Source organism: Nicotiana tabacum, chromosome 4 (assembly GCF_000715075.1).
Source record: "Nicotiana tabacum cultivar K326 chromosome 4, ASM71507v2, whole genome shotgun sequence".
Classification (NCBI taxonomy): domain Eukaryota; kingdom Viridiplantae; phylum Streptophyta; class Magnoliopsida; order Solanales; family Solanaceae; genus Nicotiana; species Nicotiana tabacum.
In genome coordinates, this window is record NC_134083.1 from 90365905 (window position 1) to 90437993 (window position 72089).

The 72089-nt window shown below is 36.6% G+C and overlaps 2 protein-coding genes across 4 annotated transcripts; one reads left to right on the forward strand and one right to left on the reverse strand.

Moving 5' to 3' along the window:
• The first annotated feature begins 18688 nt into the window (after positions 1-18688).
• LOC107788666 (uncharacterized) lies at positions 18689-22721 on the forward strand. Of its 3 annotated transcripts, XR_001648670.2 has the most exons (4): positions 18711-19149; positions 19801-20078; positions 21884-22040; positions 22478-22721. XR_001648670.2 is itself a non-coding variant. In XM_016610366.2 (3 exons), exons 1-3 carry the CDS (start codon positions 18876-18878, stop codon positions 22532-22534), a joined length of 609 nt encoding a protein of 202 aa, XP_016465852.2. In that variant the 5' UTR covers positions 18689-18875; the 3' UTR covers positions 22535-22721. The 3 variants fall into 3 exon arrangements, 2 of the variants coding, with proteins under 2 accessions (XP_016465852.2, XP_075108281.1); XM_016610366.2 differs by lacking the exon at positions 21884-22040 and having other exon boundaries at positions 18689-19149; XM_075252180.1 differs by having other exon boundaries at positions 18706-19149; positions 21884-22721.
• Positions 22722-26490: 3769 nt separating this feature from the next.
• LOC142180033 (protein FAR1-RELATED SEQUENCE 5-like) lies at positions 26491-34856 on the reverse strand. The gene is made up of 3 exons (XM_075250952.1): positions 34646-34856; positions 27499-27887; positions 26491-27153 (listed from the first exon to the last, which is right to left on the reverse strand). The coding sequence occupies exons 1-3, from the start codon at positions 34854-34856 to the stop codon at positions 26491-26493; spliced, it is 1263 nt and encodes a 420-aa protein (XP_075107053.1).
• Between the last annotated feature and the right edge of the window lie 37233 nt (positions 34857-72089).

The following is a 72089-nucleotide window of genomic DNA, read 5'->3' on the forward strand; positions in this document are numbered from 1 at the left end:
TCAGCTGTGTATCGTCGGCTTGTGATTTCAGTGATGATGTGCGAGATGTGTATTCTATATTTTGGTGATGGGCCAGTCTGGAAGACTTAAGTCCAGGCTTAGACCGCAGCTTAGGTTCGGTAGCTTCAGTTGTAATCTGTACAATTGGACTCATATGACCGATAATGACCCTGCAGTGGAATTTGTGGCTTAATGAGCAGTGGAATGGCTTTGTGATGAGTATGATATAACTATGGAATGTGTTAAAATGATTTGAATGTGACGAGAAATGTTTCCTTGAAATGTAAAGGATAAGGCCATTGGGTGCTTGATTTTTGTTTTGATGTGACGTACAGTCTCGAGCTCGAGTGTGAATGTTTTGAAGGATCTTTCATGATTGTTAGATTTTGGGACAAATTAAATTCTCATATCTGGTTAGTGAGTTTGGACTCAGATAGACTAAGTCATTGCATAGTAATTGTGACTGCGAAAGGGTATAACAAGATACCATATTGAGGCTAAGCAGGTGGGTTATCCCCTGCGGAGTAATCTGTGTAGGAGTATTCCTTATGATGTGAGTAGAGAGTTTCTTTTCTGCCGATGGGGTGTATAGGTGGAGATTTGAATCTGAATCTGGTTGAGAAAGTTGACTTGTGTGTTAAGAGGATGAATACGAGCTTAGCGGATGATTGAGGTATTTTTATGGTTGGCATTGCATGAGCTTGAGAAGAATTTTGTGGCACTGACTACAATATTATGACAGTAATAAGGGTATGGGTATTGTGAGTTATGGAATATTTTAATCTATGGCTTTGAGACAAGTGGGGGAGTCTGCTATTGACAATTTGATTTCATGGTTAGGTGTTAAATTTTAATTTTGGTCTGAGGCATACTTGTGGGTTAGCTATGACTTGCAGAAGTTGAGATCGAGGATGACTCGAATAAGGAAATTCCTGGTTAAGGATTATATTGCACGTATGAGTAAATGAAATTCGCGGGATGAGTGAGTGTTATAGTCGTGGTATTTTTGAAGGTGCTTAAGAAGAATACAATTGCTTATGGGTCGTAGGGCATTATGGTTCTATGCTAAGGTTTGTAGGGTGAGTTGTGGTTAAAGATCGTGGTATTTTAGCAAGAAAAAGTATCAATCTGAAGACAAATTCAGAAGGGACTCGGAGAAAATAGGACAACTGGGTAGTAGGTTGGATTAGTATGGTAATGGATATGATCGGTTCTTTGGGTGCTTATAATATGGGGGTTTTCTACAGGTGCTTTGTGGCAATACACCTGGACTTGGCGACCTACGTGGCTTGGTCGAGTTAGAGGAATTTAGTTGTAAGGGCTTGATTATGTGCAAATGGATTCCAAAGTACTGTTGATGGTTTCTACCGGTGTGGAGAACGTGTTGTGTATTGTGATTTCCTCCTGGAAAGAAGTAAGAGAAAGGTTTCTAACTAAAATGGTATGTAAATTATTGGTGACTCAAAGTTGATAATAAGATTCTTGTGCTTTTCACATGATGGCAAGATAGATGTTATGTGTTGTACGAAAGCTAGATTTTCATGTACAAGGTGGCAGTACAGTCTTGAAGAGAAGGTAACGAATGTTGGACAACATGGACGGTTTCAAATAACTAGATAAATACTATTACTACTTGTGTTGTATGATAAAGGGGCGGACTTCAGAAGGCGCATTGTATTTTGACTTACGGATGTATAAATTAGTATTGCGGTACTCACATGTTTGATAGACTGCTGATATTCAAATTTTGTCAATTGGTACGGAAGAACTTTCAAAGTATTTCTCGTGGGATGATCGTGTATGAGAGAGGTGTTAGGCATTCGGGCGGTGGAGATGGAATCAAATATGGTGATTCGCGTGTTCTATGGATCTGGAGATTAGGAGTTCCCAGGAGCAGATTGTTTCATGGTTGTGGACTGTGAAGTTGTGGCCAGAGCTAGTTGGATAATGAAATGTGTTATGATTCAGTCATTATGGATTTTCGGAGGGATTTGTTTTATCTATTTGTGGGTAACCCGAGTTGATTTGGGGGTCCTATATTTAGGCCCAATTAAGATGTGTATTCTACACCGAGCCGGAATGGTTGGCTCCATACTGCTAATATTGAGGGATGTGTCATTTGGTTGATGTTGAATGTATTTGTGTTCTCAAATGATCTGTGAGTTACTCCTTTATGTTACGAAGAGTTGTGATCCATTGACTATGTGCACAGATGGTGCGGTTCTATTTGAGCCTTATAGCGGAATTTGAACGTGATGAGTATTTGGGTATTGCATGATCGATTGCGTAATGGTTATGTTCTTTCAGGTTTTGTGTAGTATTTTTGTCATTTGCCTCTCCGTCGTTATTAATTCAGAGCAGGGTGTCTCAGAGTATATAACATGAACCTCGTGTTAGAATCGGGTGATGGTTCTACGGTGTATGATGAATTTTCAGCGTTTTTTTGTTGTGGAGGTACTTGTTAATCTAGCGGGGCAGTTCTCTCATTTGAGTCATTTTTCATGACTGGGTACATTTGAATTGTTGCGTATTAGTGCACAGATGGCACGAGTTGTGGCTCTGAGTTATATTGGTGAGGCATGTCTATGGAACAATTGTGTTTAGTAATATAAGGTCATTGGACCTAGAATGGGTACTATCAGGTTTGATTTTGGTATGTTCGGGAGTATAATATTGAAAGTCGGCTCAGAAAGGGATTATGGTTCTGGTTTGGGCGAGAGGGCTCCGTGACTTGTTGATCTGGTAAGTGGTCATGAAATTTCGCGTGTTTCTTTTATTATCAACAGTGTACGAAGTTTTTGGGATGAGGTTTGGTTCGATATGGGTTTAATACTAGTATGCAGTTGGTTTTGGAGTTGTCACTTCGATCAGGAATGGTGTTACGAGCATGCGAGTTGTGTAATATGTTGGTTAATTATATTCGTGGTTATAGTTATAGCTCGATGCAACTTGTTCGGACTTATACGGTGTGTAAATGTAATATTTGTGTCTTGAAAGAAATTTTAAAGGTTGGAAATTAAACTCCAAGGTTTATGGGCTAAGGTTAAATTAATGATTTTCAATTGCATTGTGTAGTCAAGCCTTATGTGGGATAGGGTGACGTGGGTTCACCCCCGGGTACGTATGTGATAAGATGGAACAATGATTTGATGGCTTGGAAATAACTCTTGGCACGTTCGAGGATGAACGTATGTTTAAGTGGGGGAGAATGTAATGACCCGACCGGTCATTTTGAGTATTACAACCCCGTTTCTCCATTTACTTCTCAAATTATACTTTACAGTTTTTGTGTGAATTGCCGGGGTAATTGGTTCGGGTCCAATGAGGTTTTGGGGAACACTTAGTTCCAAGGTTTAAAGCTTAAGTTAAAATACTGATCGGATGCGGACTTATGTGTAAACGACTTCAGATTCGATTTTTGATGATTCCAACAGCTCCGTATAGTGATTTTGGACATAGGAGCGAGTCTGAAAAATTATTTGGAGGTCCGTAGTAAAATTTGACTTGAATTGCTGAAAGTTGAATTTTTGGAAAGTTTGACCAGGGGTTGACTTTTTGATATCAGGGTCAGAATCCGATTCTGAAAATTGGAATAGGTCCGTAATGTGAAATGTGACTTGTGTGCATAATTTGAGGTCAATCGGACGTGATTTGATATGTTTCGGCGCAAGTTATAGAAATTGAAGTTTCAAAGTTCAATGGTTTCGAATTGAGGTGTAATTCATCATTTTGATATTGTTAGGTGTGATTTGAGGCCTCGAGTAGGTCCGTGTTATGTTATGGGACTTGTTGGTATGTTCGGACGGGGTCCCGAGGGGGCTCGGGTGAGATTCAGATGGTTAACGGATCAAATTTGGATATAAGGAAATGCTGCCTACTGGTGTAATCGCAGGTGCGAAGCCGCATGTGCGTGAAATAAGCCGCAGAAGTAGCCAAGAGTGGGACTGGGCAGTGCTCGCAGGTGCAAGGAATTTGCCGCATCTGCGAGGCCGCAGGTGCGAAGGTGTTGGCGCAGATGCGGACTGGGGCTGGCGTGAGGTGACCGCAGGTGCGAAGGGGAATACGCATCTGCGAAGCCAGCAAATGCGAGATTTTAGAGGGCCGACTGTTTTTCGGAGGCACGCATTTTTGTCCGCAAAAGCGGATGCGCAGGTGCGCAAATCTTGTCCGCATATGTGAAAATCGCTCGGGCAGAACCTTAAATTCGAGGGTTCAACATTTTCACCTATTTTCGGATTTTGGAGCTCGGGTTGGGCGATTTTGGAGAGAAAAATTTCCACAAAACTTGAGGTAAGTGTTCTTAACTCCCTTGTGATTATATTCCATGAATTAATCTTCATTTTTGGTGTAAGATTATTGAATCTTCAAGAGAAATAGAAGAAAATTTCTATAATGTCACAAAACGAATTTTTCAAGTTTGAATACCGATTAGGAGTCGGATTTGAGTAAAATTAATATGGTTGAACTTGTAATTGGATGAGTTATCGTATTTTATGAGTTTCATCGGATTTCGAGACGTGGGCCCTATGGGTATTTTTGGGGCGTAATTTCGAATTTTATGAAAAATATTAGCGTTTTGATATGGAATTAATTCCTATAATTTTTGTGGGCTGAATCAAATTAATTGTTACTAGATTCGAGTCGTTTGGAAGTTGATACACATAGAATGGAATTTCTGGAGCATTGCTTAGCTTGCTCAATATTGGATTTGGCTTGTTCGAGGTAAGTAACTCTTCTAATCTTGGAGTTGAGGGTATGAACCCTGAATATATGTATTTCATAAATTGTTGGGAGGTGACGCACATGCTAGGTGACGGGCGTGTGGGCGTGCACTATAGAAATTGTGACATAATTATTTCTGTGGAATTTTGCAGTTAAATGATCTTGGCATTTTCCATGCGATTTTATGAGTTAAAGAAATTAAGCCGAAAAGCATATTAAAAATCATGTTGAGGTTATGTGCTAGTATTATTGGGACTCACAGAGATCATATTGTTGTGAAATATTTATTTTAAATTGAAAATTCATACTCAGTCATATTTATTTAATTGCATATCATATCTCAGTCTCTGTTGTTATTTATTGATACATCATATCTTCATTTTGGGCTATTCTCATGACATTGTGAGCCCATGAAAGAGAGACTGGAGAGATTGATGACTGAGGGAGGCCGAGGGCCTGATTGTGAGGATATTTTTGGGATCGGGCTGCACGCCGCAGCAGGCCATGTTGGCTTTATATATATTATTACTATTATATAGATTAGGGCTGCCCGCCTGCATATTATATTATTGCACGTGAGTTGGCCGTGCAGATTTATATATTATACTATTGCATGTGAGTTGGCCGTGCGGATCCAGATATTATTATAGCACGTGAGTTGGCCGTGCGGATTCAGATATTATTGTACTGAAGAACCATACAATCCTTATATTATTATTGCACGTGAGTTGGCCGTGCGGATCCAGATATTTATATTATGGAACGTGAGTTGTCCGTGCAGCATGTGAGTTATCCGTGCTTATAGCGCTTGGGCTGTAGGAGCCCCTCATGAGTCTATACACCCCAGTGAGCGCAGTCGACTATAAACAGTGATCGGGTTGCATGCCGCAGCATATATTGTATAGCGCTGAGTGATTGAGTGTGCTGAGCACAGTGAGAGAGAATGCGAGACAGTGAGATTGAGTACTCTGAGAGTGTGAGTACATGAGTATAATCTCTAAGATACATTGCATTGACATGCACACATGACATATATGCATAGAGATGTATTTTTCTCATGCTGTACGGTATCACATTATTCATGATTTCTCACATATGTTGACAGATGGTCATAGTGATGCATTTGTTTTACAATGGTTATCTGAAAAGAAAACGAGATATTTTATCTATGATTGAAAGGATTTTGGAAAATTTTCTGTTTTCAAACTTATTCACATTTTTGGTAACTTTGGCAAAAGATTTGGGTTTTCACTGATGTACTTGAAAGGAAGAACTATTATTGCTGAAATCATGATGTGACTAAGCATTTTATCTCTGAGTTACTTCTGGTATTATTTGCTTTATGTCGTTATTAACTGTTGTTGATTAGTGGATTTGGACCCGACCTTGGTAGAAGCTCGTCACTACTTTCAACCTAAGGTTAGGTTTGTTACTTACTCAGTACACGAGGTCGGTTGTACTGATACTACACTTCTGCACATTGCGTGCAGATGTTGACTGTTGTTGTTGCTGTGCTCGATGGTTGTGGGACTTGAAGATGTACCTGTGTTCCTGTTGAAGCTGCCTCTTGTTCAAGGTAGCCTTAGATTTATAAAAGCTCTATTTATGTATTATTCAAACAGACTATGTATTTATTTTATTTCCGTTTTGTATACTCTATTCTTAGAAGCTCATGATTTGTACTACCAGTTCTTGGAGATTGTATAAGATCAGGATCTTTATTCACTTAAATTGCTTTAATAATTATTATTGTAATTGGTTAATTGAAAATTAGCTTACCTAACGGGATGAGTTCGGTGCCATCACGACTAGTTGGATTTTGAGTTTTGACAAGGACAATCCTAATTCGGTCAATAAACTAAGAAGGAATTGAAGCCTAATCCAAGACCGAAGAGACAATGGGAATTGAATCCAAAATGGATACCAAAGGGACGTAAAGTAAAGACACTAAAGGGACAATCCTAATACGGTTAGTATACTAAGAAGAGATTGAATCCTAAAACAAGATCAAAGAGTCAATGGAAATTGAATCCAAAATTAATACAAAAGGGACGTGACAAGAGTCCCAAATAGTGTAAACTCTACGCTGGAACCCGACAATTTGGTTCATTTTTTCAAAACATAATAGTTATTAGAATTACATTTACATCCACCATTTAATATACTTACAATGAGTAAAAATAGCGAACAACATTTCGATAGAGCCTTCGTGCTTTTAATTTAGTATAGATAGATATAGATAATTTTATCATTTAATTATTTTCTCTCTGTTCAGCGAAAAAAACTCCCATAAACCAGGGTTAGTAGTAACACTAAAACAATGAGGTTGACTTGATCTTGGGGCTCGAAAAAAATTGACAATTGACACTCAATGGTTACATACACTAGTATTAGATGTCAACACTCGCCTATTGGGGCTCCGATTAATTTGAATTTATAGCGTACAAGCTCCATTAAAGAGGACATCATTTCCTACTATAACTTTTTTCATTTTCACGACTCAAACTTAAAATTTTTATTTAAAAGTAAAAAAAATATTATATTCATCTCACCATAATAAGCAGAAGACATTTGGAGTGTTTTTTTTTATAATTCTAGAAGCACGAAGAGGATATGACATTATCTTTGTATCCGTGTCTTTTAAACTTGTGCGTGTATAATACGTGTGCATATATTTTATTTGTTGTTGTTTGTTTCTTTTAATTTTCTAGGCAGACTTTCGGCTATAACTTCTTTAGTACTTACCTTGTGTAACAAGAAAAGCATCCTCAAAGACAGACGGACTAAAATCATAAAGATTATTATATCACTATCTGGCCGATGCATGTTATCTGTTTTGAGCCTTCCTTTTTTTACTTTATTCAATAGAGTTGGGACAAAGGATTTTGTTTGTTTTTATATATTGTGTGGGGCGTATTGGTGACTAATTAATTTGTTCATTATAAATATAATATATATTCAAAGACTCTTTACTTCACGGATAACTTTGAAAAGGAAAAAAATTAATTCTTAATAATTGAGAAAATTAAATATTATGAATGGACAGAAAATCAATTAAAATAGATCCTGAGAGTACATTACGAAGAAACAGTAGCTACGAATTTTCGTGAATGTCATCAGTGGATAGAAAATTTGATAAACAAGATTTTACGTACTTCGAGGTTCAAAACTAAATGATTTTACTATTTTCTCCCCCAAAATTGTTGTCATTTTCGCTTTTCCAAAGTTAAAGGAAGTTTGATTAATATTTTAAAATATATTTTTTAATCATATTAGCATGAGAAGAATGGTAACTTATAGTATATTATGTATAGTTTTATAATCTTTAAATTTTAAGTTTAAAGTACTAAATTAACCTAATTCAACTTAACTTTAATGATTAATCAAATTGACTCGCAAAACACAACAACTAATTGACTAGGGGTGTATATAGATCGGGTTGGTTCGGATTTTATCAAAATCAAACCAAACCAACTATCTCGGTTTGGATTGGTTCGATTTTATCGGATTTTTCGGATTTTTTTTACATGAATATTATTTCAATTTACTTTATTAAAGTTATAGATAAAGTTTTGATAAGTGAATATATGTTTACTAAAAGATTTTAAAAAATAACAAACATATGATCTAATAAAATATTCTTATGGGAGAATTTTTTTTAATAACAAATGATATATTATTTTTTTAGCCGTCTAACAATAATTTTTCGTTGATGTATGCTTTCAAGATTAATCGAATTTAATAATTAAACATAAAAATCAATACGATACCTAAATAATGATATGTTCTATGTAATTTTAAATTATCGAAATACCACTTCAAGTTCGAAAAAGATATAGGAAATCTTGACATATGAATATGAAAAAACAAAGAGATGATTGATGTATCAATAACACTTAATAAGAAAGTGATACAATCCATTATTTAAAATAAATAAAAACGCATACACTTCATAGTTCTATTAAATATTATGTCTCACGAGAGGAACCCAAATATTTCTAAATATTTTTTAACCAAAATTCTATATAAAGTCTTAATAGTATATATAAAAAGTTATATATTTATATGTCGGTTTGGTTCAGATTTTTTTTACTTAATACTAACCAAATCAAACCAAACATAGTCGAGTTTTTAGTCGATTTGATTTGACTTTTCGGTTCGATACGGTTTGAACAACGCTAGGGTTGACCATTACGTTTGGATTAAGGTTGAAAATGTGAATACCCAACCCCTCGAACCCTTGAAAAGGAATTGCCCTTAAATTTGATGAAACATCTAATATGAATTCACGACGACGATATTTGTAATTCAGAACACTCTGAATGTTGGCGTAGTGTTCAAATACTTCAATTGTTATAAACCTATATTTGTCTTTCTCCATATTAGGGTAGAGTCTAATTTTCACACCTATTTTCGAGAAGTTCTACTATTCATTGAATTTTACCTTTAATTTAATTAGTAGATAAATTTAAAATATCATCTTTGTCTTTTATGTGAAACGTGTCTTCCATGATAGATGACGAAACAACTTTTGAAATACAATATATGGAGATTAACTTATGTCATGCTATGCCTAGCAATCACTTTAGCCTTTCTTCTCTTTTTTAGGCGGAGAACGTGTCATTGCTTTTGTCATGAAGATAAATTTCAGACAAAAATCTCTTATTTATATATAACTTGTTTTGTTAAGCAAATAAATAAATGACAGAAGTATCTTTTTTTATTTTATTTTATTTTTTATTTTATTTTTTCTTTTTGGCTAGGTATAACAGTTTTCATAACAGAAATATCATTGGGACGCGCACAGTTAGGTACGCTTTTGAATTTAAATGAAGATATAAGTTAAAACTTATATAGTGGATCCTGATTTTTTTTGGGCGAGTCATGATTATTGTTTTTTTTTACGAAAAACAATCGTTTATCGCTCAAATTATTTTCAGTCAAAGAGTTAGAATTATAATTTTATTCTCGCAGGCAATTTAAAATGAAAATCACAACCATTTTTGGAGCCGCCGTTGGCCCTCTAACGAGTCAATATTACAAGTTTAAATTAGTAGAATCAAAAGGCAAACAAAACTAGTTTGTAGCATATATGAATAGAACATATATGAACAATAGTCTACCAATTTCTTAGTAGCATATATAGTTAACCATTTCATTTTAACAAGACTTCGAATTATATAGGGGAAAGTAAAAACAAAAGTAAGCTAACATATAACTACCTTTCTCGGTTTTCTGCTAAGATAAATGTAATTACTGCTCTTCATTAAATTAATAATATCTGTAAGGATAAAATTGGTTGATAATAGGTGGTCGAACGGTAAAATGACACGTGGAGCCGAAGATAGACAAATGACGAGTAAGAAAATAATTAGTACAGAATGCGACGCGTGTAACGGGTACCAGATGGATTCTGAAGGGAACGTAGTCGGCAGTAGAAGTTCAAAGATTAGCCATTGGACAACATTCAATGAGAAAATATTTGCTAGCGTTAAATAAGGCCGTTACAGTAAATATTTGCATTCAAGGCTACCGTTATGTATTCATCAATGATACTTTTATTCTCATTTAAAGAGGGTTTCTTGATCCTAGGATCTTGTTTTCCTAGGTAGAGCTATAAATAATGGGGTTAACAACCATTATAGGGGATGTAATGAATGAAGCATTCTGCATACAAAAGCTATATTTTTACTGTTTTATTCTCAATCTAACAACTTTTCATCGCTTTATCATTATTTTCACTTCTGCTCTCGGAAATGCTGAGTTACAAATTCAACTGTACCGTTTTACGGGTAAACAGTTTGGCGCCCACCGTGGGGCATAGACAGCTAGCTGCATAACTGCTTTGATCCATTCGTTTATTACTAACAAGTTTTAGTTCTTTCCTTAGTGAGAATCAGATGTGGCAGCTAACAATGTCAACAACACATACAACATTGAAGCATGCATTGAACGGGAGGAATTATCCCAGCGTGATGACTCAATCAGCTACACCCGTAATGAAGGGGACGAAACAACAACAGTTCGCGAAGGCCAGTATCATCGGCATGTGCGGGACCCAACTCCTGATGATGCGAAGGAGGAATATGTCGTGGAGACGGTCAAACTCCTGAGGGAATAACAAAAAACAATCACAGATCTTCTTTCAAGGCAAGATCGGGTGATAATAGAGTTAAAACAAGCATTGACATGTGCTTTCAACAACGGGAACATAAGGGGTCCAATCCCTCTCAATGTTCCTGTAAATCAAACAACTCAGAGAATCGATAACAACACTCCAAGGGGCGAAGTCATTTTTGACAAAGCCGGAGGGACCGATAGCGGATTTGGGAACAACAAAGGAAGTGATCCTTTTAATTACGAGCTCATGAGATTCATGAGAGAAATTAACGAACGAATGGATCAGAATGCGAAGGAGTTTCACGCTCGGATGGATCAGATTCCAGGTGCACCACCAATTCTTTTCTTTTTTTTTTTGGTTTCTACAAATAGATTTTCAGAGTTGTGGTTCCGGAGAAAACAATTAATTTTTCTTTATCTATTGATAAATCAAAGAGGAGTTAGGAAAGTGCAACAATAGAGATTTCTTTGAATAAAAATAAACTAATAAGATCAAAGAAAAAGTCAATAGGACCTATTAATAAATAAAAAGAGCAATTAAGTAAAGAGAAAGAAGAAACAAAGGATCCTCATGTAATTGTCTTAAATACACCAAACAAAAGTTTTTTAAAAAATAAGTTAGGCAAGATTCAAACCCCCACCATTTAGGTGAAAGTAGCGGCGCCTTGCCAGTGGCACCTTGAGCCTTTTTGTAACTAAGGGTGCTACTTAAAGTTTTTGTATACATTCCTTTTATATATACATGCATGTATATATACTATTGCATAGTTTCGGCCAAAACTTGCGGGTGGCGTACCACCCCGTCCCTTACACGTAGACCCGCCCCTGAGTGTAGGCACATTTAAGATACACTTTCCAAATGAAACGAAATAAAGAGATATTCCCCTACGTGCTTTAGTTTCAGTTTAAATCAGGTGCCCTGTTTTGTTTGGACATACATTTCAAAAATCGGATTTTGATATTCAAAATTCAAATTCTGGAGAAAACAATATAAAGCGACGAAAGCAAAAACTTTGCAATCCGTAGCCAAAATTTCATGCATAATAAGAAATCAAACGACGTTCTATCATTCTTTTGGGGTGAGTGGGAATTTCATCTGATAACCCACTGATTCTAGGAAAAATATCTACTAGCAATTGGTATTTTATTTTAGATCATATCAATTTATCATGGTTAATCATACAATAAGGTGTGAACATATACTAATTAACCAAAAGTATATAATTAAAATTTATATGCATGTTTATATCGTATATTAGAATTGATTTTATATAAATAGGAGTACCGATAAAAATTTTCCGACCGGAAGAGGTGCTTCTCCCATGCCATTTTGTGCAAGTTACTTCCAGTCGAATGCAATTTTCTTATCTAGCTTTTGGACATAGATTTGATTGAAACTTAAAAAAAGAGTTTTTGAAGTTGTGTTGAAAAATAATTTTTAAAAGTTGAAGTTGTGTTTGGACATACAATTTATTTGAAGAAAAGTTGAATACGTTTTGTGAGTAGAAGAAAAAATTCACCCAAAAACTGGGAACTTAGAAAATTTTTGAATTATTTTTTTCTCAATCATATTTCATAAACAAGCAATGTTTTCAAGATAATTTTGAAAAATTGGAGCCAAAATTTATGGCCAAACGCGAGCTTAAGTCAAGTTTGCCTTCTAGAACTACTAGCATTCAAAACTCAGGGGGTCTTCCCCAACAATATGTGTTTCAAATTCAGCTAGTAAGGAAATTTCTTTCTTGCTTCTCCTTCCACAAGGAGTGAAAGTTATTTATTGCTTCCAATCCTTGCCTTCAATTTGTTAATCATCTCATATTTCAAATTCAGTAATCCAATTAATTTATATTGCATAAGACTTAATAAGATGAAAATATTTTTTATCAGGTATTTTACTTATTTCATGACTCAAATCTTAGACCGCTTGTTAAAGGTGAAAAAAATCATATCCACCCATACCATACGGTAATAATCACTTTAATTATCTTCTGTTTTATTTTTTGATGACAATGTAGGTAGAGTATCTTTGTGAAATTTTCTTGTTTAAAACAAAAATGAATATCAAATCTTATCTTACTAAACTTGGTGAAGAAGGGTCAAATCTTTTTTATTAATATTTGTTTTCAATATTTTTATCCAGTTTGTCTGAATAACCGAACTATTTGACCTGAAAATTCTCAAAGAGTCCCCCAAAATCAAGTCCCAATTACATCGTACTCATTTTTCAACAAATACATTTGAATCAAATAAGGAAACAGAGTTAGGTTTGGATTTATTTTTTCGAAAATCATTTTGTAAACATTTTATAAATAATAAAAATCTTGGAAGCACCAACTGTTAAAGAATGCCCCTCCTCTAAAACAGATGTTGCCAGTTTGCTTTTCCTCTTGATTTCTGGTTGTATCTCATGAACTAATGTACTTAAAGAAAGAATTAAGAACGTGCAAATAAATATGACTAGGGTAATAAGAGAGAAGACCTAACGCTCCGAATACCTTGATCCCTTAACTTATCTGAAGTTGGATTCTTAACATGTAATAAACAGGTAAAAATAGCACGGGGTAGTCAGTTTTCGGACTGGTAATTCAAAAATAGTCAGCGTTTGCAAAGTCATTGAAAAATAGGCACTATTTTGCTACAACACGGACCGGTCCAGCATAATATACTGGAGATTGTTGCACCTGTGTATGAACTTCCAGCATATTATGCTGGATCTCCAACACGCGGAAAGTTCCAGCATAATATACTGGAGATTGGAGCACATGTGTATGAACTTCCAGCATATTATGCTGAACCGGTATATTGTACTAGAACTCCAGTATATTATATTGGAATATTTTCCGGATTTTGAACAGTATTTTCGTTCATATTTATCTTTACATAAAAAGTGGTTAAATTTTAATTATTTTTGAAACTGTAGCTATTTTCAATTACCACTTATAAATCTGACTATTTTTGAATTTCTCCCGATAAACAGGGTTGATGTGTTTCATTAAGCTCATTATTAGGAACGATTTGTGGAGGTACATGGACTTTCTCCTCTACCTCTACTTCTTCCACTACTATTTGTGTCCTTGGCACTCTACTAGCTTCTGCACTGGTCGACCGCTAGCTCGACTCATTGGTCCAGCCCACAGCCTCGGCCTCGGCCTCTTTGTGCTACAAGTACCCCATCAAATGTCATGTCGGGAGGGTTGTACATAATTTGATAAATACTGAATTATCATATCGAAATCTAAAATTTTGGTATTTGGTATTCGATATTTTGGTATTTGGTTTAAGTTTTTAAGAAAAATTAATATTAGGTATAGTATTTGGTATTTAAGAATAAAATATCAGAATACAGATATCGTATCAAAATATATACTAAGTTACACAATATATATATATATATATATATATATATACACACATACATACATGATTGATTATAACATAAATATTAAAGTTCTAAATTTTAGTTTCCGTTATTTTATAGTTTTCTTTAACCTTTACCCCCTTTTTCCCCACTATACTTGCCTTTCCCCTTTTTCTTTGGTGTGCCTACTTACATTTCAACCTTTCTCCCGTCTAGGTTTAACATTTTGGTTTTCATATTTTTTTCACTATATTATAATATTTTTATTTTTGTATTTCTAAATACCTTACTTAAGAATATTACAGTCTACAGCTTTATGCACTAGTTAATATTCGAGCCGAACAAACCGAAGTTACTAAACTGAATAAACTCGAAACCGAAAGGAGAAAAGCCGAACCATACTGAATTTAATTATGTACAGTATTGATATAATAGTTTAAGAAACCGAATACCGAATCAAAATATCTAAGTATCATACCGTACCAACCGAAAAATACCCTTACTATCAGGAAATCGGGGGTGGGGGGTGGGGGAATTATATTAGTATGCGAATAGTGAGTACAAGCAATTTCTTTAAGAATTCGAAACAACACACGTATTAGAAATAATCCTCGAGTCGAGCCTTATCGCACGATATAAATTAGAATAAGTGAACATAAAATTTTCCCAATTGTAAGTGTAATTTACAGACATACCGATTAGAGAGACTTTACTAGATACAACTTCATGGCAACCTAGGTATCTATATCTATCTATCTATATTATTATAAAAACACGAATAATTTATGCTAAATGTTAGATGACTAAAATATCCTCGAAACTTTGATAGACTTTTATACCCTTAATATTTTGAGTTAAAGGTGGATATAATTATAATATTCCAAATATATTACCCAAGAATAGAATTCTTTCCAGATTAAAACTCCACATATGACGACAACAAATTCCTACTCTACCAATATCTAGAACTTTTAAAACAACTACAACTGGTAAAGTTAGAAATAATTATGAATTTGGATAAACTTGCTATACTTGTCACGATAAACAACTTGAATTAAAACTAATATTAAATATCATTGCATTCTTTAACCGACTTATAAATTTATTCGTATCATTTTGTAATTTTAAACTATTTAGTTCCAATTTATTATTTGATTATCACAACATTATTATGATTTGGTTTGCATTACATATATATAACTTCTATTTTAAGCAACTCATTATCTAAATTTAATAATTACTTATGGTACGTATTTGTAATATTTGACACAAAATATTCGTGCAACGCACAAGTATAGAGACTAGTATTCATAAATATATGAAGCCCAAGTATAATTATCTCTTCGAAGCACTTCTTTAATTTTTCAATTTTGAAAGATTTTTTGAGAATTTAAGAGATTTTTCACGAATTTGGGGGTTAGGTTAGCATTAATTGACTATAATTTGTCCAAAATATCATAATTGTAATTACATGATAGTTGGCTAGTTAGATGGTCAATTTGAGTCCTAAAAGTCGTGCCCTAAGTCCCTAACTCCAAAATCTCCTTCTTGTTTCTCTCTCCCCGAATTAATTCTATTTATAGGAGTTGGCTGCCCAAATTGAAGTCTTTTACGTGATACTCGCGCAACATGAGCTCATCGTGTATCCTTCCCAGTTCTCACATATCTAGCATAGTTTCTCGCGTTATTCATGCGATTTGGCTATATTGATTGTCCCATTTCTTGTTAGGAATTAAAATAATCAAACGTCATGTGAAAATTAATAAATAAATCGCACTTCCAACTCAACTCCAAACTATATTCAACGGTTATGGCATTGTCTCAAACACAATTTTAACATTCTCGCCTAGCATCCCCACATATTATCAATCTTTCAGCACAGAATTAGGATTTAGGCATGTATTAAGCTTAAACGAGTTCAAAATGTTTGCGGGGAGCTATAATTGATCACTTTCATAACAACTTAGTTGTCTATTAAAAAAATAATTTTCACATTTAATAATAAAAAATTAATTATAATTAACGAAAATATTTTATTCAAACAAAAAATCAAACCAAACACCGCAACATTCAAAATGTTTAGAAAAGAAAACAACTAACCTACAATAGTCTGGCAGCGACGGCTCAAAACCTAACAAACATTGCAAAATCCAAATGCAGATAGATTAAACAATAAGATCAAAAACTTTTTAATGAAGACGAACCAAACGAAAGATTCGGAAGTACAAAATTTTGCATGTGCTCACATGGGATCATTTAGCAGTCGGTTCCACCATACCCGCTTCTTTCATAATTGAGTAAAATTTACTAAGAATAAAAATAAAAGAATTAAAATTTTCTAATGACTAAGCTCACTTTTATAATTCTTTGTTTTTGGTTTTACACCTGGTCTGCATTAAAAATCGACTAAATTCGAATACGCGATGATTCTATTCCTAAGGCTAGAACTGAAACGTCTCGTTAAGAATGAACGAGTGCATAATTTTTTTGGGCTGGTCAAACTACACATGCCAACAAGATTCATAGAACTATCTGAGGTGCATTCCCCAGATTAGTCAACTGCAACGACAAGACAAAATTGTTTTCAATTCTAAAGACACTTATTATGGCAGTTTTGCAATAGGAAGTCGAACATTAATATTCTTCCTCGCATTTAACGTGTCAATGCTTCTAGATTTCCAGTATTGCTACTCTTCTAAAATTTCTGACCAAACTTTTCAGTTATGACTACGACTTTTCCCAGCCCCCAAATCTATCTGGATTCTTTTATTTTTGGACCAATAATTATGTAACTTACACAGAGTTGTCAAAATAGATGACTCCATAGTACTTTTGAGTTTAAACTTCAAGACCTTATGCTTGTGCTTGCGAACTTTAGTAGGGGTCATTTGGTTGGTTTGACTAGGAGATTTAATCTACACATAAAATCCACCATTGTCAAAACATCGTTTAGTTATTACTTTTTTTTCTTCATAAATAGTGCAAGTCACACAATTGGAGAATATATATATATATATATATATATATATATATATATATATATTATTTTATACAAAATACAATGTAAAATAATAAGAATGATTGTATTAATAATACATGGATTAGAACAAATAAAATAAAATGAAAACCAACCTTTATAATAGCAAATAAACTTTTAATTTGCTTAAAAAGTAAACATATATTTTAGTTATACATTGCATATTAAATTGTAATATATCAAACAGAACATTAAAAAAAACTTCCTTTATTGTAATCTTTATTATCCCCCATTCATTCTTCTCTCTAAATCAAGTTACCTGTCGCTTCTTCATGATGCTACTTAGAGAGATCGTCACCTATAACGATATTTAATGTTTGGAATATTTTCTTTCTTGTTTTCACATATTTCCATTTTTTTCCAACTCTCGTTCCATTTTTTTGTTTATTTATTCTATAATAATAGAATTAATGGGAAAAAAGATGTGCTCAATTATGGTATACGTGACTATTTTCTTAAAAATGACAGAAGAAAATAATAGAAAATCTCACTAAAGATGTGACTTACTATTTTTTGGTCACGAAGCAATAATGTCAAACATGACTATGATTTGCCGGCTAAGTATTAAGCTTGATTTTCACCCCCAATTAGTGCTTATTCACTAGTTGGCATTGTATCAAAATTTCAATCATACATAGAAAGTTATGGAAATGAAACAACGAAGCACGCGTAGAAGATTTATCAGAAGAGTGAAGACATGTTAATTTCTTGCCTTCAATTATTTCCCCGTATATAATTCCTAAGATCATGAGAATAGCTGTTTCCTTGCAAATCTCTTAAATATAGTATTGATTCTTCTTGAGCAAAACAGCTAAAAAAGAAAACCTTAACAAAGTTATTCTTCACAAGATATGCTCTTTGCAAGGAATCTCTAAAAAAATTGTGTGAACTTCTTTTTAATGGAAGACTTTGCGATACCCTTTTTTCAGTATTTTTATGTGACAAACCTAGTTGCAGAAATTCCCATCTCAATTTCACCTGACCACTAAACTTTCAAACAGTAGAACCACCTAACACCGTTACGTGTAATAACAGCCACCCAATGAAACTTCTTTCTTAGTACTACACCCAATCCGAAATATATATTATTTTTTTGGTAAATTAAATTTGCTTAAAATATTTAATAATTTTTTAAAAAAGAAATTATTTATTATTTTTTTCATATTTAATTTTACTGCTTCAATTAGTGAGGTATTAGTTAATTAAGATATTTAAGATAAAAATTAAAGAATTATTTAAACATATATTCTTATTTCTATTACATGTCTCTCTTAATGGTATGGAAAATTTACCGATAATATGAACAAGGGAGTAGTATATGAAATCTATGAAATTAATACTATATTAATGACACAGTTCATTGTCATTAAGAAAGTCTATTCGGTAATTGCCGTTAGTCCACATAAGAAACTCAAAAAAAACAAAAAAAATGCTGACAAAGACACAGAGAAAGAAACACAACCATTAGTCAAATCATCAAACCTTACCTTAGCCCTCTTTCTGGTAATTGTCCCTTCTTTTTAAGCCCTTTTCCCACCAATTTTTCTCAACACAAACCCTTATAAGAATTTAACATCAAGTCCGAATTCTACCCATTGGAGTAGAACCAGAGGAAATAAACAAAAACAAAAAACAGAGATGGGTTTTAAAGAAGACAGAAGAACAAGAGTATTGAGATGGATCAAAACTCTGTTTTTCTTAATCTCTATGTTGATTTCTCTTCTCCTTTTCTCAGCACCAATTCTTCTTGTTATCGCTGATACCCTTCTCCCTTCAGCCCTTTTATCTGCTTCTCTCTCCCCTTCTTCCCTCTCAATTCAAACCCTTTCTTCTCATCTAAGTAACTATGATTTCCGCTATTCTCTCATCGATATTCCCCTCATCTCCATCATTAGGTCTGCCCTCATTCTATGTAAGTTTTTTTAACACAAATCCTCTTATTATCTTTCTCTTATTTTCCTTGCAAGTATCAAGTAGTTTTTTTAAGTAGAGCGATATGAACAGTGAGAATTCATATCTTAATGTGCTTGGATTGAGGCATAATAGTTGTCAATGGCGGAGCTTCAGCCATGGTCAGTTAAATAAATTTTATCGGAAAATTATATGGTTTATATATATATATATGTCAAATTTTACTTTTTAATACATACATATATAAAAATCTTAAACATTCTTAATAAAATTTTCTGATTTGGCCGCTACTTGTGATGGTTAAGAGCACATTTGGACATAAGAATTTTTTTTTTTTTTTTTTAAAACAATGTTTGGTTATCCAAACCTTACGATTTTTCCAATCTCACTTGAAAATGCATTTTCAAATTTGAAAAACCGGTTAGAACCAATTTTTCAATTGAAAATGTGAAGTTTGCTAGTGTTTAGTTGCAAAATATGTTAAAAAAAAGACATCCAAATATGTTGCAAAAATTATAACCAAACACAACATTTTCAATTCAAATTTTAGTGAAATTGCAAATTTGAATATTTTTTTTTTGAAATTCATGTCCCAACGCCTACTAAATATCAAGTAATTTGTCAAGGGATATACTAATTTTGTTGTATATAGGTGTATATAGCTTATGTGATGGCCCAAGACTATCAAGAGGGCCATATTTGGGAATTGCAACCATGTGTTCGATTTCTTCGTTGGTGTTTCTGTCATTGAAAGCTTCATATGTATTTGGGAATAGTTCAAGAATGGACAGAGAAGGGTATGTTCGGGTAATGGAAATGGCACTTTTCGTGTGTTCATTTGCGTTGGCCGTCGCACATGTGGTGGTGGCTTACAGAATTAGCTGCAGAGAAAGAAGAAAACTTCTCCTTTACAAAATTGATATTGAAGCTGTGAGTCTCTCAATCTGATCTGCATTCCCCATCACTTTCTTGTTTTGTCAGCTATGCACAAATTTGAGAATTTGTTTGATGACGAGATTGCACATGTCAACTCAACTAACTCAAGAATATCGCCAACTTTAAGGGTGTGTTTGGCAAGAAATAAAATGTTTTTCTAAAAAATAATTTTTTGAAAAATAAGTGATTTTCTTACTTATTTCTAGTGTTTGATTAGATAGATTAAAATATTTAAAAAAAATATATATTTTAGATAAACATTATGAGAGACAAAATGGGTTATGGAGGAAGGGTTGGTGGTTTGGGGTGGAGGGTGGGGGTTGGGGCGGGAGATAGGGTGGGAAGGTTGAAAATGTTTCCCTTCCTTTTGGTAAGAAAAGTCATTTTTTTCCAATTAAAGGAAAATGACTTCATAAAAAAATATTTTCTAAACATTTAAGCTAATCAAATATTAAAACATTAAAAAATATTTCAAAAAATATTTTTCTTCCTACCAAACACACCCTAATTCCCTCTTCTTTTTTATTTCTCGAAATAGTACAGCTACGTAATTAATTTTGAACGTTTTTAGGGAGACAAATTGGACATGTAATTTGCAAGTTGTTTTCTGTGTCCACCGGCTGTATAAGGACGACTAACCCTTGTTCGTTGTTTCAGTGTTCATTAGTTGACCACACGTTCCCAGAAATGACTTTTGTTTTCCTTCTAGAATTTCTCGAGACCAACTTGAAAACCCCTAGTAATTGCTTTTTCATTTTCATTTTATAAACAAAAAAAATAAAAAAAAATCTTTTCATTTCAAATTTTTTATCATACTTTTAATAATATGTTTTATAGTTATAAAAATGTTTAAAATACTTTTATTATATGCTAGAGATTTTCTATTGTCAAATACCATAATATAAAATAGATCAAATGAACAACTCCGTTTTCTTTAGGAAAAATGATTTTTAAAAAAAAAAAAAATATATATATATATATATATATATATATATTTTTTTTTCTGTATGTTATATATAAAAAATATACAAATTTTATACATGTTTTCGTGGACTAAAAGTGATATTTGCCCTTTCTTTTACCGTTCTATTATGAAATAGGATTCCTTGGTATTTGCTCTCTTGCCAATTGCTGCTTCCTTCTGCCGTTTGACTTGGTCACATACTACTTTAGTCCTAAAAATAGAGAAGGAACAAAAAGTAGAGGACAAATCAAGGAATCCGAGACGCATTACAGTTATATTAGAATGGAATAGAAATAGTCAAATATGAAATTCAATTGTGTCATATGGTTAGGAGTATATCGAGTTTGGTCTGCCATTTGGTTCGACAACTGTAATCTTGTATAGCAGAAAACGTGCAGGAATTAGGAGTAAGTTGGAGAGCCGCTTTAGTAAATTTTAGTATTGTGTTTACACCTCCATCCGCATTGGGTGAGGAGGCGGGACCGCTTTTTTTGGAATGATTACCATATGCTTGGAATCCCACACGGATAAAACACGCACAAGACAAATTCTTTCAAAATAAATAAAATAGAATCATAATTTTCCATTCCCTCCCTCTTTTTTATTTAACTTATATGCACATATAACATAAATAATTTTGCCACAATCCATGTACTTTAACCTCCTTATTTTCTAGGTAACTCATTCAAGTTATTATGGATAACTACATCTATTTATCTTTTAAATGGCCTAAGTGAAGAAAAATTCTTTTATATTGTCGATATTGAAATTAAAACTTTTAAAAAAAAATTCATTTGGTGAATTAACAGACCAACATGTTATGGCACGGATGCAGGTTTCGGCATGCAAGGCAGTATCATTTTCAAGAAAACCTAAGTTAGTGCAAGAAGAAAGAGTGAAGTGAAAAGCAAAAAAGAAAAGAGTCCATAGGCACAAGAAATCAATTCTAGTTCCTTAGGACCTTGTCCAGTTTTCCTAGAGCTAGGTTTCAGGTAAAGATTGCCATATATTTATTTATTTATTTTTCTCTTGGTGCCGCTGCTCCCACATTTTTTAATCAAAAACCATGTGCTGCCACCAGATTCTTAGTAAGATTGCCGTCACATCCTTCTGCTTTATATTTTTTAAAGAAAAAAATTACTCATTTCTGTTCTTGTTTTAGCTTCTAAAATTAGAAATAATTTAGTTTAAACTTTCAATTTTACACTTAATGAGAAGTTTTTATAACCACACAAATACTCTGGACCCCTTTTTGACTTGTTTAGGACCACAAATTCAAAAAGTCTTAATTTTTTCTTAAAGTCCGTGTCCAGTCAAACAGATTTACGTGGATGGGAGCTGAGAGAATAATGGCTTTTTGTTCTTATTCGTCGTTCATAACTATAGGAGTAACTAACTTTATCTTCTGCGACTGTTCTGCTTTTTGCAGATTTATCCAAAGGAGAACTGCAGCCTTGTTGGTCAAGGAATTACTAATAAAGATTAAAGAAGGCCATTTGATGTAACAGCATATTAGTATTTATTATGTATATGTGCCAACGTTTTTATTTTGTATATCCAAATAGAGAGAGATTTAGTGATGCAGGAGAGGATATGATTCAGCACCCACTGCGGTTCTTACCCAACTTGTACAGATTTTTGTTCTATTTAATGCCAATATTCTTAACAAATTATCTGATAGTGTTCTTCTTTTCCCATTTTCTCCGTGCATGTAAATCATAGATGGCAACAATCTTAACATTAACTTCTAGTATTATATTAATTACTACTAAAATTAGTCAACCGAAAATGCTAAAATTCTCTTTTGAAGAAATTTTTCTCAACATTATATTTCAAAGGAGCTGAACTGCAGTGCCAGTAAGTACTTGAAAAACTAATGATCCATCAGTCAAGTTCTTTTCTAATCCTATATGTGATGGAAGTTGTGATAAAAAAAAGTATTTTGTTAATATTTGCGACTGTTTGAATATCTCATTCATTTTCGGAAAAAACAAGTTGAGACTTTCCTCGAGATGAACTTGAGATGATATTGTAAAGAAATATTTAGTTTCTGAACCAATTGAGATGGGATTATGCTTTGATTATCTTGAGAAATGTGTGGTTTCTGAACTAATTGAGATGACCTAAAAATTTCACTATTTCGATTTTCCATAACGTATAATGCTAATAAATTTTGACACTTACATTAAAACAGTAAAAAGTTAAGTTATTCAATATCCGGATGATTTGTCTAACGCCATCCGGATAGAGGAAAACGATCCCAGGTTACAAATGATTTTTATGATTTTGTTAAACAAATACAAAAGGAAGTGCAAATACTAGATCTGTTGCTGCAGTTTAATATTTTGTTTGTTTTACCTAACAGCTAACCTAACAAGGAAGAATCAGAATGCATGTTTTCCAACTTTCCCTTTAGGCTACACTTCTGACATCACATAGCATCAATAGAATTTAGACGAAATGCAATTCTTGTTTAACATCTATGCATTTTAAATTGTTTATCAATAAATTTTAAACATCTTCAATTTGGTGTCAGTGTCATCTTGTAGGTGCACAATCAACAATGACGAACACTAGACTGAATTGTATATATTTATATCTATGAAAAGAACAATCTCGTGCATTAATTTCGTGTTGTATGTGGGGTGCGAGGAAGAACTATAATTTATATATTTTTCTTAAGTATCAAATCAATCCTAGAGTCTATTGAAAACAATATCTCTACTTCCACAAGATAGGTGTAAGGTCTGCGTACACATTACTTTTTTTAGACTCCACTACTGAGGATTACACTTGGTATGTTATTGTTATTATTATTATTGATTAAATAAATCTAAGTGGATTCCAAATATTTCTAAGGTCTAAAACTAGAATCAAATTGGTAATCTAATTTTCTAAATATCAAACCGTAGTTTGCTTAAACATTGAAATTGGACAACTTTAATGGTTTGAAGAACTTTTTGTTTTCTTTTCCACAGCAGGAGTTCATTTGTTGATCACTCTCTTATTAGAAAAGCCTGTGAATCTACACGCAGTTCTTTTATCCTTTTCTTTTGGCTACCACTGCCCTCACGTAAAAGAAAAAGAACTACAAAAAAAAAAGGACATTACTTAATTTTGGTTATCCTAACACAGTCATGAATTAATTAGGATAATCCAATTCTAATTGCTGCCAACGAGGTTTTGCTAAAGTGTGAAGGTGAATGTGCAAAGATGCTTGCAATATTTGGTTCTGATCTTTATATAGAAAGAAGGGTAACTGTATTTGCATTAACATCTCTCCAATGGTGGATTTTCGAGTAATTTCCTTGAAATATAATTGAGCTGACGTTAACTTGTTATTCAATTGAAAAAGAATTTTTAGAATCGTAAATAAAATTTTCACCTCATACGGCTCCTTCTTATATGCATAATGAGAATAAACATATAAACATATACAACACGAAGCTATCATAGTATTTTTTTCCTCAACTCTTCCGAGAATATTAATGATGACAATTTAATTATTTGCTCATTTTTGTCTGATTTGTTTTTCAAGTTGGTGCGTAATTGCTAGAGTTGAAAAAAAAAACATAAAAAGGTTACCTACCACCTTTTGCAACTGACAGAATTTATTAATGATTATTCCTTGAAAACCTTTTATAAAGACAATTCAAAAGTTAAAAATCCAAGCTGTCTTAGCTTGATCATACATCATAAGAAATTATAGAAGCAATGTAATATGGGCAACTGAAGTTTACAGATCATATTTACTAAGCAATGCAAAAGATAATGGTCCTCTAAGTTTAAAGGATAATAGCCAGCTAAAAGGACCCCCTTTGAAATAGTTGCTTCAGACATTATGGGGCTACTACCCCTAAAAGAAGGAGCTATGATTGGATAAGTAGAGAAATATTGGAACATTGATGATAAAATTGATTAGGTGTTTGGATAGGCAGCCTAATATACTCTAATTGCTTAGGTCATAAAGCCCTACTACATGTTTGCTTTTTTCTTTTCCTTTTCGATTTTGTGGCATTCGATATTCTAAATTCCTCTAACTTAATTATTCCAGATTTTTATCGGATAACTTCTCTAAGAGGATAAAACACACTGGGATATATATATAAAGATATCACATTTGCATACAAAAATATATCTCATAATATTTTACTTTGTTTTAATATAATTATAGTTGTATTTTAAAGCTATATCATACAATTTTGCAATGATAGCCTATACCTTACAATTACTACCACTAGCCTAATAAGAAGAAGATTCAATTTCATGGGTCACGTATTTTTATATACTATACAACCAAACAAGCATGCAAATTAAGTAAAACATGTATAAAACCACATAATTCTCGAGTCCCAAACTTTTAGGATGGGCCTTATTTAGGTGACATATTCATTATAGTTTATGGATTCAATTACCAAAATTGTGTATTGAATTATACTATGCACTTTCAAATGCTTATTAGACCAAACCTAATGAAATGATAAAGTATGACAAGAAAGGCCATTTTAGCATGTACGCAACGAAAAACAAATACCTCTCACCGTTTGTTTATATTTTGTCATATAAGAAAAATAATTTCGAGATAAAATTTTGCATAACTAATAAAATATTTGGTATGCAATCTTGAATGACTAATTTAACGCTTAATTTTTTTAAAAGAATTGCAAAATTAATGCAACATTTGGTTATCGATATTAAATGCTGCATTATTGATACCAACATAACTTATGGAAAAATCTATCTAATATTTTATGGGGGATACAATGTGGAATTAGCATATGTGCATGGAAAACGATCCAGTCAAGTATTATTACCTCAAGTAATATATTCAATGGTCATGTAGATTCATGCCATGTGGATCATAAAATGATTAATGACTGAGATCCATTTAACTTTTATACTAATAAAAAGAGAACTAAAATGGTAAAAGTTCTCCTAAATCCACCGTTTAGAATTAACCCAAGTTTCTCACCTTTTTTCTTTTCTTTTTTTTAATACATTAAAATATGTCTCTTACTTTTAGCAAAATAAAACAATATTCAACTTTTACTTTTACCTAATCCAACTTCATGAAATATTTGCAAGATTTCAAAATTTCCAAATGAGCGTAAGTCACAATGACTTGTACTGATGCTACAGAATGTTTAAGAAACTCTATGTGAGAAAATAAGATAAAGATCCCCTATACGTCCAACTATGTGAGATACTCTAATAGTTGAAAAATAAAATGTGATATACCTGATTAAAATATTTTTCATTATCAAATAGAGCTCTATCATCGACTCTCGGTCCATCCTGATTAGCGGAACTTGACTTGTTTCCTCGAGCTTTCTTGCGATTTGCGTTCACCTCGAGGGAAGGTTTGATCCTCTTTTTATGGCGTTTCCCATCTTTCTTTTTAAAATTTTTGGCTCGTGTGAGGATATTTATGTTATTATTTTCTTATGGTAAATCTCTTGTTGAACCACTAGTACAAAGAGATGGAGTTGTTGCCTCTGTGATTTGCTTCAATTTTGAACTTAGCTCATTTGCACATGCTACAACTACCTTATAGCCGTCATTTGTTTCAGAAGCTTTTGCTACCATTTTAACAAATATAGGACAAATAACTCTATAACGATTCATAGTAATCAACTTTGGATCCTTGATCTCTATTTCTTGCTTATCAACTTCTTTAATATTTACGCCCTTTGTATTTTTTGTCCATCTTTCCAAAATATACTCAGTTGGAATTCTACTAACTCCATTCACTACATCGAGGACTCTTATTGCATGGCAACAAAGTATACCCATAGACTCAAACTTCAAGCAAGTACAAGATATATTCCCAACCTCTGTCACTGTAACAATATACTCTCGAGTATGCCCATGCTTACTAACCTTGTAAATGGTGGACAAAGTATTCTTCTCACATCCAATATTCACTCTGATTGATAAAGATTTCATATATTCATCTTGAGATTTTGCGAAAATATTTGAGGTATAGACCTCTCTATCATGAACCAAAATGGGAACTTGTGCTTTTAATACTGGAATTCGTTGTGATGCATTACAAGTATCTTGCAGCTCATTATATCGCTTATCCTCAATTTCTCGATCATAATGCTTAAAAAATTATTCTAAATTGTAGTCAGACTGCAAGTAATCCTTTAAATCACCATTCAAACTCTTACTCAATTGTGTGCTGTTCATACCACCCGAAAAAGTTTTCTTTTCATATGCTGCAAATAGTTTTTCCCTTAATGTATATATTTCTTGCAACCATTCATTTTCATGAAGGTTATATTCATCAAGCATTGTATTTCAAGCATCCATAAATTCTGCTTCATCTTCATACTCATAAATGCATTTTCAAAAATCACCACGGAAAGAAGCGTACCTTTTATAAATTTGATTGAGATGTTTAGCTGCATTTTGCTCCATGTGCCAAACGCATAACCTGTGATAAACTTCAGGCATGACAAATGAGATGGCCTTACTCATAGCAGTATTTTGATCTGTAAAAATTATTTTTGGTTTTTTTCCAGACATCGCTCCAAGAAACCTTTCAAGCAACCACTGAAAGGAATCTACAGTCTCATCATGCATTAAAGCGCCTCCTAAGACAATCATTTTTCTATGGTTGTTCAATCCAACGAAACTAGCCAAAGGTCTGTGCTCTCTATTCGTCTGGTAAGTGGTATCGAATGAGAGCACATCTCCAAAAGTATCATAGTCTATTATCATCTTTGAATCTGCCCAAAATATATTTGTGATCATATCATCAACATCCAACTGTACCGCAAAAAAGAAAGATGGATCTTCAATTCTCTTCTTCTCAAAATACTCTAACAATACTCCTGGACGAAATAAGAAAAAAAAGTTACATTATACTTTATTATTTTTTAATAATAGAAAATTACATTATGTTACGACCCGAAATTCCCACCTTCGGACCGTGATGGCGCCTAACATTTCACTTGCTAGGCAAGCCAACGTTAGAATAATATTATCCATTTTAAAATAATTTTTAAATGTATTAATAACAAGAAAACAAATGCGGAAGCAAAGTTTAAAATATAGTAAAATAATCTATCAAACAACGGTGTCTAAATACCATCCCAGAATTGATGTCACAAGTGCACGAGCTTCTAGAATAAATACAAATAAAGGTCTGAATAAAGTAAAATTATCTGAAAATAAACACACAGCTAAAGAGAAATAGACGGGGACTTCAGAACTGCGGACGCCATACAGTTATACCTCAAGTCTCCTCCGAGTAGCTGAAATCCGAGCAAAATTATGGTACATCGCTGGGACCAACTCCAAAATCTGCACAAGAAGTGCAGAGTGTAGTATCAGTACAACCGACCCCATGTACTGGTAAGTACTGAGCCTAACCTCGACGAAGTAGTGACGAGGCTAAGGCGGGTCACTTACATTACCTGTACGCAATATTAGATACAACAACAATAATAGAAATAAATCAAGTAACTCATTTATAATAATTGAAGCTAACTCAGCAGTCATAACCAATTATCATTTCCATCAATTAAGTTGCAGCGTGCAACCCGCTCTCACAATATATCCACATTTAGTTCTGTTGCGGCGTGCAACCCGCTCCTCTAACATATTCATTTTAATCAAGTCTGTTGCGGCGTGCAACCCGCTCCTCTAACATATTCATTTTAATCAAGTCTGTTGCGGCAAGCAACCCGATCCTTCAATATTGACTTTTAATAAGTCTGTTGCGGCGTGCAATCCGATCCTCCAATATTGACTTTTAATAAGTCTGTTGCGGCGTGCAACCCGATCCTCCAACATTTTTACTTACCAATTCTTATAGAAGAAATTCTCCCAATAAATATAATAATTAATATAAAATTACGAGACAACAAGCATACAATAATTATGGTTTAGTTATGAAGCAAACAATGACAAATAGTAAATTATTATGGAAATCAGGGAGCAAAAGAATCCAAATAAGGCTTGAACACCCGATTCATCAAATCCATAAATGCTGCTGGAGCATTTGTCAAATGATATCACTAGGAACTCGTAGTGCCCATACCTAGTCCGAAAAGCTGTCTTAGGGACATCAGATGCCCTAATCTTCAATTGATGGTAACCAGATCTCAAATCAATTTTTGAAAATACCTTGGCACCTTGAAGCTGATCAAATAAGTCATCAATTCTTGGCAGCGGATATTTGTTTTTGATAGTGGCCTTGTTCAACTGCTGATAGTCTATACACATCTGCATCGAGCCATATTTCTTCTTTACAAATAATACTGGTGTACCCCAGGGCGAGACACTGGGTCTAATGAATCCCTGATCAAGCAAGTCTTGTAACTGCTCTTTCAATTCTTTCAACTCTGGCGGGGCCATACGGTATGGTGGAATAGAAATGGGCTGACTGCCCGGAGCCAAATCAATACAAAAGTCAATATCTCTGTCGGGTGGCATCCCCGGAAGATCTGCAGGAAATACTTCTGAAAATTCACGAACAACTGGTACTGAGTCCATAGAAGGGACATCTGCACTGGGATCGCGAATATAAGCCAAATAGGCTAGACACCCTTTCTCTACCATACACCGAGCTTTTATATAAGAAATAACCCTGCTGGCAGAATGGCCGGGAGTTCCTTTCTACTCTAACCGAGGTAACCCCGGCATAGCTAGGGTCACTGTCTTGGCATGACAGTCCAATATAGCATGATAAGGAGACAGTCAATCCATACCCAAGATGACATCGAAATCTACCATATCATGAAGTAGAAGATTCACACTAGTTTCAAGATTACCAATAGTAACCACACACGAACGATAGACATGATCTACTACAACAGAGTCTCCCACCGGTGTAGATACACACACAGAAGCACTCAGAGAATCACAAGGCACAACCAAATATGAAGCAAAATAGGAGGACACATAGGAATAAGTAGATCCTGGATCAAATAGAACTGAAGCATCTCTATGGCAAACTGGAATAATACCTGTGATCACAACATCAGATGACTCGGCCTCAGGCCTAGCTAGAAAAGCATAAAATCGGGGCTGGGCCCCACCACTCTGAACTGCATCTCTGGGACGGCCTCTAACTGGCTGGCCTCCACCTCTAATGGTCTGACCTCCACCTCTAATGGTCGGACCTCCACCTCTAACTGCCTGACCCCTACCTCTAGCTGGCTGGGCAGGCGGTGAAGCAACCAGTGCCGGTATGATGGCACGAGAATCTTGCCGAGATCTGTTGCTCGCCAATCTAGGGCAATACCTCCTGATGTGACCAATGTTCCCACACTCATTACACCCATCCTGATGTCGTGGCTGCTGAAGCTGAAGCTGAAGCTGACCCAGATGGGCCGGATAACCACTGTAGTAACTCTGGAGTGGTGGTGCACTGATAGGAGCTGAATGTGCACTGAATACTGGCTGCCCAGAGTAAGGCATAATAGGACCGTGACTCCTTGAAGCACCGGGAGATACATGAAGTGCTGAATGAAATGGTCTGGGAGGATGACCCCTACCAAAATTACCCCTGCCTCTAGACGAAGCACCACTGTAACCGCCGAATTGACGAGGCCTCTTATCGGACCTCTGCCCTCTTTCCTGTGCAAGAACCATCTCGATCCTTCTTGCGACATTAGCAGCCGCCTGAAAAGAAATCTCACATCCGGTCTCCTTGGCCATCTGAAGTCTGATAGGGTGAGTGAGTCCCTCAATGAACCTCCTCACTCTCTCTCCCTCCGTAGGTAGTAAAAGGAGAGCATGACGGGCCAAATCCACAAAACGGGACTCATACTGAGTAACAGTCATACTGCCCTGCTGTAGACGCTCAAAATGCTTACAGAATTTCTCTCTCAGTGTGATAGGGAGGAACTTCTACAGAAATAGCTAAGAGAACTGCTCCCAGGTAAGTGCAGGTGATCCGACTGGTCGGGTCAATGTATAATCTCTCCACCACCTCTTGGCGGAACCCGTCATCTGGAATACAGTAAAATCAAACCCATTGGTCTTAATTATACCCATGTTCCGTAGCACATCATGTCAGCGTTCAAGATAATCCTGTCGATCCTCAGAATGTGTACCACTTAAGTGAACTGGAAAGAGCTTAGTGAACTTATCCAGTCTCAATAAGGCCTCAAAAGACATGGCGGGCCTATCACCGGTCTGTGTCGCGACAACTGGCTGAATTACCCCAACTGGCGGGGCTGCTGGAGCCTGATTCTAGGGAGCCATCTGCTCCGAGGCAGGAGTAGTGGGAGTTTGTGCTCCTCCCCTAGCCTGTGAGACGGCTGGTGCCACTGGAAATGTACCATTCTGGGCCACACCCTCCATAAGACTCACCAATCGGACTAGAGCGTCCTGAAGCTGGAGTGGCTATGAATCCTTCCAGGACCTGAACTGGTCCAACTGGTACATTCTAAACTGGGACCTCCTCCTGAAGGTCTATCTGAGGTTCTTCAACAGGTGCAGCTGCTCGAGCTCTGGACTGAGATCTACCTCGGCCTCTAGCACCACCTCGGCCTCGACCTCTACCCCTGGCCATAGTTGCCACCGGGGGTTCTGGTCCCTGTCCATCGGTAGAGGTATTACGCGTTTTCACCATCTGCGAGAGAATAAGAGTAGAATGGTTCAATCATCGATGATAGAATAAAATCGCACGACAGAATAAGAAAGAAGTGATATTGTTCCTAAACTTCATAGCCTCTAAGAGATAAGTACAGACGTCTCCGTATCGATCCTTCAGACTCTACAAAGCTTGCTCGTGACTCGTGAGACCTATGTAACCTAGTGCTCTGATACCAACTGTCACGACCCGAAATTTTCACCTTCGGACCGTGATGGCGCCAAATATTTCACTTGCTAGGCAAGCCAACGTTAGAATAATATTATCCATTTTAAAATAATTTTTAAATGTATTAATAACAAGGAAACAAATGCAGAAGCAAAGTTTGAAATATAATGAAATAATCCATCAAACAACGGTGTCTAAATACCATCCCAGAATTGGTGTCACAAGTGCACGAGCTTCTAGAATAAATACAAATAAAGGTCTGAATAAAGTAAAGCTGTCTGAAAATAAACACACAGCTAAAATAAAATAGACGGGGACTTCAGAACTACGGATGCCATGCAGTTATACCTCAAGTCTCCTCCGAGTAGCTGAAATCCGAGCAAAACTATGGTACGCCGCTGGGACCAACTCCAAAATCTGCACATGAAGTGCAGAGTGTAGTATCAGTACAACCGACCCCATGTACTGGTAAGTGCTGAGCTTAACCTCGACGAAGTAGTGACGAGGCTAAGATGGGTCACTTACATTACCTGTACGCAATATTAGATACAACAACAATAATAGAAATAAATCAAGTAACTCATTTATAATAATTGAAGCCAACTCAGCAGTCATAACCAATTATCATTTTCATCAATTCAGTTGCAGCGTGCAACCCGCTCTCACAATATATCCACATTTAGTTCTGTTGCGGCGTGCAACCCGCTCCTCTAACATATTCATTTTAATCAAGTCTGTTGCGGCGTGCAACCCGCTCCTCTAACATATTCATTTTAATCAAGTCTGTTGCGGCAAGCAACCCGATCCTTCAATATTGACTTTTAATAAGTCTGTTGCGGCGTGCAATCCGATCCTCCAATATTGACTTTTAATAAGTCTGTTGCGGCGTGCAGCCCGATCCTCCAACATTTTCACTTACCAATTCTTATAGAAGAAATTCTCCCAATAAATGTAACAATTAATATAAAATTACGAGACAACAAGCATACAATAATTATGGTTTAGTTATGAAGCAAACAATGACAAATAGCAAATTATTATGGAAATCAGGGAGCAAATAGGCAGTTTAATATTTATTATGCTACATGTCAAATAACAATTAATGCACATAATTCAAATAGCATGTAACCATTAATGTAGGAATTCAAGAATTTAAATTTACAAAGAATAATAGAGAAATAATTATTATAATAATTAATTATGATTAAAAATAATTTATGATTTTTCAAGTAAGCAGAAAAATAATTAATTTGACTACGTATAGACACTCGTCACCTCGCCTATATGTCATTCACATACAATTTATATAACAAATAATTTAAGGGTTCTATTCCCTCAAGTCAAGGTTAACCACGACACTTACCTCGCTTTGCAAATTCCAATCAATTATTCAACCACAACTTTTCCTTTTAAATTTACCTCCGAAAGCTTCAAATCTATTTACAAACAATTCAATATATTCAATACTAATCATAGGAATTAATTCCATATGAATTTATAAATTTTTCGGATAAAAATCTGAAATTCATTAAAATATTCGACAGTGGGACCCACGTCTCAAATCCCAAAAATACTCGCGAAATCCGAACACCCGTTCCGATACGAGTTCAACCATACCAAATTTGTCCAATTCCGATATTAAATGGACCTTCAAATCTTAATTTTTTATTTTTGGAAAGTTTTACAAAAATTCCAATTTCTTCCATCTAAATCCGAGATAAATGATGAATATAGATATGAATTTGTGAAATACAATCACTATATGATAAAGAACACTTATCCAGTTCAAAGTCATGAAAATCCCCCTTGAAATCGCCCAAATCCGAGACTTAAAACTCAAAAATGAGTAAAAATGACTAAGACCCGATTTTATGTATTCTGCCCAGTATTTTCGCATTTGCGGGCTATATTTTCGCACCTGCGGTCTCGCATTTGCGAGAAAGGTGCCAGGCGAGGTTCCGCACCTGCAGTCAAAATGTTGCACCTGCGACGTCTGCTTCTGCGCAAAAGGGCCGCACCTGCGAAGACCGCATCTGCGATGGAAGTCTCGCTTCTGCAAGCTCGATTTTGCTTAAGTCTAATTCTTATTCCGATTTCGATCCATTTCACTCTCGGGGTACTCGGGATCCCGTTCGAATATACCAACAAGTCCCGTAACATAATACGAACTGACTCAGGGTCTAAAATTACGTCAAACAACACTAAAATTATAATTCACACCCCGATTCGAACTTTGAGTTTTAAACTTTCAATTTGCAAATATCGTGCCAAAAGATATTAAATGAATCCGGAATAATTTTAAATTTGGAACACAAGTCATAAATGACATAATGGAGCTGTTTAAATTTCCAGAATCGAATTCCGTCTCCGATATCAAAAAGTCAACCCCGTGGTCAAACTTGGAACATTTAGCCTTTAAATTGCTAGTTCCGTTAAAGGGTCATAACTTGAGTTAGGGACCTCCAAATTAAATTACGGGCATACGCCCAAGTCCCAAATCACAATACGGAGTTACCGAAAATGACAAAATACTGATCCGGGTCCGTTTGCTAAAAATATTGACTAAGGTCAACTCACTTGAATTTTAAAGCTCTATTTCCCATTTTAATCCATTTTTCACATAAAAACTTTTCGAAAAATTGTACGGACTGTCCACGTAAGTCGAGAAATGATAAATGGTACTTTTTGAGGTCTTAGAACACAAAATTATTTATTAAATTTAAAGATGATATTTTGGGTCATCACACATTAAGAAGTTTAATAAAAATAAGAAATGATAATATATTTCTTATAGACATTGTATGTAAGTTTATTTACCTGCTTCCCCTCGTCTCATAGTCTTTTGTCGTTTTGTTCGAAAGTAGTTCTTCTGATCTAACTTGGTATAACCCAAATTTACTCGACCTCGAGCTTGAAGACTCATAAAATCAAATGTTGCTTTAGAAAATAATCCAGCATCCTTTGCTAAATCTATTTCATGAGCCTGAACTTCGTTTATCCTTCGGTGAGATGGCAACATATGAACCATTGTCGGTAGAACAAGTGTGTGATTATGTTCCAATTCAACTTTAGTAATATAGTACTTTCTCATTGAGTGACGTGTAACAATAATATGAGCTTGACACCCTGTTCGAGTTTCTCTTCGTAATTTTTTAACTTGATCTTTTCATTTATCATCTCTACAAAAACCCTCCTTGTAACATGTAATCTTCCGTGATGTTACATAATCTAATTTTTTATTTGTATTGATATATTCTTTGCGAACACTAAAACCAACTCTTCTTGCATACTCATTATAATAATTAAGTGCATCCTCGTCACTAGCAAACTCAAGGCCAAGTTTCGGTTCATAATCTACTAGCCCTTAAGAGTTACTTTGTAAAACTTCTTCAGGAGTATTTTCGCACATTCTTTTTCCCGAAATTCTCAACTATACTAAAAAAAAATCAAACTTAAAACACTATGGAGTTCTGAACAATGATTCAAACGTAAAAAAGGTACAAACTTATTAACATCATCATAAATTAAATAATCATAATGAAACTTTCTTGTATTTGCAGTTTGTCAGATGAGGCATATGAATGAAAACATATAATATTAGATCAGACAAATATCAATTAATCAAACTTAAAATAAAAAATATAATTAAATTTAACAAGACCAAACAATAACTAATAATATAAGAAAAGGTAGAGAATAAAACCTTGTATTTCAAGAGATTCACTGTTTGTTGTTGACGAACAATGAAACCTTTGGGTTTCTTAGGAAAAGAATACATATCTTTTAATGATATGTATGATCTTTCCAAAGGAAAAAAGGTTCTTTTGACGGGTAAAAAAATCGGGTAGATAATTCCCTCCATCTTTAATTGTCTTTTCTTGATAAAATTCAGTTGTAGCTTTATTTTGCTAAAAGTAAGAGACATATTGTAATGTATTAAAAGGAAAAAAAAAAAGGTGAGAAACTTGGATTAGTTCTTAACGATGGAGTTAGTAATATTACTTGAGGTAATAATACTTGACTGGATCTTTTTCCATATGTGCATAGCAATATCGGATAAGATTATTTAAGTAAAAATGCCATGGAATAGGCAATATCAATCGATATATTATCGTTCATATATATTGTTTAGAATATCTATTATAATCCTTGCTTAATTAGTCCCTGAATCAAGTAAACCTTAATGAGATAGGAAAAGTCATCAATAGTGATTTTTCCATTGATAGATCACTTCTTGAAGGTATAATTACCATATAGTTTTTGGCATATAATTTATCTTTACCATAATGCAAGCCACTATTTTAACAACATGTGAAGTGTCTAAAATTTAAATTGGGCTTAAGCCTTCCTTAGAGGGACTAATGGGTTGATAATCTATGAGCTAAGAAACAGGGGAAAAAGATAGCTGTGCACTAATTAAATTTTTTTATTATATAATTATAACACAAAAAATTTGAATTTACAGGTAGTGGAAGCAAAAGCCTAAGATTCCCAGTAAATTCCAAAAATCACTTTGATAATCAATGTCAATCCAAAAGAATCCTTCCCTATTTTCTCTATAATAAATATTCTCTTTCATAATTATAACATAAGTAATGCTCATCCATTATACTCTCTTCCATAATTGTAACATGAATAATACTATACAGAACTATTGTAGTTGCTTGTATCTATTACATTTGGCAGGAGAGGAATTTCAAAGGAAACATAGAACTTAAGAAGTAATTTGCAAGCTAGTTGTGCGAGACATGTTCTGTAGATGGATGATGAAGCCAAGCATTTGCTTGCAAGTTGAGAGAGATGATTTATTATCCCTGAACTAAATTTATGTTTAATTAAAAGGCTAATTCGGTAGGTGATAGCAGAGGTGTTTGTGTAGTCCCTAGTTGCTATGACTGATACGTGGGGCATATGTCCAAGGAATCAGTGGTACTTGAATTTTTGCTTGAGTCTTGTACATAACTATTACTGTAAAAGTTAGTGGTGATACAACTGTCGACAAGGTACAGTTGTAAGTTAGGTGTTTAGTTAAGTGAGAAAAGAGTTAGTTAGATCAATTTATTATGTCTTTATTAGTTGGTTAGTATATAAGATAGTAAAGGACATGCAAATAGATACAGAGTAATTCATTTTCTTCTAACTCTTCTGGAGCTTATCAATGAAGTGATTTTTCTCTCGGTATTCTCCAAACCGTCTCTCATTTTTCATGACTGAGCTCATCAATATGGTATCAAAGCCACGGTAAGTTGGTCAGCTCATCTACGACGGAGAAGTATATCTGTTTTTGATCGAGCTATTTCTTCATCTGGAAAAGTTCTACTACTACCTAGGGTTTCTGGAACTTGTTAATTTCAGTTGAATCTCGATGAATCACTGTGAAATTCATCTTTAATTGTTTGTTATTGGTCTAATTTAGTAACATAACTAAGTTTTCTGAAGAAGTATAATGCCAATTGAAGAAGACGATTCTACCTCCACTCCTCAAGGTGTTACGACTCCAGCCCTAAATCTTAAGGATATGGATCTAGTTCATTACAATCATCTTTTATACATTCATCCATCAGACACACAAGGTTCGATACTAATCTCCATTCAATTTCAAGAATCTGAATATTATTCAATTTGGAGTAGATCTATGAAAATTATATTGCATGGCAAAAATAAGCTAGGTTTTATTCTCGGTACTTGTCGGAGGAAAATGTATGATCCTAGTCTACATGAACTGTTGGATAGGTGTAATGCGACCGTCCTAGTTTGGATTATGAATCTTGTCTCACAAAATCTCATTAGTATTGTGATTTATGAATATAATACACACAAGGTGTGGGAAGATCTTAAGGAAAAGTTTGATAAAGTCAACACCTCCAGAGGTTGTTATCTTTACAAGGAAATCGCTACCTTGACTCAAGGTATGTCATCTGTGTCTGTGTATTTCTCCTAACTTAGAGAATTATGGGATGAGTATGAGGCTTTAGCTCCTCCACCTTCTTGTGGTTGTCCTGATTCTAAAGGGCATGTTGAACAATATCGAACATAAAAATGATATCAGTTTCTGACATGTTTAAATAAATCATTTGAACATGCTAAGGATCAAGTTCTTATAACTCGTCCACTATCTAATATCAATCAGGTATATAACATGATTATTAATGTTAAGAGTCAAAGGAAAAATAGTGTTGGAGTTACTGTTAGTATTGGTGCTGAATTTGGTGACCATACTACCTTGATGAGCAACAAAATTTCTACGGGAGATTACAGGCAAAATAATAATTATGGTAAGGCTTTGGTTCAATATGACTACTATAAGTTTAAGATTGCTACAAATTGAATGGCTATCTAGTTGACTTTAAGCCTAAGAAGAAGGGGGGGGAGGGGTCCAAATGCTTATGGAAACACATATGCTAATAATGTGACTAATGCATGTGGTCAGTACTTTGAGGGTCAGCATTGCTCTCAACCTGGAGGTTCTTCGCCAGCTCAGTTCTTCACTCCTGATTAATATTCTCAGATTTTGCAGCTTTTTAATAAAGGAAAGGAGGTTGAACCTATGGCTAATACAACCAAAGTTGACAATGCAGGTACCCCTTCTGCCATGTTGTCTACTCTAGTTGGTACTAACTGGATAGTAGACATATGTGCCACTAATCATATGGTATAAAATTTAGATTTGCTTAATAAGTGTTCAGATATGCCTAAAGAGTCCAGAAGTAAGGTACTCTTACCTACTGGTGGCCAAGTCTCTATTAGTAAATAAAGAGAGTTCCCAGTCTTCCAAGATAGAACAACTCACAATGTCTTATATGTTCCAGTATTCAAATACAATAGGTTGTCTGTTTCCAAAATCACTAAGGAGCTAACTTGCTTGGCTGCATTCTTCCCCAAGTTTTGTTTATTTCAAGAGATCTTCAGTGGGAAGGTGATAGAGATTGGTAGAGAAGGGAATGGTCTCTACATTCTGCAAGCTAATGATCAAGCATCTTCCTTACAAACAGAGAATAAAGAGGATAAGTGTCTACATCATTCACTTGTAAATACCATTACTAGTTCATGCAATAAACCTAGTAGTGATACAGTAAATAAGTCTTGTGATAATACTTCCTTGTGAAATAGAAGATTAGGACATTCTCCCTTGAGAGTCTTGAAGAGTATTGATGGTGTAACCACTGTACAGTTGAAAGATCATCTATGTACTGTGTGTCCCCTTGCCAAACAATCAAGATTATCTTTTACTCTCAGTAATTCATGTTCTGTTCATCCTTTTGATCTTGTGCATGCTGATATTTGGGGCCCTTATAGAGTACCTATACATGATGGTGAAAGGTATTTTCTGACATTAGTAAATGATTTTTATAGATATACCTGGATTTTCTTATAAACTACTAAGGTAGACTCAATTGTTGTTATGAAAGATTCTTGATATTTGTGAGAAATCAGTTCTGTTATGCAGTCAAGTGCTTGAGAACTAATAATGGATATAAGTTTGTCAACACTCAAGTTAGTTCTTTGTTGAAAGACTTTGAGATAGTTCATCAAGGTTCATTTGTCTACATTCATCAACAAAATAGTATAGTAGAACAAATACATAGGTATATTCTGGACATGGCTAGAGCTTTAAGATTTCAAGCCTTCATTCTTTTGAAGTTTAAGAGTGAGTGTGTTTTCACTACAGTTTACTTGTTGAATTGATTGTCTACTGCTCTATTGAAAGACAAATCCCCCTTTGAGAAGTTATTTCTTCTACCTCCGTCTTTGCATAATCTGAGAGTGTTTGGTAGTCTGTGTTATGCTACTAATATGAAGAAGAAAGATAAATTCAGTCTTAGAGCATTTCCTGCTGTTCATCTTGGGTACTCCTCTTCCCAGAAAAGAGACCTTCTCTATGATCTATCTGCTCATCAATTTTTTGTCAGCAGGGATACTATTTTTAAGGAAGGTATCTTTCCTTTTCAACCTTTGCACTCTGGCTATTCTCCACTCTTCTAAGTTCTGCAACTTTCAAAGGGATATCCTTGTCCCATCTCCTGAAGTTGTGTAGCCCATGGTGGACGTTGGGGCTCCTATCTGTGAGATGTCTTTCCCTAATAAGTCTACTAGTGTATCTAGCACTGTTGCTTCTCCTACTACTCCTCCTGCACCACTCAGAAAGTTTTTTAAGTGTCCAAATGATGGTAGTTTATAATTGCGTGTTTTAGTTGCTTATCGCACTCTAATTTACTGTACTTTAATTGAGTTGAGCCTTCAATCGCTAAGTGTTTTGCACTAATTATGTGTTTTATGCCTTGTAGGAGTGATTCCTAGCTTTGTAGATGTTTTGGAATGAATTAAAGCTATTCTGGAGCTTTGAAGTCTGAGTAAAAGCTCAAGGATTAAGTTGGGATCGTGTTCGAGGCTCAACGGACAATAGTGCACTTAACGAGAGAAATGAAGAATTGAGCAGGACGTCACTCAACATGCACTAGGCATGCAAGTCAAGCAGAACACTATCCAAAGTGCGCGAGTACACTCCCAGGTGTGGGGATGCGCATGTCTAGAGCCGGAAAGTGTCCTATTTCGCGTAGGAAAATGTGTTTTCTCTTGGGCCCGACCGTACTTGGTATATATACATGGAAAAACGTTATTTTTTGGACTTTTGACACATCTAAGACCTAAGGAAGCTAAGAAGAATTGGGAGAATCAAGAGCACAAAGATTTCATCATTCAATCCCCACTCAAGACAAGAGTTTAGATCGTTTTATATTTTCCTTTAACTTAAACTTATCTATGATGAATTACTCCATATCTATGGAGTAGTTCTCTTTAGGCATTGATGGATTTGGTGTATTGATATTTGTTTGTGGATATTACTCTATTTTTTATGTATTGAATCGTTTTGGGTGTTTTAATTGTTGCATATATATTCACATGTTCATGTATTTGAAAGAGGCATAACTTGTGATGTTTTTGCACTATCTTGTTAGTTGAATTCATTGATTCTTCTTAGTAATCGAAAGAGTCTAGTTGAATTATCATTTAGACCTAGTTAGGAGGATAATCAAAAGAGGTTATCCTAAAGACCAATCCACTACGAATTCTTGCATATCTTCACCGAGCATAAATTGATTCATATTGTGAGGTTGAGACTTTATCGAGAAAGGAGTTTCTACTGAACATTTGAACTAATAATTGAGTGAATTCGAGAGACTCACATGAACCTTAGAAGTGAATTAGCTAGAATTAAATAACAGAATATTATCTTGCATCTATCCAATCAACCCTTATTTTCTCCCATTGATATCTTATTTGCTTACTCTTGTTGCGATTGTCATAAGCTAATAGTTTAGATTTTTAGTTAATTTTATTTTTAAATCACACAAATCTAAATTGTTGATCATCTTGGATAGCAATTAAACTAGAAGCTACGAAAACACTGTTCAAATCTAATCCCTGTGGATACGATACTATATTATACTATATTCGACTAGCGAGCATATTTAAGTGTGTATTTTGCACTCGTCAAATTTTGGCGCCATTGCTGAGGATTGACAATCAATAGTGTTTGAAATAGTTTGTAGTGCTAATTCAGGAATTTTTCTTCTTATTTTATTTTATTTTATTTTTTTTCTTTTTACGTTGGTTCTTTTTAACTGTGCGCAGGCTACAAGTTAGATTGGTGCATGACTCGATCCTCTGGGAAGAAAGTGCTACCTTACGGACCAGAAATCGAGAAACAACTGCGACAGTTGAGGAAGGAAAGAAATCTCCCCGAGAATATAGAGAAGGTTGGGCAATCCTCGACTAACAAAATTATGGCGGGAGATGATGATAATATTGATTTGGCTGCAAGAGAGGCAACCCAGCAAAGAGAAAACGCTGCACGGGATGTTGAGGAAGCAGCTCTTCGAAATTCACAACTTGTCTATGAAAAGGAGAGGGCTCGGAGAATTGCTCAAAATCGACCCGTGGGTGCAGACCAATTCGGAAATATAACTCCCGGTGCTGGGAGACCACTTGTCAATTATGCTAGACCGGTCTAGAACCAAGGCTTATCAAGTATGAGACCTCCTCCAGTTGCATCTAACAATTTTGAGTTAAAGCAGGGGTTGCTTCAAACCCTTCAAAACAGCTGTATCTTCAGAAGAAAGTAAAATGAAGATCCAAATAATCATCCGATGGACTTCGAGGAGATTATGAACACCTTTCAACATAATGGTGTGTCACCAGATGCAGTTTACTTAAGGGTATTCCCCTTCACTCTCAAAAACGATGCAAAGCACTGGCTTCGAAGCTTGCCTAATGGATCTATTAGAACATGGGATGAGATGATCAAAAAATTTCTTAACAAATATTTCTCATTAGCTAAGACGGGTAAGTTTAGAAGGGAAATCCATAACTTCTGCCAGAACGAGATTGAAACTATGTTTGAAGCTTGGGAGAGGTTTAAGGAGATAGTGCAAATGTGTCAACACAACGGAATTGAACTCTGGATGCAACTCCAGGATTTTTGGGATGGTTTGACACCGACCTCACGAAGAACATTGATTAATGTAGCTGGAGGTCCGTTGATGAAGAAGACTCCAACGGAGATAGTCACAATTCTAGATGAATTATCTGAAGACGCAAATTAGTGGCCCTCTGAAATTGTTGAAAGAGGAAGATCAACTGGTGTTCACCAAGTTGACGCTAACACATCAGTGCAGGTACAACTCGATGCCATGGCCAAGGAAATAAGGAAGCTGACCTTAGCTTTGATACATAGTGAGTCCCAAGCAGCATGTGAAATATGTGGAAAAAGGAACCCTACTCATGAGTGTTAAGCCTCAATCCAAGTTAATGTTGTTGGGAATTATAACTTCAATGCAATGGGTCAGAAGCACCCCGATTTTTCATGGAGTTCACCTAGGGGTACTGCAAATGCATGGCAACAAAACAATCCTAGATTTCAAGGAGCTCTTGGTTTTGTGAATCACCCGAGGCCACAGTTCCAGCCTCAACAATCCACTCAGCCTGGGATTGAAGATATAATTAAGCCCTTCATTGTCAAGACAAATAAGAGATTATATGCTCATGGTTCAACTATCAAAGAACTTGGCATAGGGTTGTGAAACTTGGAGAAGCAAGTAGGACAAATTGAAACTATATTGTCTAAAAGAATCCCAGGTACTCTACCAGCTGATACTGAGAGGAATTCCAAAGAAACAGTGAATGTTGTGACCTTGAGAAGCTGGCAAGTGTTGAAAGATCCCACTACAGTTCAAAAAGAGGTGGTTCTTGAAAAAGAATGTGAGGAGAAGCTGAAAATTGAAGTTGATAAGAAGAAGAAAGGCAAGAAGGGAGCTGGGAAAAAGAAGAAGGAGAAAACTTCAGGAAGGGAGAAATCTAATGAGAGCGAGCATATGCCTGCTCTACCTTTTCCCCTAAATATATATAGAGAGAAGTTGGACAAACAGTTTGAAAAATTTCTAGATATGCTGAGACAGGTTAATGTAAACTTGCCATTCACATACATACTCTCACAAATGCCAGCTTATGCAAAATTCTTGAAGGAGATCCTTACAAAGAAAAGTAAGATCGAGGAGACATCAGTAGTTAAGCTCACAGAGCATTTCAACTCAATCTTGCAAAACAAACTCCCACAAAAGTGTGGAGATCCAGGGAGTTTTACTATACCTTGCTCTTTAGGCACTCTTAATTTTGATAGATCTTTATGTGATTTTGGTGCCTCAATTAATTTAATGACTTTGTATATTTATAGGAAGCTGGAGAATGATATTGGAGAGATAAGGTCCGCACCATTATCCTTGCAGCTGGCTGACCAAACAACTTTGATACCTGAGGGGATAGTTGAAGATGTCTTAGTTAGGGTTGATAAGTTTGTATTTCCTATAGATTTCATAGTGGTGAAGATGGAGGAGAACAAAGAGGTCCCCCTTATCTTAGGAAGACCATTCCTAGCTACGGGAAGAGCAATATTAGACATACATTATAGAAAATTCATGCTTAGAGTGGGTGAGGAGATAGTAACATTTGAGATGAATGTGGAGATGGGGGTGAGAAAGTAGAATCCAGCTGCAAGTGTAGAGTGGAGAGTGAAAAGCTCGAAAGAGAAGGTCCCAGTGATTGATAAAGACAAGTGTAGGGTGTACCCTAAGAAGGCTGAGAAGAAGCTGTCCGCGTGGATGCGTGCACTAGTTCGGGCACGAAGAATGGAGCTCGACTTTGACTCAGACCCCGACTAGAGATTCAGGGAAGTTTCCTCTACCTTATGCTTTTTAATTGTGTATCCTGGGGATATGCCACAACTTAAAATATGGGGTGGGGGATATATTTGTATGTATGTTGTATGTATATGTATTTCTTTTGATTATTTGTAGTAATTTGATAGAAAAAAATTAGAAAACAATAAAAATTTTAAATTTTTTTGATTTTTACCAACGATGGATATCATTCGACCGGTTTTTTGAGGGAATAAAGTTGAAAGAAAAAGACAAAAAAAATTTCTTTTGTTAGATAGTGTATTAATTCCCCCTTGGTTTTTCATTGTGCCGTGGTTCTTTTTCAATGGTTTTGTTTGAACCAGGTGTAGTTAGTTTTTAATGTTTGTTAGTAGTAGGAAATCTTGTGTTGTGATTTGAACTGAAGACAATGTCTCTTGACTTTATTATGCCTTGAGAATAGTGAGTACTTTATTTGTGACGCTTAGGCTCAGTTTTTGACTCTTGTATAAGTACCTTAAACTGTATGATCTTAACTTTGCTTAACTACTTTGACTAGAGTGTCTTGATGAATCCAATCTTGAGTGAGTTATGTGCTATGTGTGTGTGAGGTTTGTGTCATTCTGTGCATTGCATTTGATGTCTAGAACTTGCTCTGTGTGTGTGAAAAGCGAAATAGTAGTTTTGTTCAGTCATGAAAAGGATATATGCGTTTCTTTGTTGAGATAGTTACATGCTTCTACCTGCCTAATTGTTATATCTTAGTTAACCCCTTTGAGCCTATAATCTTGTTTCTTCGGCAATCACATTACAAGCTTTACCCATTTGTTTGAATTGACCATCTATTTGAACCTTGTACCTCTCGTGAGCACTTGAAATTGTATGAACTTTGTAAAAGTTGAAGTGTGAGGTGATTGGGTTGGTTTTTGAGTGGAGCTAATGAAATAAGGAGAAAGGTGCACTGTTTTGAAAAAGTAAGAGCCACTTGAAAGTGAAATAAAAAAAATACATAGTGTATTGTTGTGAAAATTATTCATTGATAAGTGGTAACTCTTGATGTAATTGTACTTAAAGAAGTTGGGAGTTAATGTAAATTAATGTGAAGGTGGAGTATTGGTTTGACATAAGTGTGGGGTTTTAACAATGAGATGTATGTATTAAAGTACTTAGGGAGGTGTAGTCACTATATCCAAATGTATCCTACCCGTCCCGCAGCTGACATTAAAACCAATTAAAGTCCTACTTGATCCTTGATTGAATGAGCTCAAATTAGTAGAGTAATACACTACGGGCAAGCCTATGGTTCATATTTTGTAGCATATGAATGTTGTTTCTGAGAGTGAGCGAATTCTTTCTATCTTGAGTTCCTAATTGTTCTTAATTTCTATTGAGTGGAACTACTCTCTATTGTTGTGTGAGGGCACTTGATTCATGAAGAAAATGTAATGTCGTGGACCTCTATGTTGAAGTAAGTGAGCGGGTTATAAATAATATGTGGTACTTTTGATTCAAATCTTGAGGCTTGGATGTTACACTTTTGTGCTTAATCGATTTTAAATATTCTTGGTATGATGAGTCATGAGAGTTGTGTAATGAGGTCGTGTCTATATAAAGTGTAGTTTGATTGGTTGAGGACGAGCATTGGTTTAAGTGTGGGGTGTTGATGGTAGGCTATAATTGCGTGTTTTAGTTGCTTATCGCATTCTAATTTACTGCACTTTAATTGAGTTGAGCTTTTAATCGCTAAGTGTTTTGCACTAATTGTATGTTTTATGCCTTGTAGGAGTGATTCCTAGCTATGTAGATGTTTTGTAATGAATTCAAGCTATTCTGGAGCTTTGAAGTCTAAGTAAAAGCCTAAGGATTAAGTTGGGAACGTGTTCGGGGATCAACGGACAATAGTGCACTTAACGAGAGAAACGAAGAATTGAGCAGGGCGTCACCCAGCACGCACTGGGCGTGAAAGTCAGGCATAACACTATCCAAAGTGCACGAGCACTCTCCCAGGTGCGCGGCCGCGCACATCCAGTGCTGGAAAGTGTCCTATTTCGCGTAGGAAAAGGTGTTTTCGCTTGTGCCCGACCCTACTTGGTATATATACATGAAAAAATATTATTTTATGGACTTTTGACACATCTAAGACCTGAGGAGGCTAAGGAGAAGTGGGAGAAGCAAGAGCACAAGGATTTCATCATTTAATCCTCACTCAAGACAAGAGTTTGGATCGTTTTATGTTTTCCTTTAACTTAAACTTATCTATGATGAATTACTCCATATCTATGGAGTATTTCTCTTTAGGTATTGATGGATTTGGTGTATTGATATTTGTTTGTGGATATTAACTCTAGTTTTTATGTATTGAATTGTGTTGGGTGTTTTAATTATTGCATATATATTCACATGTTCATGTAATCGAAAGAGACATAACTTGTGATGTTTTTGCATTATCTTGTTGGTTGAATTCATTGATTCTTCTTAGTAATCGAAAGAGGCTAGTTGAATTATCGTTTAGACCTAGTTAGGAGGATAATCGAAAGAGGTTCTCCTAAAGACCAATCCACTAAGAATTCTTGCATATTTTTCCGGAGCATAAATTGATTTATATTGTGAGGTTGAGAATTAATCGAGAGAGGAGTTTCTACTGAACGTTTGAACTAATAATTGAGTGAATTAGAGAGACTTACTTGAACCTTAGAAGTGAATTTGCTAGAGTTAAATCCCAGAAAATTATCTTGCACCTATCCAATCAACCCATATTTTCTCCCATTGATATCTTCTTTGCTTACTCTTGTTGCGATTGTCATTAGCCAATAGTTTAGACTTTTAGTTAATTTTAGTTTTAAATTACACAAATCTAAATTGTTGATCATCTTGGATAGAAATTACACTAGAAGCTACGAAAATACTGTTTAAATCCAATCCATATGGATACGATATTATATTATACAATATTTGACAAGCAAGCATATTTAAGTGTGTGGTTTGCGCTCGTCACCAAACCTCCTATTTGGATGCAAGACTATGTTCTGAAGACTAAGCAGTCCACTTGTGCCTATCCTATAGCTCATTATGTGAGCTATGATCAACTGTGTCCTACTTACAGGGGTTCTATTGCTGCCTATTCTACTATGTTTTAGCCTAGAACATTTGCTGAAGCCAGCAAGGATCCACAATGGGTGGATGCTATGAAGGCTTAGATCTCAGCCTTGGAAGAAATTAATACTTGGTCTATTATTGATCTGCCACCTAATAATGTGCCCATAAGATGCAAATAAGTGTTTAAAGTGAAGTATAAGTGCATTGGGGAGGTAGCAATACACAAAGCAAGACTAGTTGCTAAAGGCGATAGTCAATAAGAGGGCCTTGACTACAAAGAGACCTTTTCTCCTATAGCCAAAATGACCACTATCAGAACAGTGGTGGCTCTAGCTGCAGCCTCTAGTTGGTAAATTTTTCAAATGAATATCCATAATGCCTTTCTGCAGGGGGATCTTTTTGAGGATGTTTACATGCAAATTCCAGATGGCTTTTCAAGCCATGGAGTACCAGAAGTTCTGCAAGTTTCACAAGTCTCTTTATGTCCTCAAGCAAGCTTATTGGCAATGAAGCTTAAACCTGTCAGAGGCCTTGACTGATATAGAGTTTGTGCAGTCACACTATGATTATTCTCTGTTTACACAGAAGAAGGAAGGAGAGTTGGTCATTGTTCGTGTTTATGTTGGTGAGCTCTTGGTCACTGGAAGTAACTTGGCACTCATTCAACAAGTTAGAAAGGATTTGCAAAACAAGTTCAAGATGAAGGATTTGGGAGAATTGAAATACTTCTTGGGCATTGAATTCTCCAGATCAGAAAAGGGAATTCATATGTGCTAGAGAAAATATGCTCTAGAACTTGTCCTAGAAACAGAGCTAACATGGGCTAGACCCGCTGGAACTCCTTTGGAGTTCAATCACAAACTCACTTCTATAGAATTTGACAGAGTTGTAAACAATAAGACAGATGCTAATGATCAACAACTTGAGGACAAATGTGGTTATCAGAGGATTGCTGGCAGGTTACTATACTTAACTATGACCAGGCCAAACATAACATTTGTTCGAATACTTAGTCAACATATGCATGCAACAAAGCAATCTCACTTGGAAGCGGCTATGAGAGTGATCAAATTCATTAAGAATGCACATGGACTTGGTCTCTTCATGTCAGATGACAACACTTTGAAGCTAGCAACCTACTGTGAATCAAATTAGGGAGCTTCTGTTGAGACATGAAAGTCATATACTGGCTATGCAATAAAGTTTGGTGATGCCTTGATTTGTTTTAGGTCTAAGAAACAAGACATAGTATCCAGAAGTTCTGCTGAAGCTGAGTTCAGGAGTATGGCGCTCAACGTTGCCGTTAGGCAAGCCAATAAATTTATCAACACGCCGATTGATAGTCCATAACACATTGTAGTACAAGTGATGAAATACATAAGCGAAATTTCTCTGTTTTTATAAAAAAAGTACTGATATTATCTTAAATGTTCGAACGTGGTCGAAATATAAATTCGAATATCATAACAGAAATGCAACCGACAACGAAAATCCAAATTCCCAAAATCCAGTGTCACAAGTGCATGAGTATCTACTAAAATATACAATACTACTACAATAATTGCCTAGAATAGGAACTAGACAGAATATAGTAAATGAATACGATGGGGACACCGTGAGCTGTTAATCATAACATGGGACGCAGCTCACCTTAAAGTTTCCTCAGCAGCTGCGACTATGCATCTAGATGACCACTGAATGTACCTATTGCGCAATTAGTAAAGAAGTGTAGTATAAGTACGTAAATTAATGTGTATCCAGTAAGTATCTAGTCTAACCTCGAAGAAGTAGTGACGATGGATCGACATTAACACTTACTAGTGGTTCAATAACCAAGTACAATAAAAGTAGATAGGTATGAAACGCAACAAGTAGCAACGAAACAAATAAATATAATTAAAATGATTCTCAGCGTAAGAATAATTACAAAATCATCAAAATACCATAAACTGCCTCTAAGGAAACAAAGATAACTAGTATCAAATACAATGTCAAATCTCAAGTTAGGAAAACTCATATGTACACTGACTCCCTATCGAAACTACGCACGTTTCTGCCGAGGCGAACGACCCGATCTCATAAGAGTGATTGTACAATATCCCTCCGTGGTCGTACATCCCGATCCCATAATACCGTTGAGATAAAGGTACAGCTCGATCCATAGATGCATCTCATAATATTGCTGAGGCATTCACCCCAACCCCATAATAGTACTACTGAGGCATTCAGCCCAATCCCATAATGGTACTGCTGAGGTGTTCAACCCGATCCTATAAGAATAGTGAACTTTTGACGGAACATCTGCCCAACTCGCAAATATATATGCGAGTTATGAAATCAAGAATTTTTTTGAAAAATACATACAATACAGGAGAAATCTATAAGAGTAAGTATAATTTCCGCAGCTAATCAAGTAGCTTGTCTAGTCTCTAGAATAGCAAAGTTCGATAATCTATACAAGTCTAGTCTCAGGGAAAAACTTAAATTAAAGCATTTAAATAGGAAGAATAACTCAAGTTGTACAATTAAAGCATGGTGTGAGTCTAAGTCTAACCGGACATAATCAAGAACCTAGCATACACACAGACTCTCATCACCTTATACGTGCGTAGCTCACATAACACGTAGCAAGTAGCAAGTATAGCACCTACGGGGTAAATTTCCTCTTAAACTTAACTAGTATGCAACTCAAGTGTCTGAATCACCTCTATGCACCTCAGAATGAAACCAAATTTCACACATAAGTCAAATATGACAGCACAAACCTACCCCAAAGCTCGTAATACCAAACGGGATCCGATATCACCAAAGTCCACTCCAAGTCTAGCAAGTTCAAAAACCTTCAAAAGACAAACTTCTGACAATAAGCAACGAATCGTTCTCGGACCACCCGATACTCAACCCGAACATACGCCTAAGTCCAAAATTACCTTACAAACCTATATGAACTTTCAAATCCTGATTCTGAGATCGTTTACTCAAAAGTCAATCCCTGGTCAACTCTTCCAAAAAAATCTTTCCAAATTGAGATTTATTTTCCCAAATCAACTACGAACCGCACGAAAGTCAAAACCAACTATACCCTCAAGTCATAATGCATGATATGAAGCTAGTTGAGGTTTTAAATCGCCGAACGACATGCTAAAGCTCAAAATGGCCAGTTAGACCATTATATTCTCCCTCACATAAACATACGTTCGTCCTCGAACATGCCAAGAATCGTTCCAAAGTTACCAAAAAATATTGAATAATTCATCATACACATATCCATGGGTGATCTCACGTCACCTTAATCCATACGATCCCATTGATACAATCCTGACTGAATTTCTTCCTTCAACCTTAGCTTTAGAACCAAATTCTAACTTTCAGAGCTCCCTCATGATCCAGTTATTATATATATACCTCGTATCAATCTCAACAAATTGTATCAAAATATATTTATGCACCCGAGATGTAACCACATGATGTACCGCGTAACTCATATGCCCATAGCAATATCTTCCAACCACAATAACTGCTCATTACCGAACCTGGTATCGGTAATATAACTCATGACACATAAAACCTTATTCCAACCCTCGCCATACTGAAAATGATGAAAGAGACATATAGAAACTCATAACCACTCCTCAAATCAATAAGTCATGGAGTTCTCTTGCCCACCATTAATCATTATCAAATTCTGAGCTAATTAGTGACATTCTTCCTCCAAACATATATTATACCAATTTGATTGTGCTGATTCCATGTCCAACAACCTCGTCTATCCAATACAAGCCACATCAAACACCATCAAGATATTATACGACGCAATCCATGCACCAGCAACCCACAACTCGAATATGACCAATAAAGAAAGGAAACCCAAGTACTAGAACTACCCAACCTTTGGAATGAATAAAACAACCAAACAATTGCTATGAATCTATCTCATATAGAAGCAGCAAAACATGGAAGATAAGTACAAGAAAGAATACCCAACACCTCACTACTGTAGCGTGCAACCCGATCCACACATAATACTATTATGACGTGTAACCCGATCCAAACATGATACAGTTGATGCGTGTTACCCGATCCGAACATTATACTCGTGGCGGTGTGCCACCCGATCCACATATAACACTCTGCATAGGAATACCCATCGAGCTAAAATTCTCACACTCCCTAGACACCTGTACATCAACAACAATTATGCCAAGTGCATAAATATAATCCTGGGGAGACGGATAGTATAAAGCGCTACGGAAAAGGCCAAGCATGACTAAGATGCAATAAGAAAATCAATATCTCGAGAGCTATCCCGCTCACATCTCACCACAAAGACTACACAGGACCATAATATGCGTGTGAACAACCAAGTCGCCTCACAACCCACATAGTATAAAAGAGTAACACATAAAACAAATGATGGTGTGAATAACATCCATAATACCCTATGACTCATCCATAGACAAACGTTGTGCCAAATAAACAGATTCAAATACTGTATAGAATATACATTCTTATCAGTCCTACCAATGGGCCTCCAAACCAATTCAGATCATACCAAAATGGGTCGATAAGCTCCCAAAAGTCTATAGTGACCCTATCCATGACACATACAATCATCTGCCAAATTATGAACAAACTTCCACAGTATGCAACCAGAGGAATAGTCCGCCTCTCAGAAATAACTCTCTAATCTGTGACAGTACTAGAATCTTCATACCTAATCTCAATCTCCCCCACTTAAATGACTGACACACCACACATACACAATCATCCCATGGAAGATACTCCCATAACCTTCCGCACCAAGTAGCATAACCTGAACATCAATGGCTACCAACCGTGTTATTTCTGTAGTGCTAGTCAAGCATCCGCAAATCAATACACAATGCCTCTTCCACAATATACGCCATCCTCAGGCGACACTAAAATAGTTCTAGCATATTCTGAACATCTGAAATCTCTCCCACTGCCTCAAGCGCATGACATCCTTATTAAAACTGAACCACAACCTTGACCCCTCAAATCTAAATTCCACACAGCTCACCGCATCCACCATGCTATCATATGGAAATACAAGAATCTCGTTAATATTTTTGGATCAAAAGTAGAATAGGCACTCAATTAGAAACCCTTCGCTTAACTCATCCCAAGTCGTGGTCAAAATCGTCATATACTCCTCGGGACCGGTTTGCACATAACCAAGCCATCGATTGAATCTCTCTAAACCATCCAAGTCACACAGTCTGCCAAGCCCTCAAGTAATGCTGCAAAACACATGTATGGCCTTATCATACCTAAGGAAACGATCATTTCCTTAACTTGCTGATCCAAGTCTTTGCTAAACTGACCCCACTTCTTCTAATTTCCTCTTGGCTTGCTTTCAAAATAACACCTCTCTTTCCTAGCACACATTGGATTTCAATCAACACTCATCCCGAGTTAGCCCAACTCACAAGACCATGTCGTCTCAATACCCATAAGCCATTTATACCTTCTTGTGCACTCAATAGTACCTCCAACTGATACACCCGTTCTAAAGAAACTTTTTGTAAATCTGAAGTTGTTTTTTCCATCTCTCTCACAGTACCTCACAGACCCAATAATGATATAGAAATACTCCAAGTCTTTTTCACAATCAGTTACAAAATGCAATCCTTAGTCACACAACGAACCCGAAAATCCTTAAGTACCACACCTTAAATATTACTACAACTATCCTTGAGAGTCGCCCACTCTGACCAAGTCCCGAATTCGTAGTCAACAAGACTAATGACTAGTGCCCTATTAGCACATGAATCAATAAGGTAAAATATAATACACGTCAATCAAATTTGTTACCCGAGTTACCCCTGGTGTCCTCCTCCTCAAGTCATAACTAATCCACCAATGTTCCAAAATCCAGAAACTACAACCACATAAGGCCATGTGACCCAAACATCAATGGTAGGCTCCCCCACTCGAATTTAATCCATAATCACCTAACCCACGAACTCACAATGACTTTTCCTCTTTGCGACCATGATCTCACACCGTTACTCAACCGATTTCTCATAAGCTCATGTTGCACTAAGCATAACACATCCCAAGTTATCATCCACATATGCACACTCGACCTCATGACAATCGCGCCATCTTTCTCAAGTGATTCAGAACCACATCGTAATACATGTATCACATTGGATATAAGGTAGAACTCTTCATAGGAACTTTATCAGAAATCATACAACCCCTAACCTTCTCACAGGAGATAGCCCACCTGTGTAACCTCATATCAACATCCACCAACAATATTTCCATGGGCGTGACCACTACGAAATCAGTTAATCCTCCCGAGTCCACACTTTTTCTCTAGCCGTAAGAATCCGTTCATTCCATCAACATCAATTGAAGGTCCAATAACACATTCAAAACTCAATATTTACATTGCACCACAAAATGAAAATCAAGCATTCATATATCCTCTACATTCCAAGTAAACTCTTTTCGTCACATTCGAACTTCCTAAGCATAAAAGCCACCATCCCAAATGAAATACACCAACTTACTCATTTGTCTACAACGACCCAAATCGCAGTAAGCTTTCTCAAGCATGTGGCTACCCTACCACAAAATTCATAACGATACGCTCCCACTTCACCTTTGGTTTCGCCAGCTTCTGAAGTAAACTACTCGGTCTTTGCTGCTCATACTTGACCTACTAATAATTCAACCATCGCGAGACATATCCAACATTGTCCTTTCTCATTTCTTATTCTTTACCACCAATAATACTGCCCCAAATCACGATCATCTCTGTAGCACCCAGAAGAATAGAACACCACCAACCTTGATCCTTCTTGAGAATCATCTCAATCGAACCTTATTGGAAACACAAGTTCGACCCTGAAGTCGTAACATACCGACGTCTTCTATAATTTCTTCTTAAGAACCACCTCGCAACACTGTGCCTCCCAGGAAAGGCGAATGAAGAGCACCTTACTGACGAGCTTTAATATGTTCAAACAAGGGTGACTGTGCCTCAACACAAGTGAGAACTCCACCAGGTTCAAAAATACCCTCTCTTGCAAATCCGTCGGCCAAAGCCTGAACATCCATAGTCCAAATACCTCTTTTGCACTGGAATTAAACACTGAACTTCCAATCATAAACCGAAAATCCTCCTCCTGAAGCAATCACTACCGCAACACATGAGTAAACACCCTACCATTTACACTAATATTGGATGAGTGTTATACACAGTGAAAGTAGTCTACCCACAACATCGACACTGGTATGAAATGACTGAACACTCATCCACAAGATGATGAAAGTAGTCTACCCTCAAAATGCAGGGAAAAATATCCTGCATCGTAGCATCACTACAACTCATCGGTTCCTAACTGATATCGAATGCTCGACATCACATACAAATGAGTAGGAAGGAACTGAAGACATAAGCTCTAACCGAAATCATGTCGCACGATAAGGAATCAAGAAGGAAAGTCTCCTAATAGTCTGGTACCGATCCGCAAGACTCTACCGGACTTGCTCAAGACTCATGAGACCTAAGTGAACCTAGTGCTCTGATATTAAGCTATCACGACCCAGTTCCTACCATAGGTCATGATGGATCCCAATGCTACCGTTACACAAGCCAACAATTAATCAACATGCCGATCAATAGTCCATAACACATTGTAGTACAAGTGATGAAATAAATAAGTAGAATTTGTCTATTTTTATAGAAAAGTATTGATATTATTTTAAATGTTCGAACGTGGTCTAAATATAAATTTGAATATCATAACAGAAATGCAACCAAGAACAAAAATCTAAATCCCCAAAATCCGGTATCATAAGTGCATAAGCATCTACTAGGATACACAATACTACTACAACAACTGCCTGGACTATGGAATAGACATAAATATAGTAAATAAATAGGACGGGGACTCTGTTTGATGCGGATCATAACATGGGATGCAACTCACCACTAAGTCTTCTCAACAGCTACGCCTACGCGCCTAGATGACTACCGAATGTACATGTCTAAATACTTGCACAATTAATGTAGAAGTGTAGTAAAAGTACGTAAATCAACTACAATAAAAGTAGACTGGTAGGAAATGCAACAAATAACAACAAAACATATAAATATAATTAACATGATTCTCAGCATAAGAATAATTACGAAATCATCAAATACCATAAACTGCCTCTATGGAAATAAAGATAACCAATATCAAATACAATGTCAAATCTAAAGTGAGAAAAACTCATATGTACGCTGACTTCCTATCAGATATTACGCACAATTTTGCTAAGGTGAATGAGTCGATCTCATAAGAGTGATTGTACAATATCCCGCCTTGGTCGTTTGGACTGATCCCATAATACCGCCGAGGTCATACGGTCGAATCCATGGATGCATCTCATAATACTATTGAGGCGTTAGCCGACCCCACAATAGTACTGTTGAGATGTTCAACCCGATTTTGTAATGGTACTGCTGAAGCGTTCAACACTATCCCATAAGAATAGTTAATTTTTTGACGGATCATCAGCCCAACTCACGAATATATGTGCAAATTATAAAATCGAGAAACTTTCGGACAAATACGTACAACGTAGGAGAAATTTGTAAGAGAGTGTAATTTTTGTGGCTAATCAAGTAATATGTCAAGTCTCTAGAAAAGCAAAGTTTGATAATCTACGTAAGTCTAGTCTCAAGCAAAAACATAAACTAAAGCATTTATATAGGTAACTCTAGTAGTACAATTAAAGCACGGTGTGAGTCTAAGCTTATTCAGAAATAATCAAGAACCTAGCATATGCACGGACGCTCGTCACCTCATACGTGTGTAACTCCCATAACACGTAGCAAGTATAATACTTACGGGGCAAATTTTCTCTTACATGGTTAGACAAGAGGCTTACCTCACTTCGAAATATGATATCGACTCCAACATCTCTCTAACACCTCAAACCAATTCCAAACAATCCGAAACTAGCCAAAGCACGTGCAAACCAATCAAAATATACTCAAGAACCCATAATTTGTCATTTAGAAACAATTCTCAACCCTGCACAAAAAGTCAACGATAAGTCAACCCCAGACCCTCACATCTGAATTTCATTTTAAAAATAAATAAATGTTACACATAAATTATATAGTCTATATCCAGAATATCATCTAATTCCGTCCATGAATTGACCTTCAAATCAAGGATTTACCATTTCTCAACTTTGGGGTTCAAAACTCTAATTTCTACAATTTAAACATGGATAAAGTGATAACTAATGGAAATAAATATGGAAAAACATCAAAATAAAGTTTATATATTTACCCCCATTCGAAAACAAGAAGAACACTGCAAAAGTCATCTCAAACCGAGCTCTAGAACTTAAAATATGCTCAAAATACTAAAATGTTCGGTCTGCTAATTTAAAACACTGCCCATGTAATTTTTGTTCATAGCCTTCGAGGGACATCTTCATTTTTTGCGAAGAGAAATTTTTCTCGTTGACTGGTCAACCCATAATTCCCTCTTCGCTTTTGGGAGACCTCCCTCACGTTCGCAAAGAACAAAAGTTCTACCAGGAATCTTTCTCGACATGAAAATGTGCATAACTCTCTCATACAACCTTGGAGTTCGATGATTCTTGTTGATATGGTTCCGAAATCATGATATAGATTCAATGATTCATTCAAAACATAATTTAGATATCATTTTCCCAATATGATACCATTTATGCCCAAAGAAACGACGCTGAAATATCAAACAAGAGCACGACACAACCCAAACCCTCCCGAAACTCATTGGAATCTAACCAAAACTTGCGGACAAGTCCAAAATCATCATACAAACATGTCGATACTAATAAATCATGAATCTGAGCTCGTTAAGTCCACTATTTGACCATGGTCAACTCATTTTCTTAAACTTAACTAGTATGCAACTCAAGTGTCTGAATCACTCTTAAACACACAGGAATGGAACCAAATTTCACAAATAAGTCCAATTTGACAATATGAACCTGCCCAAGGCTCGGAATATCAAACATGATTCGATATCACCAAATTCCACTCCAAGTCAAACTTATAAAGTTAAAAAACCTTCAAAATGCAAACTTCCAACAATAGGCGCTAAATCGCTCGCGGACCACCTGATACTCAACCCGAACATACGCCCAAGTCTGAAAGTACCTTATGAATCTATGTGAACCTTCAAACCCAATTCTTAGGTTGTTTACTCAAAAGTCAAACCTTGATCAACTCTTCCAACTAAAAGCTTCCGAATTGAGAATTATTCTCCCAAATCAACTCTGAACCTCACGAAAGTTAAAACAAACTGTATCGAAAGTCATAAATGCATGATATTAAGCTAATCGAGGTCTCAAATCAATGAACGATATGCTAAAGCTCAAAACGACCGGTCGGGTCGTTACAGGATGCCACTATGACGAAATTTATATGGCTGATTAGTCTATTCAAAGAGTTGGGAATAGAGGTACACGTACCAATTAGGTTGAGTAAAGCTGCTTTTCAGATTGAAGCTAATCCTATCTTCCATGAAAGCATAAAATATATAGATATTGATTGTCACTTTGTAAGAGAAAAAATTCAAGAAGGAAAAATTCAGACTCAACAATTTGGGATTAAAGAACAACTTGTTGACCTACTTACAAAGAGCTTGTGCAGACCACAACATGATTATTAGATGGAGAAGCTAGGAATGAAGAACCGGTATTCATCCCTCAACTTGAGGGGGAGTGTAGAAGTTACTGGTGATAAAGTTTTCACTTAGCGCTGTACAACTGTTAGTTAGATATTAAGTAAGAAAAGAGTTACTTAGATTGGTTTAGTATGTCTTTGTTAGTCGGTTAGTATATAAGATAGTAAAGGACCTGTAAATAGATATAGAGTAATTCATTTTATTCTAACTCTTCTGGATCTTATCAATGGAGTTATTTCTCTCTCAGTATTCTCCAAACTATCTCTCATCTGCCATGGCTGAGCTCATAAACAATTACTTGGTAAATTAAAATTCTTTTAGATACAAAAAAATCTGATTTTTAAACAAAACACAACAAAAAAAAAGATCAATATATTCTAAAGAACTTAATGTATAATTTTGTATATTTGTCATGACCCAAATCCCATCATAGGTTGTGATGGTGCCCAACATTGCCGTTAGGCAATCCAACAACTCAGCAACACGTCAATAGTCCCTAACATATTTTATGACAAATGATGGAATAAATAAGCGGAATTTCTCTGTATTTATAGAAAAGTACTAATATCATTTTAAATGTTCAAACATGGTTCAAATGTAGATTTAAATCTCATCAAAAAAATGCAACAAAGAACTAAATTCTATATCCCCAAAACCCGGTGTCAGAGGTTCATGAGCAATTACTAGAAAGTACAGTACTACAACATCTTTTTGGAATAGATTCATAGATACGCTGACTCCTTATTGAACATTACGCACGATTCTGCCAAGGCGAACGACTCGATCCCATAAGAGTGATGGTATGATATTTTGCTTGGCGTACAGCCCGACCCATAAGAATAATGTACTATGACGAGGCGAACGACCCAATCCCATAAGAATAGTGTACTCTGTCAAGGAGAACGGCCCGATCCCATAGGAATATTTCACATAATACTGCGAACGGTCCGATCCCATAAGATTATGTTACATAACACTGTAGAGGCGAATGACCCGATCCCATAAGAGTATGTTACATAACACTACCGAGGAGAACGGCCCGATCGCATAAGGTTATGTCACTACCGAGGTGAACGACCCAATCCCATAAGAGTGTGTTACATGATACTACCGAGGCGAACAACCCGATCCCATAAGAATACTGCTAAGACTTTCAGCCCGATCCCGTAAGAGTATGAAACTTTAACGGGTCACTGGACCCACTCACGAATATACATGTGAGTTATGAATTTCAAGTAAAATTTCAAACGAATATGCACAACGTGGGATAAATCCTTAAAGGAAAGTACAATTTCCACAACTAATCAAGTAGCTCGTTAAGTATCTAAAATAGCAAGTCCGATACTCTACGCAAGTCTAGTCTCAGGCTAAAAATGTAAATTAAGGCATTTAAACAGACAAGGATAACTCAAGTAATATAGTTAAAACATGGTGTGAGCTTAAGTCTACCCGGACATGATCAAGAATCTAGCATGCACACGAACACTCATCACCTCATACGTACATAGCTCCCATAACACGTAGCACATAATAAATATAGCACATATGGGGTAAATTCCCTCTCACAAGGTTGGACAGGAGACTTACCTCTCTCCAAAATTTGATTACTAGCTCAAACGCCTTTCTAACACCTTAAACCAATGCCAAACGATCCAAAACTAGTCAAAGAATGTGAAAACCAATCAAAATATACTCAAAGACTCGTAATTTAATCAATTAGAAACAATTCCCAACCCTAAATGGAAAGTCAACAAAGTCAAGCCCCGGGACCACGCACCCGATTTTCGAAAATTCTCGAAGATAAATACTACCCAAAATAACACGAACTCGAGTATAAAATTTATTCCCGACTCTATGTCTAATTTTGTGGTCAAAACTCAAAAACATCATTTTTAGGTTTTCTTCCAAAATCCCACAATTTCTATCAATTTTCATGTTAAAATCCATATATAATCCATGTATTTAACTCACAACATGTGGGAATCACTTGTCCCATAATAGATTATAAAATGGCTCTTCCAAATCGCCCAAATTTGCCATAGAAAGAGAGAAATGAGTTTAAATGAGCAAATTCCCGATTTGCTAACTTTTATTCAGCTCAGGTACTTCGTTTTCTCGATCGCGAAAGCTCCCTCGCAAACGTGAAGGCCAAACCAGCCTCACCCACGCGAGGCCTGTCCCGCGATCGCGAAGCTCAGCTTGCCAATCCAACGCAAACGCGAGCGCTGCTCTGCGAACGCGAAGGCAAAAACCTTCCAGCCCTCAGAAATTGCCTTGTGCGATCATGAACACCATCACACGATCGCGGTGAGCACCCATCCAAACCAGGCCAGCCCCACAAGGATCGCGTTCGCGACCATCTCCATGCGAACGCGAAGCACATCCTGATAACTAACCGTGATCGTAAACTTCCATCCGCGATCGTGAAGAACTAAGTTTTCCCAGCTCCTCACAACACTCCACGATTGCAAGCCCCTTTCCGCGATCGTGATGCGCACCCCTGACACCAGAAACCAGCAACTCCATATCAAAGGGGATTGCTCCAGAACCATCTCGAACACACACGAGACCTCCGGGACCCTGTCCACTCATGCCAACAAGTCCCCATATCTCTTCCAAACTTATCCAAAGGCTCAAAACATCATGAATAACATCGAAACCAAGAATCGGCGATCAAAATCCTTCATTTAACTTTTAAATATTCAAACTTTGCCGAACGTATCAGAATCATACTTAGATATTCCAGATCACGACCAAACTTTACACACAAGTTCCAATCAATAAAATGAATGTATCCAAGATCCCGGAACACTGCCCGAAGTCCTATAACACCAAAGTCCACTCTAAGTCAAACTTAGCTAATTCAAAACCTTCCAAATGAAAACAATCTATAATAAGTGTTGAATCGCTCCCGAACTATCCGATACTCAATCTGAACATACACCCAAGTCTGAAATTACCTTACAAACCTATAGGAACCTTCAAATCCTAATTTTGGAGGTCGTTTATTCAAAATTTAAACCCTAGTCAGCTCTTCCGACTTAAAGCTTCCGAATTGAGAATTATTCTTCTAAATCAACTTTGAACTTCTTGAAAATCAAAACTGACTACACATACAAGGCATAATACATAAGGTAAAGCTACTCAAGGTCTCAAACTGCCGAACGACATGCTAGAGCTCAAAATGACCGTCAGTTCGTTACATTCTCCCCCACTTAAACATACATTCGTCCTAGAACGTGCCAAGAACCGTTCAAAAGTTCCCAAAATCACTACATAACTCCTCTTTCACCTACCCGTGCCATCACATTCCATATGATCACATTAACTCAACCCAGACGAAATATCCTTCTTGCTACCTTAGCCCACAAGACTTAGAACCAAATTCCAACATCCGGAATTTCCTATAAGATCTAATTTTTAGCATGTATACACTGTATCAATCTTCGCAAATTGTACCAAAACATACATATACACCCAAGTCATAACCACACAATGCACAATATAATTCATATGCCTATAGTAATACCTTCCAACCATACTAGTTGTAATTTCCGAACCTGATGCCAGTAATATACCTCATGACACATAATAATCCTTTTCCAAACCTCACAATACTATAATGATGAAAAAGAGGTTTAGACTCTTATAACCACCTATCAAATCATGAAAATTATGGGGTTCTTTCATTCGAAAAGAACCATTGCCACATTTTGAACTGATTAGCAACGCTCTCCCTCCAAACATACATTATACTAATCTGTTTGTGCTGATTCCAGGTCCAACAATCTCGTCTCACCCATTACAAGATTCTTGGCAATAAACCACATCAAACACCATCTGAAATATCATACGACATCATTAACGAACCAACAAACTACAACTCAAATATGACCAATAAGGGAAGTGAACCCGAGTACAGAACTATCCAACCTACGTAACAATTGAAACAACCAAACAAATGCTATGAACCTATCCTACAGATGAGAAGTAAACCATACAAAATAATATTTGGAATCATACACAACATCTCACCATTGCAGCTTGCAACTCGATCCAAACATGGTACTGTTGTGGCATGCAACCCGATCCAAACATCATACCTGTCATGATGTGCCACCCGATCTACACATAATCAATTTGCATGGGAATACCTATCAAGCCAAAAATGCTCATACTAACTACGCACACGTATAATAACCACAAGAATGACAAGTGCATAAATATAACCCTCGGGAGACAGATAACATCATGCGCTACAAAGGCCCAAGCACGACTAAGATACAGTCGTGATGTGCATGGGAATACCTAGCAAGCCAAAAATGCTCATACTAACTAGGCACACGTATAACAACCACAAAAATGACAAGTGCATAAATATAACCCTCGGGAGATGGATAATATCATGCGCTACAAAGGCCCAAGCACGATTAAGGTTCACTAAATAGATCAACATCTCGAAAGCTATCTCGCTCATATAAAACCATAAGACTACACAGGATCACAATACACGTGTGAATAATCAAGCCGCCTCACAACCCACATGGCATAAAAGAGTAACACGGGAAATAGACAACGACATGAATAATATCCACCATACCAGAAGACTCATCCATTGACATATGTTATGTTGTGTAAACATATTCGATCTGGTGTAGGATATACCTTATGTAATGAGCTGACCGATTATTTTGGGTTTTAGCATCTTGTTTGGTAGTTTCTGATCTTGAGTAGCTTCATATGATGTATTGTAACTTATGTGTATGGTTGGTTTTGATTTTTGAGCGGTTCGAGATGAATTTGGAAGAGTGATCATTTTAGAAGCTTAAGTTATAAGAGTTGATCGGAGCTTGACTTTTGTATAGACAATTCAAGAATAGTATTTTGATGATTCCAAAAGCTTCGTATGATGATTTTCTACTTAAGACGTATGTCCGAATTTGAATTTGGAGGTGCATAGGTTGATTTGATACTTTTTGGTGAAAGTTGGAAAGTTGATGATTTGGAAGGTTGAGAGGTTTGACAGGAAGTTGACTTTGTTGATATCGGGATCGAATTATGGTTTTGGGAGTTGGAACAGGTCTGTTGTGTCATTTGGGGCTTGCATGTAATATTTGAGGTCATTCTGAGTTAATTTGATATGGTTTGGCACAAGTTTTAGAAGTTGAAAGTTCATTAAGTTTGATTTGACGTACGAGTTATGGTTTTGATGTTTTTATAAGTCATTTGAGGCCTCGAGTAGGTACGTATTATATTTTGTGACTTGTTGGTATGTTTGGACGGGGTCCAGAGGGGCTCGGGTGAGTTTCGGATGAGTTTCAGATCATTTCCATGTTATTAGTCAGGTTTTGTTCTGGAGTTTCGCATCTGCGCATGTTTGAGTGCAGATGCGGATTCGCTTCTGCGAGGTCGAGTCACTTCTGTGAGGTTGTGTCATGATCAGGAGTTTCGCTTCTGTGGGTTGGAATGTGCAAGTGTGAGGTCGCATCTGCGGAGGTTGGATCACAGATGTAGGATTGATGCTCCAGGTAGGTGTCCGCTTCTGCAGAAGAGTGTGCACTTCTGCATTATCGCAGATGCGAGTGGTGTTGTGCATGTGCAAATTGCCGTCAGGTAAGTGAAAGTCACAGATGTGAGCTTTGCCTCGCAAATACGGGAGCGCAGGTGCGCGAGTTGGTCCGCAAATGCGGAAATGCATGGGTAGATTGTATTTATTTCAAGGGATTGTTTATTTTATCAAATTTTGAGTTATAGAGCTCAGTTTTAGGTGATTTTGGAGGGAATTTTTACAATTTGGATTGATTTAGGTATTTTTGAGTCTTCCGATTTTGGGTGATTAAGTTTTTGGGTGATTTAAGTATTCAAGTATTACAATGGGTTATTTTGGAGGGTTTGTTTACATAAACTCGCTCGTATCGTAATGGGTGTTAGGATTTTGTAAGTTTTGTCGTGTTTCGGGGTATGGTTCCAGGGTTGATTTTTTGGTTGACTTTTTGATTCTTGTTCTAGATCGAAGCTTTATTATATATCCAGAATTATTTCCTATGGCTTTTATTTATGATATTAAGTTATTTTGGCTATATTCGAGCCGTCTGGAGGTTGTTTCATGTGGGAAGGGTTTCTTAGAGTATTGATTTAGCTTCATTGAGGTAAGTATTTTGCCTAACATTGTGTGGGAGAAACTTTCCCCTAGGATTTGGTTTAATTTCATTATTTGAATTATGTGAAGGAAATGTATACGAGGTGACGAGTATGTACACGAGCTTATATGTTGTAATTGATCGGTTTAGACTCGTAGGCTATTAATATGCTTTTTCTTATTGAAGTTCTTGTTATATGGAATATTTTTCTTTGTTGAGTTATTTCTCGTTTCATTGTGAACTTCTTGGAATTATTGTACACATAGTTGTTGAACCGTGGGCTATGCTTTATTGTGATATTAGTATTGTTGTTTTGACAATATTGTGATATATGTGGACTTGTGGTATGGATAGATTGTTGTTATGCAAAGCATAAGGGTGGCAGTTCAGTGTTGTTGATTGTACGGAGTGATACAAGTGGCTATTGATATACTATCTGGGTAGAGTGATACAGGTGGCTATTGTGTTATTTTTTGTGCTGAGCGATATGGGTGGCTATTGATATAATGTCTAGGAGGAGTGATACGGGTGACTATTATGTTAGGTGTCTATTGATATATTATTTGGGAATATTGATATGGGTTGCTATTATGATATTGTTGACGCGGTGAGATAAGGGTGGCTATGGGGGGATTATATGTGATGGCCTGAGGGTGTGTTGTTGATGAAAAAGGGGTATTCATGCTTGTGCTCATGACTTCCTTGTGTGTGTCATACATAGTACGTGATTTGTTGTGTTGTTCTCAATGTGCTACTTGTTGTCTATGATTATTACTTGATGATTTGACATGTGATACTACACTTGCACATGCATACACCGTAACATGTCATTTATACCAGTCCAGGAGGATGAAACTTGATGTTCATTGATCATGTACATGTATTCTTGTATATTTGTTTCCTCTGAGATATGGTTTGGACTGGTAGCCCATGACCACGCCGGGCAGATTCTGATATTAAGCATGTGACCATACCGGGTGGATTGTGATATTTGTACGTGAGTTGTCCGTGTGGCTATGATTTATATTATGGCACGAGGTCTTGGCCGTGCGAGGGTGATTGATAATGTGGGCACAAGTTTCATGTGTATAAGATTCATGATTTGTGACTTGAGATTTATGACTATGAGGTGTGGTGCCTCGGGGTGACTCTTATTGTAAATCCTGTGTCGGAACGGTTGTTGATTAGAACTGTCATTGCTTTTCTTTAATTGCTTCCACTTGTATTTTATCTATGTTTTGATTATTTTTTTATTTTATCTCATAATATCTCTTTGTGCCATTTATTTACTATGCTTTTCGTTGTTAGCTTTATATTGATAATCTGCACAAGTTATTTGATTAGTAAGTTTCTTGACTTGAACCTCGTCGTAACTCCACCGAGGTTAGTCTTGATACTTACTGGGTACCGATTGTGGTATATTTATGCTATGCTTCTGCATATTTTTTTTTGTGCAGATCTAGGTGTTGGAGGTTGTGGACCTACGCAGTGTTAGTTTCTTGATCACGAAGATTCAAGATAGAGTTACTCGATCATCGCAGTCCTTTAGAGTCCCATCCTTATATTATTACTGCCAATCTCTATCCGAACAGTATTGTATTTTGAGTTATCTTTATGTATCCAGTAGAGTTTTATAACGACCCGACCGATCGTTTTGTGCATTTTAGCCATATTCCCCTACTTATTGCCTCTTATATATTTATTTGTGGTTTTGTGACTTGGCGGGGGTGGTTGGTTTGGTTTTGGGGGATGTTTCAGGGTAAATTGGGACACTTAGTCCCAAAGTTGGAAGCTTACGTTGGAAGAGTTGATCAGAGTTTGGCTTTTATGTAGACGACTTCGGAATTGAGTTTTGATGGTTCCAATAGCTTTGTATGGTGATTTTGGACTTAGGTGTATGTTCAGATGGTGATTTAGAGGTGTATGTTCGGATGGTGGTTTAGAGGTCCGTTGGTTGGTTTGAGGCTATTAGATGAATGTTGGAAAGTTGAAGGTTTTGAAGGTTGAAAGGTTTGACCGAGAGTTGAATTTGTTGATATCAGGTTTGGATTTTGGTTCCGAAGGCTGGGATAGGTCTGTTGTGTCATTTGGGACTTTCATGCAAAAATGGAGGTAATTCGGAGTTGATTTGATATGGTTTCGCATTTATTTTAGAAGTTGGAAGCTCATTAGTTCATTAGACTTGAATTGGGGTGCGATTCGTGGTTTTTGTGTTGTTTGATGTGATTTGAGGCTCTAGTTTCGTATTGTATTTTAGGACTTGTTGGTATGTTTGGACGGGGTCCCGGGGGGCCCGGGTGTGTTTCAGATGAGTTTCGGATATTTTTCCATCATGTTGGACTGATGATTTATGTGCAGCTAGTGTTCTTCTTCGCGATCACGAAGTATTGTTCGCGATCACGTAGTTGCTGGTAGGTGGATTTTTTTTATCTTCGCATTCTCTAAAGGAAGGACGTGTTCGCAATGCCTTAGGGTGGCTATTCATCGCAAATGCGAGTCGATAGATGTGTTTGCGTAGGAGGAAGCGAGGCCCTGAGGATTTCACGTGGTTGTTCTTCGCGATCGCGTGGTCGGGTCAACCATCGTGTAGATTTGGAGGTTTGGTCATCGCATTCGGGTCTCTGGTGTCACGTTCATTGGGCAGCTGGAATTTTTGTGCTTCGCAATCGCGAAGGCTTTTCCCCTATCGCGAAAGGCAAATGCCTGGGTAGAATGTTTTAAATCCCATTTCGAGGGTTAGAGTTATTATATCACATTTTGAGTTAGAGAGCTCGGGTTTGGGCGATTTTGGAGGAGATTTTCATGATTTAGATTGGGGTAAGTGTTTTTGACTCAGATTTGTTATTATTTCATGATTTCATCTTTGTTTGTAGCATTTAATTAGTAAAGTAAAGTGGAGAAATGAGGGATTTTAGTAAAAACTTCCTAAATTAAAAATTGAGGATTTAAAGGTCGATTTGAGGTGGGAATTGGATGCTTTTGGTATGATTGGACTCGTAATCGAATAGGTGTTCGGAATTTTTGAACTTTGTCTAGTTATGAGGTGCGGTCCCGGGGTTGGATTTTTGGGTTGACCTTTTGATTTTGGTTAAAGATCTTAGCTTTATCATGTGGAATCAATTCGTATGGCTTTTATTGATTATATTAAAGTTAATTTGGCTAGATTCAGGTCGTCCGGAGGTTGATGCACGCGGGAAGGGCTTGTTAGAGGAGTAATTTGGCTTGCTTGATGTAAGTATCTTACCTAAACTTAGTTGAGGCACTGTTTGCCTAAATTATTTGTGATATCTATGTGCTATGGGTGCACATATGTGTGGGGTTTGAGCCCATGTGCGAGCACCGAGGTATTTATCCATGTTCAGGGTAGTGTTTAGGTTATGATATGCCTAGAATTAATTGTTAAGCTTTAAGCCATAATGTTTCTCATATTTGAGCTATATTTGAGCCACGTTTGAGGTTATATAGAGGCTAAATCCCTGAATGAAATTGATAATTGCTATTTTTGTGATTAAATTTTTGATTTAAGCTAAAATAGCACACTTTGCACATGCCTACACTTTAGCATGTCATTATACCAGTCCAGGAGCATGAAATTTGATATTCATTCATCATATACATGTATTCTTGTATATTTGATTCTGTGTGATTTGATTTGGACTAGGTGCCTGCAAACACGACGGGCGGATTGTATTGTTATGCCTGTGACCACGCCGTGCGGATTGCATTATTATGCATTTGACCGCACCAGGCGGATTGTGTTGTTATGCATGTTACCTTGCCGGGTGAATTGTGTTGATATGCTTGTGACCATGCCGGGCGGATTGTATTCTTATGCCTATGACAACGCCGGGCAGATTGTACTGTTATGCCTGTGACCACGCCAGGCGGATTATGATATTGAGCCTATGACCATGCCAGGCTAGTAGCACGTTGAATTGGACGTACTTGCGTGTGGATATGGATCCATCGCCCTAGGGCTACCCTTTTATGTTTCTCTCTTGATGGTATACACGCGTATATTGAGGAAAAATGATCAGTGATTTGGTACAGATATGGAGAGGTTGAGGAAAATCTGGCTAAAGTTTGTTTGGATTTTTCATTTCATCTTTACTTTCAATTTATGTGGTTAATTACCTAATTTAATTGCATGTCATCTTGATGGGCTAAAACATTGACTGAGCAGAGTATTTGAGTAATTTTTCACACGCACACAAATAGTTCTTTCTGTGTTTTATACTTGATCGCATTATTGTTCTGTACTTGTTGGATTTATGAAACGGTGCAGGTTATAACATGTATCATTTATAATTCTTGCGTTTTTTACCTTGCCGATGTTAGTTACGATACTTGTTGAGTACATTGGGTCGGTCCTTCTCATACTACAATCCGCACTTAATTGTGCAGATCCAGGTATTGGGACCAGTTATCAGTAGCATATTTGCTTGTTGAGCTGCGTTTCGTGAGACGAGGTAGAGACATATTCTCGCCTGCAGTCTTGGCATCTCTTTTCTTATATACTGTTGTCTTTATTTCAGACAGTATCATATTTAGTCATTTCAAATTTGTATTCTTGTAATAGAGCTTATGACTCTGTATTTGCCAGTTTATGGGGGAGTTATCATGTATTAGCGGTATTTTGTTTATTTATATAAATTCTGTTATTTTGAGTTCTTTATTGTTATGTCTAGCTTGCTTAGCAAGTATGTTAGGAGCCATCACGATGGGTTGAGATTTTGGGTCGTGACAAGTTGGTATCAGAGCTCTAGGTTCATAGGTATTACAAGTCATGAGCAAGTTTTGTAGAGTGTCGTGGATTGGTACAAGACGTCTGTACTTATCTTCAATAGGCTACCAAACTATTAGGAAACCTCACTTTCTTGCATTCTTGTCATGCGGTTTTATTATTTCTAAAGTTTGGAACTTGACTATTATATTCTTTCACAGATGATGAGGACACGTGTGACTGGATCAGGCAGACGACAACCAATACCACCAGTTAGGGCTGTGAGTGGCCGGGGCCGCGGTAGAGGCCAAAGTGTGGCTCATACTACAACTAGGGCAGCACCTGTGGAGCCACTAGTCGCTCCAACTGAGAAGCAGGTACCAGAACTTGTTGAGCCGGCGGGGCCAGCTCGTGCACCAGTAGTGCCCATCGTGTTTCCTAGACTTTAGAAGGCCTTAGCCTAGATTTTGACTGTGTGCACGATCTTGGCTCAGGCGATTTCGGTTCCAGCTGCACCATCCACTTCACAGGCTGGGGGAGGTGCCCAGACTCTTGTTTCCCATACTCCAAAGCAGCTAGCTCAGGGACTCCAGACACCGGGTGTATTGCCAGTTCGGTCGATTATTTGTCTCGACCCAAACTAACCCCTGTCGTGATGGCGCCTATCATGGAACTAGGCAAGCCAACTCATTTCCAAAACAAACCGATATTTTCATTCCAAAGAAAATTTCAATGTTATTTAACATAAAAACCTTCGTAAAGGAGTTTCAATCAAAATAAAAGTGCGGAAGGCAAAGCCCGACATGGGGGTGTCACTAGTCATAAGCATCTACTACAATCTGTCTAACAATATCAAGGCTAACTCAGCCTGAAAAATAGCTAAATACAACTAGAGGAAGATAAGAGGGAGAAGAGCAGGGGCTGCGATCGCCAAACAGCTACCTTGCTATCTCCGAGAAAATCTGCAACCAGAACAATCAACAACCGCTACCGTGTCCAGCTATACCTGGATCTGCACACAAGGTGCAGGGAGTAACGTGAGTACGCCAACTCAGTAAGTAACAACAATAAATAAAGACCGAGCAGTAGTGACGAGCAATAAAGCATATAACGTTCATATCATGGAATCTCAAGAAAATACCTCCTGCTTTTAAAATCAGGATTTGAATCAAAATATCTCGTTTAAACCCAGTTCCAGTAAAAATCATTTAAGGATATTTTTCAACAGCTTTCAAACAGAGGAAAAATGCAAAGGTGAGCAAAAATGATAAAATCATAAACAGCCCCTCGGGCAAAGCATCACTCATATACATCCCCTCGAAAAAACCTCACAATCACTCTTGCCACTTGGGCATACCTCACAATCACTCTTGCCACTCGTGCCTACCTCACAATCACTCATGCCTCCCAGTCACTCAGCACTCGGCACTCGCACTCAGTAGGTACCTGCGCTCACTGGGGGTGTGTATAGACTCCGGAGGGGCTCCTTCATCCCAAGCACTATATCAAGCCAAATCATGGCATAATCACTCAGGCCCTCAGCCTATATCAAACATGCTACGGCGTGCAGCCCGATCCCATAAATATGCAACATACTGTGGCGTGCGGCCCGATCCCATAAATATGCAACATACTGCGGCGTGCAGCCCGATCCCATAAATATCCTTACAAATCAGGCCCTCGACCTCACTAAGTCATAAACCTCTCAAGCCACTCGGGCATTTCAGTAAAAACAGGGTGCTCAGCCCAAAACAACATTTATATGCATCAAAATCGAATAATAAAACTGAGTTATGCAGTAAATAGGTATAACCATGACTGAGTATAGATTTTCAATCGAAAACAGTTAGAGGATAATAAGAAAAGGCCCCTAAGGGTCCAAACAGCACTGGCGCAAGGCCCAAACATGGCATTCAGCCCAATTAACAGAAACTCTTTCTAAAAACACATAAGTATCATATAATTTCCACAAAATATGCAACTTTACATTTGCTACGGGACGGACCAAGTCACAATCCCCAATAATGCACGCCCACACGCCCGTCACCTAGCATGCGTGTCACTTCAAAATAGTAGAATGGTACGAAATCCGGGGTTTCATACCCTCAGGACTAGATTTACAATCGTTACTTACCTTAAACCGGTCAAATCTCTACCCCATTACCTAACTCAAACCGATCAAATCTCTACCCCGCAATGCTCTTTCCTCTGGACTCGGCCTCCAAATGCTCCAAATCTATTTACAATCAGTACAATACCATCAATATACACTAATGGAATGAATTCCACAAGAAAAGCTATAAAATTAGACCAAAATCCGAAATTGGCTCAAACTCGGCCCCCGGCCCACATCTTGAAATCTGACAAAATTTACAAATCTAGAAAGCCCATTCACTCACGAGTCTAACCATACCAAATTCATCAAAATCCGACATCGTTTGGTCCTTCAAATCCTTAAATTACTTCTCCAAATATTCCAAGCCCTAACCCCTCATTTTCACTAATTACAATGATTAAACAACGGAAAATCACCATATATGCAAGTATTAGGGCTCAAGTAACTTACCTCAATGAAAACCCCCTTGATTCCCTCTTCAAATCTCTCCCAAAAGCTCCGAAACCGAATAGAAATGGTGAAGAATCCACCAAAATTCGCGAAGTGTGCAATATGTACCATCTGCCCAGGCTTCTCGCACTTGCGGCCTTTTACTCGCACCCGCGCGACCGCACCTGCGTTCCAAGGAGCCGCACCTGCGCAACTCACTTATCCGCCTAGACTCCGCATCTGCGGCAAACCCGTCGCACCTACGCTTGCGCACCTGCGCATGGTGTGACGCATCTGCGAAGCCAGCCTTCCTCCTTCCTTCCGCATCTGCCCCCCAAGTTTCGCACCTGCGGGCTCGCAGATGCGATACCCTTCTTGCACCTGCGCATCCTGCCTAGCCCAGCATTGCCCGCACCTGCAAACTCCCCACTCGCACCTGCGACTCCTCCTTCCGCAGGTGCGCAAATAGCAGTAGCAGCAGCTTCAGCTGCATTTTCCAACTTCGACAAATCCGTTAATCATCCGGAATCACCCCGAGGCCCTCGATACCTCAACAAAAAATACCAACAAGTCATATATCAATATACCAACTTAGTCAAACCTTCGAATCACTCAAAACAACATCAAATCATCAAATTAACCTCGGACTCAAGCCTAAGAACTTCTAAATTTCCAAATTCGGCAACCGATGCCGAAACCAACCAAACGACGTCCGAATGACCTCAAATTTTGGACACACATAACAAATGACACTATGCACCTAATCCAACTTCCGGAATTCCATTCCGACCCCGATATCAAATTTTCCACTGCCGACCAAAATTGTCAAATTTCCAATTTCGCCAATTCAAGCC

Bases quoted from the DNA above. Each gene is read 5' to 3' on its own strand.
- LOC142180033 (XM_075250952.1), bottom strand. From the start codon at position 34,856: ATGGTTCATATGTTGCCATCTCACCGAAGGATAAACGAAGTTCAGGCT. The intron at 27,888-34,645 runs GTAAATAAACTT...TATTTCGTCCAG, and splicing joins TATGAGACGAGGGGAAGCAG to GAGTATTGTTAGAGTATTTT. The intron at 27,154-27,498 runs GTTTATCACAGG...TAATTTTTTAAG, and splicing joins TCTCATTTGTCATGCCTGAA to CATTATGATCGAGAAATTGA.
- LOC107788666 (XM_075252180.1), top strand. From the start codon at position 18,876: ATGGGTTTTAAAGAAGACAGAAGAACAAGAGTATTGAGATGGATCAAA. The intron at 19,150-19,800 runs GTAAGTTTTTTT...TGTTGTATATAG, and splicing joins TAGGTCTGCCCTCATTCTAT to GTGTATATAGCTTATGTGAT. The intron at 20,079-21,883 runs GTGAGTCTCTCA...GCACGGATGCAG, and splicing joins ACAAAATTGATATTGAAGCT to GTTTCGGCATGCAAGGCAGT.